Here is a 60948-nt window from a genome sequence, read left to right on the forward strand (position 1 = left end):
AACTAGGAGTTGCGCGCCAAGGCCGCGCGATCCCATCGACCTTACGCGCCAAGTGCACGTCCGAGAGTTGCGCTGACCCTCGCTGGTCAACATGTGTATAGTTAGTATAGTAGTAATGGCCGGAGGGCTATGCAGCTTTCTTAGAATTTTTCTCCGATCGATCCAATATTGCATTGATGGTCAATGTGTCTACGGGTGTACTGTGGGCTACGAAATGTCCTACGGCTAGCTAGTACCCCTTCTTGTACTGTGCTCAACGTTGTGGGAGTATTTAGTAATGACTAGCAAAGATGTCCGTTTCTTTGCATGAAGCATGAGTAGGGCGGTGCTAGTCAAGTTTCTAGCTCTAAATTGTAATCGTTGTTTTGTTGAAGGAACTTTTGCCGTGGGTCTATGTTTGCTATCTATAAAAGTAAGAAGTGAAACTTGTAATCAACGCTGTGTTAGACGAGGAACATCTACTGGGCCTTGAACTTTAATGTGCAGCAAATATGTTCGTAAGTTGCAGTGGAGCATATAATCTGTTATATGGTGATGCCAATAATAATGAGCTATCTATTTTTACATTAGAGAAATTCCAAGGGCTATAACAAATTCTAGTATAATAGCTAGAAATTAATTTCGTGTGGTAATTTGATAGGAGAGTAACTTAAGTTAATTAAATGAGTGACTATATAGTACGTTCGCAAAAAAAAAAATGAGTGACTATAGTATGCATATATATGTTGTGAGTCCAACAAAAGTGAAAGGCTAATCGTCATCCCGACACAGACGTGCTCAGACGGGTTGACCATGATATGAGTGATATGGTGCCTTTTTTTTTTGGCACCTTAGGACTATCGATCGATTTGCACGAGCACGTGAACGGTACGAAGTGCACCCAACCCAATTAGACGCAAATAAAAGCAGCTTGACTACTTAATTATAATAGCAAGTTAAGGATAGAGAACGTAACAATCAATCATTTCTCTGTTTTTTATGGAATGATGAATTGTGCAACAAATCCGTAATGGCTAAAAATACCCGGATGAATTGTGCAAATTATCGTATGTAGAATGGTAATGGCTAAAATACCCCTACTTGAACTGACTACATAATTTTATAGAAAATCTATCTGGTACTCGGGTGTTCCTATCTTTGCTCGCACTTGATTTCCTGGACGTCATATCCGGATGTTGGAGTCCGTGTCTGCACGATGTTGTTCTCGGTTGAAAACCGCTGCTTGCGTGCCTCAAAAACCGCCCAAGCCCACACGGTACCATCCACCTTGACCCTGTCTCGGGTCAGCAGCCACTGAAGCCTAGCATTGGACCCATGCATGCATGGCGCCCGATCCATCTTCTATGCATGCACGGCTCCAGTTCCACCATGGTCCCATGCATGCACTACGCTGGGATTGCAGCCGTTGGTCGAGGAAAGTTATTGAAAGCATGGAAGATTAGGCCTTGTTTAGTTCTTTTCTGAAATTTTTTCGCGATACTGTAGCAATTTCGTTTATTTGTAGTAATTATTGTCCAATTATGGACTAACTAGTTTCAAAAGATTCGTCTCGTAAATTTCGACCAAACTGTGCAATTAGTTTTTATTTTCGTTTTTATTTAATACTCCATGCATGCGTTTAAAAATTCAATTTGACGGAAAATCTTGAAAAATTTTTGGATTTTGGGTGTAAGTAAACAAGGCCTTAGTTGCTTGTTTAGTAAAATATCTTATTTGGATGTAAGTTTTATCTTTAATTGTTCGAGTATATACATGCATAGATTGCATCTTATATATTGGACTAAATTTTACTATTCTTATTTGGGTGTAAGTTTTACGTTCAATTGTTGTAATTAAACCGATTGTTTCTGAAGATGGTCACAATTACTCAAACAATTATCTGATTTTATTTGCTTTTCTTATTTTCTATATGTTTTATTTGGCTCCCCTTAAAAATCTTTCAATTTGGCTTCCATATAAATAATCTGGGTATTTTTTGTTTTGTTTATTTAATATATTTTTTTACTTTATACTCCCTCCATCTTATAATACAGTGTTTTTAAAATATAATGCATTCTAAAGGACAAAAATAATTTTACATTAAATACTTTCTATTTATCCACCAGTCACCGGCAATTACATTGATGATAGCATCTGATTTTAGAGTTGGTGACACATGATTTTTACTCTGCCTCTAAGTTTAGGGTTGACACCTGACTTGTTATGATCTTATGATCTGTGATTCGTAGTAACAGGAGGAGAGGAAGAACTAGGGGAGTGATGGGCCGTGCGCCAGCGGCGGAGCTAGGTGCGACCAGAGGTAGAAGAAAAGGTGGAAGTCGTTGGATCTTCATCGTCCAGTCAAAAAAAAACGTGTGGTAGAACAACAACCGACAGCTAGAGGTAGACAGACTAAAAGCAAATGGCTGAAGTTGTCAACTTTATTTACGTAAATTTTGTATGCCAGAAACTGAACACCCCCCCCCCCCCCCCCCCCGCCTCCCCTGCAAACCCTCCAAAAACAACAAATAATGTACATACAGTTCCGTGACTAACTCATTCTAATAATATCTTACAGCTGAGGAACCAACTTTCTGGTTCTTAGTAGCTTTGCTTAAAAAAACTTTTGCAATGGTTCTACAGCCAGGCAGTGCAAATTCAGAGTTTTTTTTCGAGAGTCTATGTGTGGTTATCAATTATACTCTGCCTGCTGTACCCTAACTATAGGAATATTTAACATGTTGCCATCACGAGAAGGTGAGTGAAAATTAGCCACTTTGTGAGAAGGATTAAGCATGAACCCCTGAATTAATAGCAAAAAGATTCAATGACATAATTAGCAAGTAAAAAGATCAAACCATCGGTAACAATGCCTATAAATATAGCAAGGTCATCAATATGGTAAAGTAGCTTTGATACTAGCTATAATTATGTTTTCTTATAATTGGCCTTTATTTGTTGCTCATTACAAATTAATACTCCGTATTAGATTTAAGATTTGACAGGGAAACATTCACTGAAAAAAACTAATTACATAGATTAAAACTAATTTGCGAGACAAACTATTAGGCCTTATTTAGTTTCTCTCCAAAAGTTTAAATTATATATGTTTGGACACGTGTATGAAGTATTAAATACAAAATAAAAAAATAACTAACTGCACATATTGTGACTAATTCTCAAAACAAATATGTTAGGGCTTCTTCTATAATTAGTTTAGGCTTCTTCTATAATTAGTTTTACGAAGGCTTCTTCTATGATAATTAGTTTGCTAATATCTAAATACCTGGTGTGACAACTGATATGATACCTCATCGAAACCAAACACGCCTTGCTGGCTTGCTTCAGGCGACGCAGCTTGGAGAGAGAGAGAGAGAGAGAGAGAGAGAGAGAGAGAGAGAGAGAGAGAGAGAGAGAGAGAGAGATGTTTCTGTTCTGAGTACGGTAAGGCGTGAAGCCACGACGGGGAGAACTTTCGGCCCGGACTTGGGCTGCCGCCCACCGACGAACGGCCGAGACAGTCAGTTCTTCAGCAACAACCGTATGGTGCATGCTGTCGGCCGGTGGGGTCTAGTCGTACGTCTAGGACTCTAGGCTAGGTGGCTACGCGTGCTTCGTGTCCCGGAGCTGGTGCCGATTAGCCGATATCGGCGGGAAGGCCTGATTCCTTCATTCACGGCGCCGGTGTCCTAGCAAGCTACTTCGTGGTCCACATGTGTTCCACGAAGCAAATAGTGAACCCATGTGGAAAATATATAACCTCTGAGGCCGGATGTGACATTGATGCTCATCAGTTTTCATCGCCTAGCTGCTAGAATTACACAGCGGTTGTTAGCAAGTGATCATGCGAGATTCATATATTTCTGAACGAACACCATGCATGCAAGGTTCACGGGCAAGGTGGGTAACGTATCAATGGCTCAATGAGCTGAAAACTGCAATGGATCATCCAAGAAGTAAGAGATTGCGTGCGCTGCCTACAGGATGCAGCAGACAGCAGAGTGCAGTGCACAACGTCAAGAGAGAAAGGAAAACATTCCAACATGCTGAAGTGCTTGCGAACAAATGCGCCCAGCATGCAGCAACCCTACAGCATCCACATGTCTCGGGGATGAACACCAACCAATTTGAGGCGAGGTCCCCACGAGGCGCAGGCGCCGGATTTGCCCGCCACTCGACCCTACACATGGGGCCCTTCCCAACGACCAAATAACTGCCGATTCGGTGGGCTGTTTACGTACTGAGGCTCTGGCCTGGGTAACCATTGTTCTTCTTCATTTTTAACCAAAAAGGCCTCCCTTGTTGCGTTGCATGTTTATAAAAGCAAAGGGTTACTTCAGTCACGTTCAGGGTAAGTATAATTCTAACCTTGCTTACCAAGAAAAGCTAGCACATGGACTCGAAATTCAGTCCCAAACAGCAAAGCAAACACCAATCGAATGTGATCTAAAGGCATACATGTACGCATGCATGTGGCCGCGGGGGGTGGCTTCAACAACTAAAAAGAGTTCGAAATCTTATAAGAAAAAAAAACAGAGAGTGGAGTCTTGAATTACATGTAGCTAGCGAGAGCAGCTGAGCGCTACCGACCACTAATCAAAAGTGTCACACTCACACCCTGATGTGCAGCGCAGGGCTCGAGACACTTGCCTTTCTGGGCTCGCTACGCGCGGCTCTGCATCTGCAACGAAATGGGCCTGCATGCATTGCGCCCTGAACACCGCAAAAGCTCTCCATGATTTGTAAAGCAGCAGCGCAATATATGCCTGCTGCCTGATCATGCACTTCCTTTAGCCAGGTTCGTGCCTGTTCACCGTATCGACCGACCGCTCACATGGCGCAGGGCCACCAAATTACTATTCAGCCGTCACCAGCACTCCAGCAGCCTATTCCTCCGTATAGAAATTGCAAAGCGTGAGCATGCAGCGATGTGTGTGCGTGTGCCACTGCCGACTGCCGAGAGCAAAAGCTTGCAGAAGCAGAACATTCTCTTCCTTCGCTGGCGCAAGGAATGGTCGGTGCGCTTCAGCCTTTCAGCCTTCAGCCGACGAATTCGAACGGCCGCTAGCTCGTGCATGACAGGTAAGGTGTGTGTGTGTGTGTGTGTGTGTGTGTGTGTGTGTGTGTGTGTGTGTGTGTGTGTGTGTGTGTGTGTGTGTGTGTGTGTGTGTTGCATGCATGCGAACGGTAGCTCGATCGCGTATATTATATGATAGGATGGGGCCGGAAAGCGTTACAGACGAACTGGCCGGTTGCAAGTCTAGCTGACGGAATGATGAAGTAGCTAGCCAGCAGACATGCGCTTGAGAAAGGAAAGGAGTGGATTGGAATGGTTCAGAATTTCTTAAACAATCCTTGATATCCTAACTACCAGTGCCTGATGCATGGCAGCTCCTATATATACACTCTGGGGATATTTCATTTGTTTATTTATACAAATCCCGAGCGTTAGAGGGGACGTGAACGATCACCTCACCTCCATCATCCAAGGGCCGGCCTCCTTCAACCTTGTGTTAAATTAGCGAACTGAGTTGGCTGGGTTCGTTGCGGTGGAATTTGTCTACTCGATTTCAAGTCCTCGATGTTATCCATATTCAGGGGCGAACCCATAGGGTATGCCAGGTGGGCCACGGCATATCCTATGGGGCATCCTTGTACTTAAAATTGTATTGTCATCTGTTATATAGTATAATTTGCAATAAAATAATTGATATATCTTGTTGGCCTGGTGGTAAGCATCTTATAAATTGAGCACTGTTTCAAACCCCTACAGCCTCATTTTTGTTTTTATTTTCTATTTTTGTGCCCCTTTTAAAAATTAAGTATAGATAATCTAATTTTTTCTTTATATCTTTTTATTTTCATCCCATCTTCTTGTGTCTCATGAAACCTTAGTTTCAAGCTATGTACAATGTCGTTTTAAATTTTAATTTTGTCTCCTTTAAAAATAACTATATATAATGTACTTCATCCTTTAGTTTTCTATGTGCCCCTTTTAAAAATTAGCTATAAATAATATAATTCTTTCTTTAAGTCTTCCTATTTTCGTCCCATCTTCTTGTGTCTCGTGAAACCTTAGTTTCAAGCTATGTACAATGTCGTTTTTAAATTTAATTTCTATTTAATTTTGTCTCCTTTAAAACTAACTATATATAATGTACTTCATTCTTTAGTTTTCTATTTTCATCCCCTCTTGATTTGCCCCACAAGACGTCAAGACCTCACATGTTTCTTAGTTTTTGTTTTTTCATTTTTTTATCCCGTATAGATATTATAACTATAAATAATTTGTTTTGTCATTTATTTTATATTTTTTTCATGTGAGATACTCCATGAAATGGGATGGAAATTTATAGCTATGCATAATGTCTTGTTCCCTTTACAAAGTCTGAACTCCAACATTAGTTGTCTAGTCCATTCATTAAGCATGATATTTTTCTTCTAAGTGGATGAAGATGATATAATCAAGACATTCATGTCATCAGAAAGCGGTGGGTAAATAAGTTACATATGTAATATTATAATTCTATTTTATTGGTTATATTTTTGTATTTCTTTTTTACTATTTATATCGGCATAATAAGTCATAGTTTCTAGTTTAATGCATGTGGTATTTACTGAATTGGAATATGGTTTTTAAAATTAGAAATGATATTATTAAATTGTATAAGAAAAATTCTGTATGGCATACCCTAGGGTAAAATCCTAGGTCCACCACTGTCCATATTATCTAGGCTATTTTTACATTTTTAAAGCAAAAATTAAACTTCAACATGTGTGCTATCTGGTTTGCTAAAATAACAAGTTTGCTATCTCTAAACTTTCACTTGTCATAAATAGCACATCATACCCACTAGCTATCCTAGGTTATTGTGGAACTTTATGTTTTGAGTGAGTTTTTTATTTTACATAATAGCTAAATATTGTAGTTTAAAATATTATTTTACCTAGTCTCTTGGAGATGTTCTGAGTGGACAACACAAGAGCGCAACAAACTTTTTCTTTTTTGCCATAGTAGGGAAGTTGAAGGTCTGCAAGAGATTTACCGTATTTTTGTTAATTGTTTTTAAAAAAACAACAAAAATCACACCCAAATTAAATTTGTCAGCATGTGTTCCCAATGGTATTCTTCTTAAGAAAAAACTCCAATCGCCAACTCTTCTTCAAAGTCCATTTTTGCTTGATCTTAGCTTGTAGAATTATCTGTAGCCCCTTCAGATAATTAATGCTATGTTTAACATTTCTCCCGCGAACACCAACGTCCTGGTCACGTTCTCCCCACTAATCCGGCCGGCAGGATCCCCAAATTTCTTTCCACGTACGTCTGCATCCCCACCAAAATGCCTATAAATACCCCTCTGGTGCTCACTCCTACAACGCACCAAACGAACACTCGAGCTCTACTCTAAGCTCAGCCTCACAGCTGCTCCTCTCGAGCTAGAGTGTTACTAGGAGTAGCTTAGAAGAAACCGCTCGCGAAAAAACTAGCTTAGAAGAAACAGCAGCTTACAGCTTAGCAAACAGCTGCAGCAGCAACAATGGCGAAATCTTACACCTTCCTGTTCGGTGCACTGGTCGTCCTCGCGCTTCTAGTGAGCCCCATTGCTTGCTCCCGCAAGCTCGCCAAGCCGAACAAACACAAGCCCACCCACAAGCCGGCTGCCAGGGTCGTCGCGCCCCGCAGCAACTACACCTCCACCCCCTCGGCGTCCGACGCATACGGCTCCGGCGGCTGGCTGTCTGCCGGCGCGACGTACTACGGCGCCCCAAACGGCGACGGCAGTGACGGTTAGTGCGGTCGCTTTTACTACTACTTCACTGTCTAGTACTCTGGCCGTTGTGTGCACCTTGCACTCCACGGCATCATGGTGTGCCTGTGTGCACTGACCGAGCTCCAACTGACATGGTGTTTGGATGAAAACGAACATGCAGGCGGTGCGTGCGGATACCAGACCGCCGTCGGGCAGCGGCCCTTCTCGTCGATGATCGCCGCCGGGAGCCCGTCTCTGTTCAAGGGAGGCAAGGGCTGCGGCGCCTGCTACGAGGTCAGTCAGCCACAACGGCAAAACGCATTGCCACAGATCGAGTTCGTGTGGTCACACACCGCACGGACTCGCTAGCAAAGTGTGCCCTCCATTAATGGTGTAGACTGTGACTGTAGAGTGGTCGGCGCTGGGTCGGTCTAACTGAATGTGTGCATGCATGTGCTGCCGCGCGTAACGCCGCAGGTTAAATGCGACAGCAACGCGGCGTGCTCCGGCCAGCCGGCCACCGTGGTCATCACCGACGAGTGCCCCGGCGGTGTCTGCCTTGCGGAGGCGGCTCACTTCGACATGAGCGGCACTTCCATGGGCGCCATGGCCAAGCCCGGCATGGCCGACAGGCTTCGCGCCGCCGGCATCCTCAAGATCCAGTACAAGAGGTATATATATATCCGCTAGTGGCTAGTTATTACTGAAAAGTTCAGAGCTTTGTCCTGTCAAAACTCGAAAGGTGTGTGTTAATCTCGGTGGTAAATTAAACTCTCTCGTCCGTCCGTCGCAGGGTGCCGTGCAAGTACAGCGGCGTGAACATCGCCTTCAGGGTGGACCAGGGCTCCAACCCATTCTACTTGGAGGTGCTGGTGGAGTTCGAGGACGGCGACGGCGACCTCAGCGCCGTGGACCTGATGGAGGCCGGTTGCGGCACCTGGACGCCGATGGTGCAGAACTGGGGCGCGCTGTGGCGCTACAACTCCAACACCGGCAAGGCGCTCAAGGCGCCCTTCTCGCTCCGCCTCACCTCCGACTCCGGCAAGGTGCTCGTCGCCAACAACGTCATCCCCGCCGGCTGGAACCCCGGCGCAACGTACCGCTCCCTGGTCAACTACTCCTAATTAATGAACTGCGCCGGCGGTTCAATCGATCTTCCACCCCGACTGCGCTTGGCCGGATTATTATGGGTGGCCAAGAAGTGCATTGCAGTTGCAGGGGATTCTCGAGCTTGTTTTCTGAGAATGAAATGTGTGTCCGGGTGTTTGCGAGAGGCGGTGTTCAGAAGAGGAGGAGAAGAAGAAGAAGGTTAAGGGAGCCGTGTTCTTCACTCCCTCCACGGTCTCTGCAGTCACCTAGTGATGTGTGTAGTCGTCGTGTTGATTTCTCTGTTTTTCTTTTCTTTTTGTTGTTTCTTTTTTGGTGTGTTGGCTGAGGAGAGGAGCTTGAGCTGCGACTAATAAGGTTGCTGGCTGGGTGTTGTATCAAGCGCTGTGTGTGTGTGTTTTGTACCACGCAATCCTTTCAGAGAATTGAACTCCTGTTTTCCTGTTTTACCACGAGTGCACACCAATTTGATAACTGAAACCAGCACCAGCTGCGTAAAGAACTGCATACTAGCTCTACTTTTGGAAAAAAATTGAACCGTTGAAGACAAAACGTATAGTATAGGCGGTCATGTACTTCGATCCTTTGGTAATCTGACGCACCAGGTGGCAGGTGCAATTGACTGCACCTTCACTCGGGTACTCTGTTTTTCCCTGAACTTTCTAACTGAAGCACCATGTTTCACAAAATGGCACTGCAATCTGTAATCTATAAACCATGTTCAGCATCCATTTCACTTTGCACTACACTGACAATTTCCATCTCCCTTTCCTAAAAAAAAAATAATAAATAAAATCCCTCTCCCGTCATGCAGCCTCCTGCCGACGATCGTCCAATGGCACATGTGTTTATCAAAGATTAGTGAGCAGACAAAAGCGCAGGCGAGGCGCCTGATATTACAAAGGAGTATTCTACTCAATTATTGTAGGAATAGTTTTTCTGAAGATAGCACGTAGTACTATGCTAGAGGTACATAATATCAGAGCTTCCGTTGTTTGCCTTTAGCCCTTTATGAACTGGATACTACTGATGGATGAAGCTCAATCAGTGTGCCACACTGCCAGCGCCACTGCCACACTGATAAACCGAGGTTATCCACGTGCGGGGACAACACATTATTGCGGTATTCTTTGGAATCATATTTTGAAAACAGAACCCACACCACACGAGTATTGAGTTTTCTAGCTTCCGCTCTGTAGGTATGTTCCATTTCTTAATTCATATTTGGATTGTCTTTGTCTGTCTTTTTTATTCCTCTGAATTTTCCTCTAGAAGTCAGCTGCTGCCGGCACACAGACCCAAAAATTGAAGGTAGCATTTCCCTTCCTCCTTGCTACCGTAAACTGGCAACGTGCGTCTCTTGCGTGTTATTGCCTCTGCAAAATTAAGCCGTGACAGTACGGTGGCACTAAGCGCACGGTGAGTCGGTGAGACGAATACGACCCGTGTTGTTCCTGATGAACCTCGGCACTCTGCGCTCGCATGGCGATCAACGTCCATCCGTCCATGGCCGCTGCCTAGTCACTGTCGCGATCTCCATCCGCCATGTGCTGCGCAAATGCCGTATTGACGAACACGACCAGGAGCCTGATCACTCCAAAATGGCACAGTACTGCAAGAGTCTCTCCCCCTGTTTTCAAAATCGAAAGCCCTGTGCTGCTAGTTCACGCAGATCCACATCGATCAGTCAGTCCTGCGCCGTTACGGATAGAGGTGTTTAACTTTAACCCCCCGCTTCCTTCTAGAACCCAGCAGTTCAAACTTGAAAGCTGCTACAGATCTACTACCGGTGCCACTGCCACTGCCACTGCGCTGGCGGTGGCACGAGAGCGGCCCGGCGGCCGGTCGCAGCCAAACGCCGGCGCGGCGTGACATGTAGTACATGCACCGGCGCCTTCCCTGTATGTGGCCGGGACGAGAACGAAGCCGCCCCCGCCCCCGCCCCCGCCACTTGTCCGCTAGTTTTACTCGCCTCACATGGGGGCACCGCAATGGCGGGGGAACGCGGGGCCACGGCGCCAGCCAGAGGACAAAAGCCCGGAAAAAGGATCCGATCCGATTGATGAAAAGTCGGGTAGCTTCGACTGTTGTTACAGTTATGGGTGGTCCCGTCGCGGCCTCGCGGGCCGGGGGGCGGGGGCCGCCTCGCCTCGCCTCGCCTCGCTCGCCACCACGTACCCACACGGCGCCAACCGTCATGCTGCCGCGGTTCACAACACGTTTGCATTGGGGAATTTGTTTGTTTATTTATTTAACAGCCCTCGCGGCCGCGGTTACGGGCAACAACAAAAAAAAATATTCAATGTTCAGGCGGCCGTCGGTGTGAAAGCTCACGATCGATGTGGTACTGCTCTAATAATGGGCAGGTAGATGGCGCCAAGTGACATGTTAAGCAAGTTTTGACCGCTGGAACAGGAGTGGCGCCGCGCGCGTGCATGTGCATGTGCGGGTCGCTTTCGGCCTCGCATCCGCCGGGAACTGCCGTCACATGCGCGGCGCGACAACGGACGGACGGCTCACACGGCGAGCGGCGCGGCCATGCATGCAGGCTCACGAGTCACGACACCGGCTCGCTTCGGTCACTGACGTTTACACACCAACCGAACGACTTGGCTTTTTACAGGTCTCCCTTGCGCCCGAAACGGAGCGACAAAACATACAGAGGGCGGGCGCGGAGAACGTGCATGCGCTCCGTGTCCGTCCAACGGTTTCTGATGAATACCGCAGTTGCTCGTGCTCGTGTCTGTAGCACATGGCGGAAGATCGCGATCCCAACGGCGACTAGGTAGCGTCCTGTTGGATCGGCGTCAGTCGTCGATCGACATGCAGTGCTTGCGGGTGCAGATGAGCGTCGCGCTTCAGGAGCGCACGTTGTCTCTTTCATACCACCGCTCCGGTCTTCTTTCGGTCAGAATTCAGAAGGTCTAGTAGTGGAACGGTAACTGGAAACAAAAATATATATGAGATCGTAGAAATAAAAGGCAGCATGAATCACGTTCTGAATTTCATAGCGAAGCATGTTTGCACGGCCGGCACTATATAATTAATGGAATCTATATTCAGAACTATATTGTGAAAAAAATAGTTATCCACGTTATTTTTTTTTGGTAAACAAAATAGCGACGATCGCTGTGATTTTTCAGAAAATAAAATCAGCAAAACCATCTTATAATTAGTGGTGCAAGTGGACTAGCCCGCAACCCAGGTTCACGTGCTAGCCCATGTTGGGAAGATGCTCTCCGCACTCCCCAGCAGAACGGTAGATCGAGAACCTTCTCACTCGGTGCCGTGAGTGGTTTGAGCACTAACGGACAGTAGGCTCAACAGTAGGTGAATACAGTGAATGCTCTTCCTCTTTTTATTAATGTCGGCATGCTCCTTTTATAGGGCTCGGAAACCGACCTAAGACAGTTACAGATATGCCCCGTGACGGTGGGGGAATATTCCAGCATATTCTTACATCACAGTCTGCTGATCCTAAGTTACTTGCGTAATTTCACACTACAGGCTCTCCACGCGCTCCTCGTCCAGGGCTTCAGACTGTCGAACGCCTGTATCCTCCGCCCGGCAGTCGATCCTTCGACTCTCCCGCGTCGAAGGTTCCTTGAGCTGGCCGAGACGGAGGTTGCTCGGGTTGGCCACTTCGGAGGCCGCTCGGCTCAGATGCGCCGGAGGTTTATCTCCTCCGCCGCGTCTCCCGAACATCCTTCGCCATAGGAACGGTCGAGGGTTCCCCCCTTCTTCGCCCGCAGCTCTCCGCTGGTGCTCCAGTCCCTGCATATGCTCAACATAGCAAGAGTCATGTCAACGTTAGCCTTTCTCACGGTCCTCCGCATGCATCTGCACGGAGGTTTCCTGGGTGAAGGATAGCCTTAGACGCTACTAGGTCGGAGGTTACTCGGGTGAAGGATAACCTCAGACGCTACCAGGGGGAAGGATGCGGCCATTCCCCAACAGTTCCCCCCTTTTTGGGCTAATGGCATTCCTGCGGTCCATGTGCTCAAAAACATGCCACGCTGCGAGCATGGTTGCTGCCTTCCCCCCTGGTGCGCAGGATGTGTTTGTTAGCGTCTTCGAAAAAATATTTCTTTTACTTAGCCATTTGTTTTGACAGGATCCTTCGATCATTGTTGTTCTGATAGGATGTTATCCTTCGCGCGTTAGAGTGCGAAGGGTATTATAGCCGTTGGAGTTAGCCGTTTGGGCTGGTGAATCGCAACGGTCAGGCCGAGTCCTCCGCTTTTAGCCGTTGGGCGCGGGGAATCGCAACGGCCGCGCGGTCGCAGGCCCCCCCCTATAAAAAGGGATGCTGGGGGGCTCTCAGCTCTCACCCCTGCCGCTCATTTCCTGCACATTTTCCTTCGGCACATTTTGCTTTCTGAGTTGCTCGCACTGCTCGCGTGTGTTATTGTTGTGTTTAGTTCCTAAGTTTTGTCGGAGGATCTACGGTGGCTCATCTTCCTCCGCCGCGTCCTTCGAGGTCAGATTTTTCTGGTCCTTTGCGAAATTTTCTTAGTGTAAGGTCTGGGGGTTGGCTGCGGAGGTTTGAGGAGTGGATGCTTGAGGTGGCAGCAGCTCAAGACCTGGAGGAGACGTTGTCCGACGTCGAAGCTTCTGTTGGTAATCTGATCAGTGCGAAGGAGTTTGAGGAGATGGCTGCAATTACCTTTGAGTTTGGGGAGTCGTCAGTGAGGACGGAGGATATCGCTGACATGGTTGAAGCGCGGTTTTTCAAGGATGGCCGCGCGAAGGCTCCTCCTGCGGGTCAGACGGTGCCTGCGCCTGAAGAGAGTTATGCTGTTGTATTCAGGGACTTTTTTATCTGCGGACTTCGGATGCCTCCGTACCATTTCCTTCGCGAGGTGATGGAGAGCTTCAACGTTGAGCTACAGCATTTCAGCCCCAATGGGATACTGAACCTTAGCAAGTTTTCATGGGCATGTGAATCCTACGGAGCCATGCCCCACATTGACACTTTCTGCTCATATTTCGAACTTCAGCGCTAGCCTAAGAAGGTGAAGGATGCCGAAGGTGTTGAGTGCATTGCGCAGTTTGGAAGCTGCGCGTTCATGCCGCGCCGCACAATGCCTGGGTCAAGGTGCGAGATCTCGTACTGCCAAAAGGGCAAGTGGGAGAAGGATTGGATGAGAGCCTGGTTCTACGTGAAGACCCCCGCTGCGTCGAGGACTTTGGATGATGGTAGCGTTGATAAGGTTTACCCTTACGCATCGTTGATGAAGGAGTTGAAGCCTATCTCGAAGGTTGATCCTTCGAAACCGGTGTCGGAGGAGCAGCTTGAGGCGCGATTGGCCTGCGACAAGGCCTTTGCGCTGGCTTGCCGATACTCCGGAGGTCGTGACCTGGTCGAGGAGATGGTTGCAGCCGACTACTGGCCCATTGGCCGCAGGACTGACGAGTTCACCATTGAAATGGTGCAAGTACCGGTCTTTGGTCCTCCGAAGGGGTTGCCATTTCCTCGATTTGGTGCGGGTTTGCCGGAGGATGAGACGAAGGAGTCTTTTCTTGACCGCGTGGAGGTTTCTGCTCGGAGGATCGTTGGAAAGATCTCAGAGAAGGAATACCTCCAGCGGAAGTCCGCACTTGGGACTATGCCGCGTTTCAATCGCGTTTTTGAAGAGTTGGGGATCGAGTATGAGGATTATGCCGTTCCTCCGGAGGTTCTGCTTGGCCTGGAGAAGAAGAAGGATTCATCCAAAGCCGTTGCCGCGGCGGAGGCTAAGAAAAGAAAGGGTTGTGGTGCTGTTAAGCAACTTGCGAAGAAGCGCATGGCGGAGGTTGTGCTGGAGACTCCTTTGGAGTCTTCCTCTGCCCGCTCTTCTGCTGCTGAGTCTAACTCGGTGGCTTCTGTTCCTGCGGAGGCTGCTCCTGCTGGTGGAGTTCCTGAGGTTGAAGCCCCACGCGCGGTCTCTTCTGTACGCGCGCCTTCCGCGTCCCTTCTTGGGGAGGAGTCTTCCGACGCGGAGGCCCCTGAGGCGAGTCCTGCGCGGGTGGCAAATCCTGCGGGGGATGAGAGTCCTGCGCGGGAGGCTTTGGCTGGAGGAGGATCTCCGCCGAAGGATGGGCAAGAGGAATCCAGTGATGAGGCGGAGTCTGTCTCTGTTCGGAGGATAAAGAGGGTGGAGGCTCCTCCGCGTGCGGCTCGAGATGGTATAAACTCGTTGTACATGGGTAAAGATTTTATTTTTATTGATTCTTGTTTTTCTGCATTTTTTTGCTTGACTTGGTCTCATTTTTTTATTATTTTTCAGAGGATGTTTTTGCCGGGCTGGCTACCGCGGAGGAGTTAGCTAAAGGCGCCAGCGTTGCGCAGGAAGGACTTGCTGTTCCTCCGCGGCGTGAGCCCGCGCCTTCTGCGTTGGCAAGTAGGCCTTCGCCTGCTGATGTTCTTGGTCCCGGTGAGTTTCTTCTTTTTTGTTCAACTAATTGGTTTGTTTTTTGGCATTTTATTATAAGGTTTGTTTTGGTTTTGCGCAGGTGCTTCTGATCCTTCGATCACAGGTTGGACTGATGCCTTGCGCGAGGTTCATTCCTTGGTCGGAGGTTCGTTGTCTGGCCTCCGCCAAAGGTTTTTTGTTTCTTAAGAAGTTTTTTCTTACTTGTTTTTGCTTTACAGATCGTTTTCGTCAGAAGCTCCGCGGCATGGACTTTGACACGCTCCTTCGCGTGCAATATGAGCACCATAGCCTTATATGTTTGTGATGCGTTTTATTTTCCTTCGACGTTTTTTGTTCGGAGGTTTCATATGTGTTGTTTTTGAGCAGGGTCATCACATGGCTGCTGCCTTGGAGGAGCGGTGCTCCCGAGAGGTTATTTGTCGTGATGAAGCCATTGAGGCTCTTAAGAAGGAAAATGAAACTTTAGAGGTTGAGAAGGCTCGCCTGTCGGAGGAAGTTAAGGGATTTGCTTCCATTCGGCAGGCGGTTGAGGTGCTGAGAAAGGAGAAGGAAGAGCTTAAGACTACGTCGGAGGTTCTTAAGAAGGAGAAGGATGAGGCTGAAGCAGCTGCTACTGTCCTTCGCGAGAGTGCTTCCCAGCATGAACGGACGAAGGAACTGGCTGTGCAGCGTGCTGAGAAGGCCGAGGATGTTGCTGACAGGCTGCGCAAGGAGTTGGATGCTGAACGGATGTCTGCTGCTGCGTTGCAGTCCCGTCTGCAAAAGGCAGAGGTGGAGGCTGCGGCTGTTGTTGGGCTTTACACCAACTCGCTGGCACAGTTCGGAGGCAGCACCTCCGCTCCTCCGCCCAGTGGCGACGTTGGGGCTAGCCTCGCGTGGTTGAAGTCCCATATCCGCATGCTCCCTGACTTTGTCGGAGGAGCTGTTGATTTTGGGGCTTTGGCTGCGGTTAGCTCCTTCGCTCGACTTTTGCGCCGCGGAGGTTGCTCTCACGCGGAGGGAGTTGCCAAGGAAGAATTTGTGGCAGCTGAGGATGTTGGCGAAGGCACCCCCAGCCTGCGCAAATCTGTTCAGAACTTTATCAGTTCGTTCTGGATTAGGTTTGGGCGGGCTGAGGCGAAGAAGATGGCGGAGGCTCACCGCGCTGAGGTACGTGTGACTTGGTTTTTGTTTTGTATTCTGTTCTACTACGTTGTTACATTTCTTATGCCTGTTGTTTTGCAGGAGATTGCCAAGAAGAAGGTTAAGGCTGACAAGGCCGGCCCCTCACGCCCTCCTAGCGAAGTGCGTCCTTCGACTCAGGATGAGGCGGAGGCTCGCAGCGAAGGTGCTAAAGCTCCGGAGGATTCTGGCACCAAGGCTTCGGAGCAGCCCGGGACTTCTGCTCCTCCTCCGCCTCAGGTGTGAGGTTATTTTAGGTTGTAGGTTTTCTTAGTTTTTTTTTGCGTCTGCTGCGCATGCGACGCTTTTTTGTAATGTCGGAGGATATAATTAACTTGTAAAGACTTTGATGGAAATGTAATATATATGGTTGTTATTTGTATGATCTTTTGTTTTACACTTTGATCCTGCGCAGGTCTCTGGCGGAGGACCTGCGCAGGATCTTAGCGAAACTCCGCTTTCAATTTTCTATAAGGGAATTTATGCTTCTGGAGAGTTGTGGGAATACTGGCGAATTGCCTTTCCTAACATGAGAGTTGCGGATATGTTTGAGTTTGTTGGCTATGACTTAGATGACGAACGATCTGAATTAGTTCGGTCGCTTGCGCGCCGAGGTTCATGGCCTCCGGCTTAGGTGGTGTTTTTTGTTTTGCTTTTCGTTTATCGTAGGCTTTGCGTGTATTTTTTGACATGGTTTGATGTTTTTATGCAGTTGCCCTATCCTATCCTTCGCATCTTTGGTGAGAAGGATAGGGTACGCTGGGTGGCGGAGGCTTCTGAGGATGTGGCTGAGCCTTTTCTTCATGGTTTTCCGGAGGTTCGAAAGCTTCGTTATACTTTTTGATTTTAACCTTCGATTGCGTTGGTTTTGATGTTGTTCTTTTCTGCGCAGGTTGTGAGTTCTGCTCCATTGGAGGATCTTCCTTCGAATTTTGTCGAAGGAAGTTACGTTACCCCGGTGACGTTCAAGCGTGGAGATTTGTATGCGAGGGGTTATCTAATTGACTGGTGGCGCCATAAGTTTCCTACGCGTAGTATTGATGAATTAGTTGATTTTCTTGTTCAAGATTACTGCGATGAGCTTAGGTTTTTTCTCGATTCATATGTGAAGATTGTAAGAGAGTCTTAGAACCTTCGACTTTTGACGGTCGAAGGATTATTTTCGTTTTTGGTTGTACGATGCTGTCATGTGCATTTTTTATTGTTAATAAAGACCAGACATTTTAATCATTGATTTGGCTACGTTCTTCGCGCTCAGCTTTGTATCTATTACAACCTTCGCACTAAAACGTTTATACATTGCAACATTACTGTGGTGTTGATCCTAAGGATCTTTGTGTTGATGTAGCATGCTTGTTCTTGATGCTCGATGTTGCGAAGGTGTTGGTGGCCGTCTCGCGTGCGAAGGATTGCTGGTACTTAATCTTAGGTCCTTTGCCTTTTTTGGTGCGAAGGAGCCTCTGCTGAATTGTGCTATTTTTTTCCTTTGCTCGACTCCCGTGGAGTGTTATCGAGGAGAACCTTCGGGTATGTGAGTCGGAGGTTCTGAAGGGATGTTACGAGACTTCGTGCGATACCCTTCAGAGACCTCTGAGTCTCACTTGTAATTGTTTTGTTGTGGCTGTACACGACTCTGTGGTCGATGTTCATCACAACGCCGTGGTTCTAACATTACGAAGCTTCGTGCAGTACCAACTTTTGTTGCTGCTGTGAGGCTAACTCCTGCTTCCATGGTGACCTAGGGTTTTTCTTTTTTGATTGCTAGGTTTGCACTTGCTGGTTGGGTCTGTGTATACTGATCCTGACTGAGGGAGGAGGGGCGTGGTGTGCCTGGTTTTATAGGGTTTCGTGCATTTATCGCGCGTACCTTGTTAGGTTAGAAGTTATTTTTGAGTTATGGATGGTTGTTGTGATTGTTGTGGTAGTTGGTTCTATTTTACATGACTGGGGATTTTCGTGGAGTTTGTTTTTTTTCATTTTGTGTGCCAGAGGTCTGCTTGGAGGAGCAGGATACCTTCGATCTTTCCTTGGTGAAGGTTGTTTATTTTTATTTTTTTTTGAAGGTGGAACCTTCGCTGCCTTTTGACAGAAGTAATATAGTCCCTAATGCCTGATTGTCTTCAGGTCTTTGTCAGGTTTGAAGGTTTTGTCCCTTCTGGCCATGTTGTGATGCCTGAGGAGGACAGGTCTTTTTCACTTTTTGGCCGAGTTGTCCTTGCTGCCCGGCTCTTGGCTAGGTCTTCTGCTAAGGATTTGGTGTTTTTTCACCTTTGAGGACGTTCCGAGCTTTCTTAGCTTTTGGATGAAAGCTGCGCAGGGTCCTTGTGATCACGTGATGTTTTGTCAAATGCTACAGCCTCGTTGCTGGCTGTTTTTCGACTTTTGGGCTTTGGTTTTGGGGTGGATTCCTCTTTATATCGCAGAGGTTTTTACATAAGTTCTGCCTCGTTAAAAACCTCACCTCCTAGTAGGAGTACCCCTGTGAGGAAAAGAGTGCAGACCTTGGAGTGCGAAAAAGTAGAGAGAAAAAGAAAACAAGCGTATTTAGGGACGTGGATGCCGCCACTTATTTTGCGGGGGTCATCCTTACATTCAAATGTAAAATCTTCGTAGATTGTCGACGTTCCACGTGTGGGTGGAGGTTCTACCTTCGAGGTCTTTCAGGTAGAAGGATCCCGACCTTCCTGCTTGTATTGCTGTATAAGGTCCTTCCCACTTAGGTTGCAATTTACCAGCGTTTGGGTGATCTCCTTTTTTCCTGAGTACCAGGTCCCCATCTTGTATGTCTTTCCGTACTACCTTGCGGTCTCTCCATTTCTTGGTTTCTTGTTGATATCTGGTAATGTTCTCCACTGCCTCAAGTCTTATTGATTCTAAGGTTTCCTTGCAGTAGTCTTCATCTTCAGCCAGCTGCTGCTTCATGGAGCGCAGGCTTTGGTGTTTGATTTCTTCGGGCAACATTGCCTCTTCCCCATACAAGAGCTTGAATGGAGTGAACCCAGTTGTTCTTGAAACTATTGTGTTATGTGACCATACAACTCTGGGTAGTTCTTCAACCCATTTCCCCTTGCGTAGGTTGAGTAGGGTCTTGGAGATTGCGGAGAATATTGTTCTATTTGCTCTCTCCACGGCCCCGTTTGACTCTGGGTGATAAACAGACGCGAAAGCAATTTTGGTTCCTATGTGATGGCAGAATTCCTTGAAACTGTCTGAATCAAACTGCTTCCCGTTGTCAACTGTGAGCAAGCTTGGAACTCCGAATCTGCAGACTATGTTCTGCCAGAAAAATTTTCTGATTGTTTCTGAGGTTATGGTTGCCAGTGGCTTAGCTTCGATCCATCTTGTGAAGTATTCGATGGCCACGACGGCGAATTTGTTTCCCCCCTGGGCAGTTGGCATTGGTCCTACCAGGTCCATTCCCCATCTCTGCAACGGCCATGATGCTGGTATGAGCTGAGTTAGTGCTGAAGGTCCTGACTGAATTGGTGAGAAGGTTTGGCAAGCTTTGCACGTCTTCACTATTTCTTCAGCATCTTTGATGTGGGTTGGCCAGTAGAAGCCTTGTCTTAATGCTTTAGCAGATAATGCGCGAGGTCCAATGTGAGAACCGCATATTCCAGAGTGTATCTCTTTTAGGAGTTCTCTGCCTTCGCTTTGTGATATGCATCTCAGCAAAGGTTGGACTACGCCTTTCTTGTACAGGATCCCGTCAATGGTGGTGTAACTCCTTGCTCTTGCCTCCATCCTCTTGGCTAATGCTTCGTCATCTGCAGCTGTCTTGCCTTTGAGGCAATCAGCTATTGCCTCCCTCCAATCTTCGCTTTCTGTCAGCAGGACTGAGCGAAAAGCTTTTGGCAACGATGCGGTTGCGGGTGTTGCAACAATCTGGTAGAAGGTTCCTTCTGGCAAGGGGGTGTTGTTGGCTGCTGCTTTCGCTAGCTCGTCTGCCTCATAGTTCTCGGCTCTTGGAATGTACTGCAGAGTGAATCCCTTGAACCTTCTCTCTAGGCCCCTTACGACGGTCAGATATCTTGCCAGCTCCGGGTTGTGTGCTAGGTATTCCTTCTCCACTTGTCCTGCCACCACCTGGGAGTCTGTTTTGATGAGCAGGGTTTTTGCTCCAGAAGCCTTAGCTTTGTTCAGCCCGAGGATGAGACCTTCATACTCAGCTATGTTGTTTGTTGCTTTGAATTCGAGTCTCGCAGCATATTTTAGCTTGAGTCCGGATGGCGCGATCAGAACGGCTGCTGCTCCTGCTCCTGACTGACCCCAGGCGCCATCTGTGTACAGTGTCCATGGCTGGTCGACTACCTTCTCCTCTTTTTTGTTCGAAGGTGTCCAATCTGCCATGAAGTCAGCCAGGGCTTGAGATTTGATGGAGGTTCTGGGGACATAGGTGATGTCAAACTGTGATAGTTCGGCCGCCCATTTTCTTATACGTCCGGAAGCCTCCTTGTTCCTAAGGATATCGCCCAATGGCTGTGAAGTGGGTACTTTGATCTCATGGCTTTGGAAGTAATGCTTGAGCTTCCTTGATGCGCACAAGACTGCGTACGCGATTTTCTCTACCTCCGTGTAATTCAACTTTGCTCCTGACAGAGCTTCGGACACATAGTAGATGGGTCTTTGCAGTGTTCCCTTGCTGTCGCTTGTCTCGTGTACCAAAACAGCACTGACGGCGTGCTCGGAGGCAGCCACATACAGCAGTAGTGGAGTGTCCAGCTCGGGCACAGTTACCACCAGGTTGGTTGCGATATAGCTCTTGAGTTGCCTGAAGGCCTCTGATTGTTCTGGACCCCATTCTGTTTTGCCTCCTCCTCTCAGCACTTTGAAGAATGAAAGGCTTCGTTCTGCGGATCTCGAAATGAATCTGTTGAGGGCTGCTATTCGGCCAGTCAACCTTTGCACTTCTTTCTTGCTTGAAGGTTCTGCCATTGACATGATTGCCTTTGTCTTGTTTGGGTTTGCTCTGATTCCTTCAGAGCTGATGATATATCCCAGCATTTTCCCTTTGCTGACCCCGAATACGCATTTATCCGGGTTGAGTTTCAGCCCGGCGGATCTGAGGTTGACAAAGGTTTCCTGCAGGTCCTTGATATGATCTTCTTTGCGCTTGCTCATGACGACAACGTCGTCAACATAGGCTATGATGTTTCTCTGCAACTGACTTCCCAGAACCTTTCCCATCATTCTGGAGAAGGTTGCTCCAGCATTCTTAAGACCTTCCGGCATTCTGGTGTAGCAATATGTGCCGAACGGGGTTGTAAAGCTTGCCTTCCCCTCGTCTTCCTTTTTGAGCCAGATTTGATGGTACCCGGAGAAACAATCCAGTAGTGAAAATCTCTGGCAACCAGCGGCTTTGTCAACGGAGGTATCTATCCTTGGCAAGGGGAAGGAATCTTTGACACAAGCCTTGTTGAGATCTGTGAAGTCTATGCACATTCTCATTTTACCATTCTTCTTGGGGACCAGGACCACATTCGCTAGCCACTCCGGGTACATGACCTCCCTGATGACCTTTGCGTCCAGAAGTCTTTGTACCTCTGCCTTCGCGGCTAAGGTTCTTTCTTCAGACATTTTTCTGTCTCTGTTTCTTTGGCCTCATTCTCGGATCGATGTCCAGCGAATGCTCTATGATATCTCTGCTGACTCCCTGTAGGTCAGCGGCGCTCCAAGCGAAGATATCTTGATTCTTTTGCAACACGTCCAGCAAATCGAGTTCCTCCTCTCTACTGAGGGTGGCGGAGATGGCGACCTTCCTATCTGGAACGGCCTCCTGCAGAGGGACACATTTCGTTTCCTCCTGATCGGCCAGGTCTGTTTTACCCTTGACATGTCTGGTGGCTGGGAAGCTTCCTGTTGCGTAGAGTCCACGGAGTTTATGTTCCGGAAGGACTTGTAAATCGCTTTCTCTATATTCCTTGCCTCCTTTTGACTTCCGTGAACCGTTATCACTCCGTGCAGAGCCGGGATTTTCATGCACAGGTATCCCATGTGAGCGGCCGCATTGAACTTGTTCAAGAATCCTCGCCCGAATATGGCATTGTATGGGTAGTGCAGGTCTACCACATCGAAGGTGACGTACTCTGTTCTTGCGTTCTCCGATGTGCCGAAGGATACGGGCAAGGCGACCTTCCCCAGAGCATGTATCTGCTTTCCTCCGAACCCGATCAAAGGTGACTCCGAAGGTTGGAGTTGGCTTCTACTGAGCTTCATTTGGTCGAAGGTTCCAGCAAATATTATGTCTGCGGAACTACCTGAATCCACTAAGATCCTGCTTACTCCCCAACCCGCAACATTCGTTGTTATGACCAACGCATCTGTGTGAGGGTAGCTTTCCAACCTTATATCTTCCTCGGTGAAGGTTATTGGAGTTCTGGACCAATCGGTGCATCTTACTGGCCCTTGAACTGCAACGTTGTTGACGAGCCGAAGGTGATCCTTCTTCTGCTTCTTTGTCTCGAACTCCATTGAGGACCCTCCAGCTATTGGTAAGATCATTCCAATCGTTGGCAGGGGTGTATGAGGGCCGATCTGATTATCGGGGTGGGGTTCGGTTTTTGGTGGGGGTGGAGCTTGGAGTAACTGCAGCTGGTTTGGGGGAGGAGGTAGTGATTGCTAGCGGGGCTGCGGGGTTTCGATGTATGTAATATGTGGAGGTCGTGGAGGAACATAGTTTGGTGAAAGGTTTTGGTCCGCGGGCTGCTGTGCTGGGCGCCAAGCTGGCAAGAAGCTGGGATAGTAAGCAGAGGCTAGCGCGTTTGACTGAATTGGAACTGGGTGCTGCTGGCTTGATCCTCCGACATATGAATGGTAGAAGGTTTGAGGGAATGTGTGATTCACCTCCCGAGGTTGAGCAACTGGTGTCGGAGGTTGCGGAGCTGACCTGCTCTTAATCCTCTCCTGAGTTTCCTTTGCATCCGGGCAATCCCTGGTGGAGTGACCCTTCTCCTCCCCATGGAAGAAACAATATTGCTTCCGTGGCCGCTGATTTTGATTTTTTGGCCATCCTGCGTTTCGGCCCCCTCTTCCGGCTTGATTGGGTCTGCGTTCCGAGTTTTGCGTTTCCGCCGGTGGACGGTTATGTTCCGGCCTGTCACTCTTTGGTTGCTCAATATTCATCATCTGTCCACTAGCATCTCGCTGTGGCCGGCGTTCATCTTGGCTAAGGCTCTTCTTCTGCGAATTTATGTCGTTGCCCTGCCTCTTCTGGGAGTTTTGGTCTTCCAATCTCTTGCGGTAGTCGTTGTCCGACCTGCAATACTTTTCGAACTCATGGTACAGCTCGTGCATGGATGCTGGTTTTTCTCTGGCCAAGTGAGCTGCGAAAGGTCCTATGCGAAGACCTTTGATAGCTGCCTCAATGGCAACCTCTTCCGGCACGCCGGGTGCCCTGGCCTTGGTCTGCACGAATCTTTGGAAGTATTCCCGCAGTGCCTCTCCCTGACTTTGGCGACACTGGAACAGGTCCGTGGAGGTTAGTGATTCAACCGCGAACCCCTAGAAATTTGCCAAAATCTTGTCTCGAAGGTTCTCCCATGAATAGATCGACCCGGGTCTGAGCATCGAGTACCATGCCAAGGCATCTCCTTCGGCCGCGATCACAAAGGATTTCGCCATTACTGTTTCGTTCCCTCCAGCTGAGGCTACAGCTGCCTCGAAACTCATCAGGAATTGGCGGGGGTCAGCTTTTCCGTTGAACTTGGGGAGCGTGATTGGTTTGTAGGTTGCCGGCCAAGGTGAGGTTTGCAATCCTTCGGATAAGGGGGAACGAAGGTCCAGTGTGCCCCTCAGCGCGCCACCGTAACTTGTTAGCTGCGTACTTACCGACGGACCGGCGCCGGGTTGGGCAGTGGGTCGGACTGTCGGCTGTGGGGGTTGCATGCTAAGGATCTCCGCCTGCAGGATTGAAAGCTGCTGCCTGATCTCTGCTGCCTGCGCTGCAGCTACTGCTGCCTCTTAGCTGGCGGCGTAAGCGGCAGCGATTCGGTCTCGCTCCTGCGGAAGGTTCTGCAGCTGCGTCTGCAGTAGCTGGAGCTCTTGCGTGGCCGTGGGTTGCGCCGGGCCTGCAGCGGGAGAAGGTTCCTGGCTGGGATCCGGCTGCTCGTTCTCTGGCTGCTCGTTCTCCGGCTGCTCGCCCTCAGAGCCTTCCCCCTCTACGGTCGCATACGTGCTCCGCACGGCCCTTCTCGGTCTTTCCCTCCTGGGGGGCTCTGCCCGAGGTCTTGTGGTGCTAGTTCTCTTTCCAGCCATCGTAGGTGATCCTTCGTGGCCCCACGGTGGGCGCCAATGTTGGGAAGATGCTCTCCGCACTCCCCAGCAGAACGGTAGATCGAGAACCTTCTCACTCGGTGCCGTGAGTGGTTTGAGCACTAACGGACAGTAGGCTCAACAGTAGGTGAATACAGTGAATGCTCTCCCTCTTTTTATTAATGTCGGCATGCTCCTTTTATAGGGCTCGGAAACCGACCTAAGACAGTTACAGATATGCCCCGTGACGGTGGGGGAATATTCCAGCATATTCTTACATCACAGTCTGCTGATCCTAAGTTACTTGCGTAATTTCACACTACAGGCTCTCCACGCGCTCCTCGTCCAGGGCTTCAGACTGTCGAACGCCTGTATCCTCTGCCCGGCAGTCGATCCTTCGACTCTCCCGCGTCGAAGGTTCCTTGAGCTGGCCGAGACGGAGGTTGCTCGGGTTGGCCACTTCGGAGGCCGCTCGGCTCAGATGCACCGGAGGTTTATCTCCTCCGCCGCGTCTCCCGAACATCCTTCGCCATAGGAACAGTCGAGGGTTCCCCCCTTCTTCGCCCGCAGCTCTCCGCCGGTGCTCCAGTCCCTGCATATGCTCAACATAGCAAGAGTCATGTCAACGTTAGCCTTTCTCAGGGTCCTCCGCATGCATCTGCACGGAGATTTCCTGGGTGGAGGATAGCCTTAGACGCTACTAGGTCGGAGGTTACTCGGGTGAAGGATAACCTCAGACGCTACCAGGGGGAAGGATGCGGCCATTCCCCAACAGCCCACCTGCATCCTCAATTAAATAAAGTCCGAAACATCACTTATCTGTGCACAAAGGAGTGCCATGACAGATCGATAAGCTTGAGAGGTATTCCCTGCATCAAGATGAGTACTCGGTGGAATGACGCTCTGTTTCGTTAATAAGACTTGGATGAGTTGCCAGGCTATTTCAGCTAATCGTTTTTTGAAAAAATATTTCAGATAATCGTGATTGGGAACCTCTTTATCTGCTCGGGCACATGTAAAATGGCAATGTTTAGTTGGTGGTTGGTCAGTACAAACGTTGCCCCGAGCCCAGCAATCGATTTCTTAAGCTTGGGCTTGGTAGAGGTGTATAGGACAGTCTACTTTCTAAGGTTGCTCCCAGCACAGTCAATTTCACCAGGGCTTGATCAACACAGCCCCTAATTGCCTCTACGGAATCTGTCTTTTGGGGACATCGAATAATACAGTAAGGGCATATATGTAAATTTAGGTGTGCACTAATCTAGACTTGGGCCTTGTTTAGTTCCCAAAAATTTTGCAAAATATGAATAGTACCACTTTCGTTTGTATTTGATAAATATTATCTAATCATATACTAACTAGACTTAAAAGATTCGTCTCTTCAATTCCGACCAAACTGTACAATTAGTTTTTATTTTCGTCTATATTTAATACTTCATGCATGCGTCTAAAGTTTTGATGTGACGGGTAATCTGAAAAATTTTGCAAAATTTTTTGGGAACTAAACAAGGCATTGAGAATTGCTTTTTTTTTCGAGAAGGATGGTACATAAAAAGCTCTTGAAGACTTGAACGCAGATTTGTATGGTAGTGCACTAGGCTGGAGCTCAATCACAAACAATTCCTTGCAGAGTTCAATATATGGGTCTTGTTTAGTTCTAAATTTTTTTTAGAAAATCGATACTGTAGTGGTGCAGGTGGACTAGCCCGCAAGCCTGGTTCACGTGCTAGCCCACCTACATCCTCAATTAAATAAAGTCTGAAACATCACTTATTTGTGCACAAAGGAGTGCCATGAGAGATCGATGAGCTTGAGAGGTATTCCCTGCATCAAGATGAGTGCTCGGTAGAATGACGCTCTGTTTCGTTGAGACTTGGATGAGTTGTCAGGCTATTTCAGCTAATCGTTTTTTGAAAGAATATTTCAGCTAATCGTGATTGGGAACCTCTTTATCTGCTCGGGCACATGTAAAATGGCAATGTTTAGTTGGTGGTTGGTCAGTACAAACGTAAAACCATGTTTACAAAAGTTGCCCCGAGCCCAGCAATCGATTTCTAGCTTGGGCTTGGTAGAGGTGTCTAGGACAGTCTACTTTCTAAGGTTGCTCCAAGCACAGTCAACTTTCACCATGACTTGATCAACACAGCCTCTAATTGCCTCTACGGAATCTGTCTTTTGGGGACATCGAAGAATGCAGTAAGGGCATATGTGTAAATTTAGGTGTACACTAATCTAGACTTGAGAATTGCTTATTTTTTTTCGAGAAAGAATGGAGTACATAAGAAGCTCTTGAAGACTTGAACGCAGATTTGTATGGTAGTGCACTAGGCTGGAGCTCAATCACAAACAATTCCTTGCAGAGTTCAATCTATCAGGTCTTCTTCTGAAATTCAAGACCCTGCTCTGTTCTCGTTTCCTTTGAGATTTTCACGTGCCAAAAAGACAGCACTCGGATGCTCTGCATTACAGGTGAGAGTCAACAGGTACTCTGCAGTTGGAGACTTGGAGCCAATCCGAATCGTCCGATTGAAATCTCGAGGCTTGCTCAGATCAAGAGCTACACATTACAACAGTACAAGTGCCGTTCAAACTATCAGTTTGCACATTCAGGAAATCAAGGTTTAACCAGTACGTTTAATTTGACTTTGCTGTTTTCAGAAGTCAGTATAGTGTGCACTCTTAACTCATGACGACAATGAGATAGCAGTACTTCAATTATCTCAAAGGATTGCGTGGTACAAAAAAACACTCACACAACTTATACATCTGCATGCAACATTGATAATTGGTCGCGGCTCTTGCAACAAAGGGACCGGGACGACAAAAACAAAACAAAATTACAGAGAAGTCGACACACTCAAACATCACTAGGGGGACTGCAGAGGCCGTGGAGGGAGGGAAGAACTCGATCCTTCAACCTCCTCCTCATCTTCTGACACCGCCTCTCGCAAAAGCCCGGATGCAATGCAAGCACACACCTTAACGCTGCAGCTGTAATTTAGGAGTAGTTCACCAGGGAGCGGTACGTGGCGCCGGGGTTCCAGCCGGCGGGGATGACGTTGTTGGCGACGAGCACCTTGCCGGAGTCGGAGGTGAGGCGGAGCGAGAAGGGCGCCTTGAGCGCCTTGCCGGTGTTGGAGTTGTAGCGCCACAGCGCGCCCCAGTTCTGCACCATCGGCGTCCAGGTGCCGCAACCGGCCTCCATCAGGTCCACGGCGCTGAGGTCGCCGTCGCCGTCCTCGAACTCCACCAGCACCTCGAAGTAGAATGGGTTGGAGCCCTGGTCCACCCTGAAGGCGATGTTCACGCCGCTGTACTTGCACGGCACCCTGCGGCAAATTAAACGAAGGAAATTATGACCAAGATTCATGCAGCATTACTCTGACTCTGCACTTCTCGGTGCCTACCTCTTGTACTGGACCTTTAGGATACCGGCGGCGCGAAGCTTGTCGGCCATGCCGGGCTTCGCCATGGCGCCCATGGAGGTGCCGCTCATGTCGAAGTGAGCCGCCTCGGCAAGGCAGACACCGCCGGGGCACTCGTCGGTGATGACCACGGTGGCCGGCTGGCCGGAGCATGCCGCGTTGCCGTCGCATTTAACCTGCGTTGCGCGCGCGCGACATGAACGCATTCAGTTAGCACCGGCTTGCGCGCGCCGACCACTCTGCACCATTAGTACACTGCTACAGCACAGGAGCCAGGCCGTACGGCCATGACCATGGTCACCCGGCAAATGTTTGTTATGCTGACCTCGTAGCAAGCGCCACAGCCCTTGCCTCCCTTGAACAGCGACGGGCTACCGGCGGCGATCATCGACGAGAAGGGGCGTTGCCCGACGGCGGTCTGGTAGCCGCACGCGCCGCCTGCCCATGCAAATTAAATTTGGCGATAGCATGTCAACGCAACGTGCAATGCACAGTAGTACAGTTCTAGCTAGTAGTACATGCTAACCGACAGACAATAAAATTAGCAACGGCTCGGCTAACTAACCGTCACTGCCGTCGCCGTCGGGTGCGCCGTAGTACGTCGCGCCGGCGGACAACCAGCCGCCGGAGCCGTAGGCGTCGGACATCGAGGGTGTGGCAGTGTGGTTGCTGCTGCTGCGGGCCCTGACTGCCGGCTTGTGTCTCGGCCTGTGCTTGTTCGGCTTGGCGAGCTTGCGGGAGCAAGCAATGGGGCTCACTAGAAGCAAGAGCACGACTAGTGCGACGAACAGGAAGGTGCAGGACTTCGCCATTGCTGGTAGCTCGGAAGACGTCTGTGAGATAGAGATGAGCTTAGCTCGAGGGTTTTTGGTGAGTTGCAGGGAGTGGCCACGAGTGGGGTATTTATAGGGACTTGGGAACGAAGACGTACGTGGGAGGGGGGAAAAAAGAATCCGGCCGGACGAATTATTGGGGGAGAACGTGACCAGTTGTTGTTGGAGGAGAAATAGAGGAGAGACTAAAAATAATTATTAAACTGCAGACTTCAGTACCTACCAAATAATGCCGGGAGATACAATAATGTAATTCGCACCATGCAATGCACGAAGTACAATTGGAGAATGCCATTACAAAATGTACGAATGGAAAACACACATGTTTTGAGGAACATAAATATGATCATGTGAACTCTGCAGGCTTTTTTTATATATAACAAAACTCTGCAGGCTTTTTTTTATATATAACAAAACTCTGCAGGTTGGATACTTGTAGAGGTGTGGCACTTGGGCTCGCGTGCTTCTTCGTGCCGCTCTGAATAATGAATAATGGCTTCTAGGCACGTGAAGTATATGGGGTCGTGCTGATATATATAGTATGGTAAATCTTTTGCTTCAATCCAACAATGTCTCATGAGATGTAATCTTTTTCTTCTCTGTCATTTGCACCTTGTAATTTGGCTACAAACCTAACTGTTTAGGGTCCCAGGCCCTCCACCTATCGGGATCACTCCTGGTATATGTGGTAATCTAAATCATGCGGTGCTGGCACGTCTTTGTATTATGCTGACTCAAACACGATTATCAAAATGTCATTTTTTTAGTTTTTATTATCCTCTAGTGATGTAAAAAAAAATATTTTATATGAATCATTTTCATGAAAGTTTCATTGATTCTATAATCCAATTAAGAATTTGATAAGAGGTAGTATAGTAAATACTTGAAAATTACGTTATGACATCATAGATGTCATTACGTGCATTTTGTACCATGCCGATCCAAACATGCCTAAAATGACTTCTCATACTTGTAAGCAAACCTTCTTCACTTCTTGCTAGTACTATTGAATTAGCTAGTATCCATGTTCGACTAGGTAGGTATTATGTACTCTTTTCACTTCAAATTATAAATCTTTTTACCTTTTTTAGATACATAGTTTTTACAGGTTCACCTAGATATACATTGTCTAGATACATAATAAAAACTATAAATCTAAAAAGTCAAAATGTTTTACATTTTAGAGTGAGAAAGTACGCCCATAGTAACTTTGATGCCTAAGAATGGCCTAATGGGCAACTCTACAACACACAGAGGAATCGAAGCTAGTGAAGCCAAAAAAAATAATGGCTTCACCTGCGTAGTTCATTTTAAGGTGAGAGATAGAAAAAATATCTCACATTACTACAGTGCACGAAGGAGTTAAAGTCGGAGCCTTCCAGAGCTCTACCAAACGGGATCTCAATAGCTAATTTGAACGGTGAACAATGTGGTATCAAAATATCAATTTCATATGGACTGTAAAATATGTTGGTCCAATCTTTTGTTGGTGTCCATACGTAGTAGGTGTGGATCAGTATGTGACTATGTTCACAGGTGTCAAGCCCATATGAGTGTCATTATTTACGAATACATGAAGTTTAGGCCTTGTTTACTTGCAAAATATTTTGGAAAATGTAAATAGTACCAATTTCGTTTGTATTTGACAAATATTGTCCAATCATGGACTAACTAGGCTCAAAAGATTCATCTCGTCAATTCCGACCAAACTGTGTAATTAGTTTTTATTTTTGTCTATATTTAATACTTCATGCATACGTCTAAAGATTTGATGTGACGGAGAATTTGAAAAATTTTGTAAAATTGTTTGGGAACTAAACAAGGCCTTATGTAGAGGGGTTGAGGGGAATATGACTGAAATGTGATTTTAGTTTACTGTTGACTCTACATTTCTTGATCTACACAAACCTAGCCTAACTCAGTTGGTTAGGTTTCTTATGGGGTGAAAATCTACTCATCAGGATTTAAGTTTTTGATTTCCTCTAGGTTTTAACAGTAATTGTGTGTTCAGTGGTAGGTGATGTTCTTGTCGACAGCGAGATGGCTATATACATAGTGACTTCGTTAATCTCGACATGTGTCGACATAGTCTTCGGACGTGGTTATAGAGGTAGGGTTTATGTGCGTGTTGTAAGCTTTTGCGTCTGTACCTGTGTAATTTAGAAAAAAAAAATTGATCTCCAAAGAATGATAGACGACTCATAATCTTTATGTTGAAAATTCATGAGATAATAATCTAATTATAAAGATTGTTGTACAATAGAATGGCAGGTGAAGTGTTAAATCACAATAAAGCAACGAAGTAGCAGTTGGTCGGAGCGTGATTTGAGGAGGAATTTGACGAAAGGTTATCGCATGATTATTTCTAATTAAGAGCCTGTTAGGTTCTCTTTGTTAAATTTTAGTTAGCTAAAATTATTTTAGCTACTCTTAGATGACTAATAGAACTAAACTTTTTTAGCTCCTTTTAGTCAATGTGTTTAAAACTTTAGTTACTAAAATGATTAAAGTTTAGCTAATTAAAATTTAGTAGGGAGAACCAAACATGGCCTAACACCAAGCTGAAGCTGACCTCCCTCCCTGGTCCCTGGACTGGAGCCGGAGGTGTCGCATGTTCTCCAGCGGAGATGAAATCTCACGAGGCATGCACTCATCACCCGTTAGTTAGGATCACGCAGATCAAACAAGAACTTTCAGGCCATCGATCAAAGGTTGGCCTGTTCATCATTCTGTCGTCCTTCAACCTGAATGAATACTTTCATTACCACCGAAGCTTTCCTGTCATGTTCATGCATGCAGAGTCCGATCGTCGGCCGAAATGTGCCGACCATTTCTTCCGCCAGCAGTGACCAGCACAGAGAGAGTGTTTGTATAGCTTGCAACTCTGCACTCTGCCGACGGTTTATAACTAACCGGAGCTGACAATTTTGAAGTAGCTTGCACCATGTGATCGGTCGATGCCACGACCGAACAAGCTTTATCGTGGCAAAATGAAATGCAAATAGTACAATCATACAAAGAAAGTACCAGGCTTGCTTTGCAGTTACAGACCTTTTGCGATGTTCAGGAGGGAATGCATGCCTGAGACTGAGACTCTGAGAGCCGTGCATCTCAGAGCCCCGGCTGCAGCCTGCACTGCACATCAAAGCTTCTAGTGTGCTCAGCAACCACCATATCATGTACGGAGTATAACTTTAAGGAATCGCGCGCGAAAGTATAATCGGATACGCCTAATGATCGACATCTTTCAAATTCTTAGTGGTTGAAGTGACCCCACTGGCACATGCGTACACGGGCCCTGCATCCGCCTGTGGATCAGATTCGGTGGGTGAAGTGTGTGATTACAATGTACTCCCACCGTCCCAAAATAAGTGTCGTTTGCGCTTCCCGAAAAATAACTTCAACTAAATATATAATAAAAAATATTAATATTTATAGTACATAATTAGTATCATTGGAAAGATCTTTAAGTCTAGTTTTTTAACAAATTTATTTAGAGATATAAATATTGCACATATTTTTTACAAATTGAGTCAAAGTTATGGCACGAAAACCCAAAACGACACTCTTTTTGGGACGGAGGGAGTACAGCTCTGTACATTAAATTTCGAGTTGAGACAACTCTGACCGAACAGGTAGCACAAATTTTGGACAATTTTGACGGTGGACCACGACATCGTCTATGGTTATTACCCCTCGATTGGAAATTTTGGACATTATTATATACAAAAGAAAACAGTGACTGTTTGGACAGCGCGGTGCAAAATTTTGTACTGAAAGAATTTAGAGCCAAGGTAATGGGGTCGTTCTCTTTTTCATACAATCATGTAGCTTTTCTCTTATAAGCAAAGGTAGAATTATGCTTGTTTCGGATCATAATTTATGTTTTGTTTATAGTAAAACAGTAAGCATGAGGCCTTAATTTGGTTTAGTTAAAAGAAAGGAACAACTACAGTACCCGAGGCCCAAACCATAGCTTATGTGAGGGCTTCTTTGATCTATCTGGTGAAAAAGTTAGCTAGCTAATAGTTAATAGCTATTCATTGTGATCGCTTTGATCCACCTGCTAATAGATAGGCAGCGAGTTGAAGGTGCATATAAAATATTTGCACCTATTAGCAACTTTAAACTTGCTAATGAAACTGATAGTTAGCAGCCCTCCAGCTAATAATTAGCAACTATATTACACTAGTACTAATTTTAGATGGTAGTTCATAATGCTAATGGATGCAAATAGGCCTTGACACAAGTAGCAAAACATGAGGCAACGTGACCTGAAAAGAGTACTCCATATTTACTAAAATATAAGTGCATTTTTTTAGGGACTCCACTTATGAAGTTGTGCCAAACGGGATCTATGTCAAGCTTTAAGAGTTAAGGCCGGTTGGGATCCATTAACTCTAAGAATTAGCTAACTACTCCTTTCATCTATGAAAGAATCAATTTCTAAAGTTGTCCTAAGTCAAATTTTTGAAATTTGACAAAATTTCTAGAAAAAAATACTAAGATTTATATTACCAAATTACTATCATTAGATTTATCATAGAATATATTTTTATAAAATGCACATTTATGTCATAGATATGGTTACTATTTTCTATAAAATTAGTCAAACTTAAAAATGTTTGAATGACATAGATTCTAGGAATTGATTCTTTCGTGGATAGAGGGAGTAATAGCTAATAGTTGCTATTTTTAGCTAGCTAATTTTTGGATCTTGAGTTGAAGGTGCATATGAACTATTAGCACCTACTCCTTCCGTTCCAAATTATAAGTCGCTTTGTCTTTTGTTATTCATCTATTTTGTTATGTATCTAGACATATTATTATGTCTAAATGCATAGCAAAATGAGTGTACCAAAAAAGTCCAAGTGACTTATAATTTGGAACGGAAGGAGTATTAACAACTCCAAAGTAGCTAATTGAATTAATAGTTAGCAACCCTCTAGCTAATAGTTAGCAGGTTAATCTGTACTATACTCCTATAGCTGGAGATAGCGCCTCCTCTCACAGATCACTGTTCGTACAAATCCATTAAGGAACAGTGAACCTGTTAACAGAACAGTACAAATCCGTTAAGGAACAGTACAGCCCGTTAAGAAACACGTTGATAGAACAGTACAAATCCATTAAGGAACAGTACAACCCATTAAGGAATAGTACTACAGTTACACCTGTTACTAAATATTTATGGATTCCGAACATAACGGGTTAAAAAAAACCGTTTACTGCTCCGTGCGAAAGCACGGGGGCACCTGCTAGTTAGTAGATATGTTTGGATCTATAAGCACTAATTTTGGCTGTTGACTTTTAGATCTTGTTTATATCCATTAGCACTGAAAGTGAGTAGCTAAAAAGTATTAGTGGGCCCAAACAGACATACTAATTATTAGTTGGAGGGCTGTTAACTATTAGTTAGGTTTAGAGTTGCTAATATATATGCTAATAGTTTATATTCACCTTCGACCTACTATCCAGTCATTTATTAGCAGGTGGGATTAGCAACTACTAGCTATTAACTGGATAAATTTTTGTGCTAATAAATCCAAACTTTAATGGATTCAAACATACCGGTACAGTAGTCATGCATCGGCTGTATGATTCTCTGGATCGCTCTGAGGAACACGCGTGTGATAGCAAAAAGGCAGTGCGAACATGAACCCATCCTCCGGCGCCCGGCCGGCCTGAATCGTGGAACCGGGGCACCCGCCGATCCCGACGCCGGGACACGAAGCACGACGCGTAGTTTCCCACCGAAATCTGCTGCAACCTGCAAAGATACTTCAGCCCTTCGTCCTTCGTGAACTCGTGTCCGCGCACCGCGCGCCGCAACGGGCGAAAGTTATTCATCAATTCCCGTCCTTGCTGCGGCTGCGGTTCCACGCCTCTTGCCTCTTGCCTCTTGCCGTCGTCTGCTTGCCCCGGGATCGGAAGTCGGAACTGGCTGGGCCTTGTTCGCCGTGGACAAACACCTCACGCAGTCACGTCCGTCCGACTTGCTGTTGGTGGGCGTGGGGGTGCCTGGGCCTTCCGCCAATAATTAATTATGAAAACGAAACGATTAGATGAACGAACTGCAGTTTCGTGAGCCGAGTGCTATCTATGCGCACAGGCCTATGAAACCACAATTCCATTGTTACGGTCGTTCACTAGTTTTGGATCTAGCGAACGATACATGCCGGCCTCCCACCCTTCTTCCCCCTCCTCCCACTTTTTTTTTCTGCTTGACGTCATCGTGAAAAAAGCAAAATATTTATTTCAAATTACTATAACTTTTAAATGATGCATCTATTTTTAATTCCGTCTACACCGGTGTGTTCAACGCGACGAGGCGAACAAAACTAGACCCCACTTCTGTATGTTTCGAAGATTTTTATTTTTCTAGTAGCAATTTATGTATATTAACTTATAATATATAAATTATATTGCTAACTTATTCTGCTAAGTTATGTTGCTAACCTATTCTGCTAAGTTGTATTGTATAACTTCTGTTTGTGTATAATAACTGCGTAACTTTCTATATACACTAGTGTTGTGTAACTTATGTACATAAGTTGTATTGTGTAAATTATGTCTCCCTCTATTTCAAATTATAAAATATTTTGATATTTCTACATATATTGAATTTGTTATGTGTATACATATATAGTTGTGTCTAGATAAAATATAATTTGAAATAGTGGGAGTAAACTTATGTACATAAGTTATATAGTATAACTTTTTTGAGAACGACTAAGTTAGTAATGTTGAGTTATTCCTCAAACTTATGTTGTCTAGAAGCACCGCTAAGTTAGTACTGTTAAGTTTATCATGAAAGTTATGCTTTTTAATTTCGTTTTATAAGTTATGAGCACATGCTCCTTAAAAAAATAAAAAAATATTAAAGAACATGTGATCTAGCAAAAGAAAGTGAAAAGAGAATCGAATGTCTTAAAAGAGAAATAGAAATGATTCTTGTTCTGTCTAAAAATAAAAAGTAACATACGTACTTTCCAAAAAAGAAAAGAAAATGGCTGTCGGAAATTGACCGCTAGTTTCGTTTCGGCTGAACGTTCCTAGAATAGTGGCGTCGCTATGAAACACGGTTCCATATGCCAAGTGCCGAGTGGTTTTGTTTAATCGAAAGTTCTGTCCTCAAGTTATTGTGTGTTCCAAGTCGATCGGTCGACATGTTCCCATGCATGCATTATATTTCGTCAATCAATCAAAAAAAAATGACATGTTTCCGAATCCCTATATATCCCTGGGTGCCTTGGCGTTGATGAGAGTATATTTTATAGAGACTGGAATTCAGATTGGAAGTGTGAAAGGCGTTGATGTTCTGGGACATATATTACATAGATTCTAAAACATGTTTTATTTAAACAATAATAATTTATACAAACAGGGAGAGTTTCGATTTTATATTATTCCTCCGGTACTCGACAGTCGACAACTAGCCACATGCAGGCAGTTCCATAGTTCAGGTTTTGTTTAGTTCACCCAAAAAAACCAAAAACTTTTCAAGATTTTTCGTCACCTCGAATCTTGCGGCATATTCATGAAACATTAAATATATATATAATACAAAAACTAATTGCACAGTTTGTCTGTAAATGACGAGATGAATCTTTTAAGTCTAATTACTTTATGATTGAACAATGTTTGTTAAATAAAAACGAAATGCTACAGTATCAAAATAAAAAAAAATCTAAACAAGACCTCAACCGAGAGGGGGGAATATTCCATATTCCTCACATTCTCAATTTGCCTACAAACCGTGTACTGTAGCATCCTATTACCAGCTACTGTAGCCTGTAGCCACGTTGAACGCATTCCATTTCAGAAGCAGTTCTACCTCAGATCAGACTCTGTGGGTCTAGGAACCTTCCTATACCTTGTGCACCATAGTAGACATCATCCTCTTGTTTGGGGCTTTACTTTTTTTTCTTGCAACGAATACATATTGTGCCAATTTCCATTAGTACGTGCATGAAGAAGAGGTTGTTTGGGTTGTAAGTTTCCAACCCTAATGATTTTTCTTAGATTTGCACCGAACACTAATGATTTAGTATAAGGCGAACCCAATAATTTAGATTGCACTAGTAGGCAAGCCAGGGACCCAGGGTCTCCACATCTTATAATAACAGAAAAAACACATCAAAACATCATCCATCAGCATTACTTTTTTTTTTCTGTTTTCTACACCATCGGCCTCATAGTTTTGTCCAATTTCAAATCTCTTTTTACCCTTCACTACTTGATCAATGGAATCTCTATTTACAACGAAAACAAAAAAGCTCATACCTTTAACTTCACCTACCGTATCTCTCTTATTGTTTCTTTATTTGGGGGGGGGGGGGGGGGCGGACGGATGGGGTACAATATTTTTTTTTGGACCACTGTCTTTTTTCATTCAATGAAATATAATTACAAATGCTATCAAGGGGCCCCAAAAACCAAACATGTTCACCTATTGGTAAATTTACAGAGCTTCTAGCTAGCTAGATGTGCATCAATATTTGAACTCTGTCCTTTGAAGATGAAATTAATTATTGAAAAGTTCTTCATTCTCTAGACTTTATTTTCAGGCGATGGTGCCACACACTACTGTCTTTCTAGACTTTAATATTCTCCATTCTAGATGGGTATAGTATTATTTACGGGAATTTTTTTTATTTAAGTAGCTCCCTGGCCCAAACCCCACCGGCCCACCACCACCTAACCAAAATAAACGGAGGCCGTGAGCTAGTGCAGCCTGGCCCGGTTGCATCTCTGCTGGCAGAGGAATGCGTGTTGAGTGGAGCGTAGCATCTGCGCGGGCCGAGTGCACCCCTAGCCCGTGCGGAGTTAGAACGAACCATCCGGCCCATCTCCAAGCAGAGGTGGGCTGGCCGTCCCGCCGTGTGCGTGGAGTAGCACTAGAGAACTCGTCGCGCACGTCTTCCATCACATGATTCACGAGTTCGTGACGCACGTCGGCCAAACCTGCCAAGGCGAAGGCGTATGTATCAAACACCGACCGACGGAAACACACGTCGTCGGGAAGCGAGGAACACCGCCCGCGACGCAATACGATACCATGTTGTTGGATCCGCTTAGCATTCTGTGGGCGCGCGCGAGAGCATCAGCTCCGGTGGATGACGCTACCAAACTTGGTAAGCCGCACTCTTCTTCCCTCGAAAGGCGGCACGGCGCACGCACGAAGAAGCGGCGTGTGGGCGCGTGGCTTGCGCACGCCTGACAGCGAAATCAACCCAGCGATCAACACACAGAACACATCGCTTCCAAGTTCCAATCCAGCTTAAGTCACAAAAAAAAAAAGTTCCAATAATCCAGCTTTTATTTATATATATATTCAACACAAACACGCCATTCCGGGGATACACGGTGACTGTCACGCACGCAACAGTACACAGTAGCGTCGTCGTCGGCCGGTGTAGGCACGCACAGCTAGCTCGAATCATAAACCAAGCCAAGCGCCACGCCGTCCCGGCGGGCGCGCGCGCGCGTGCACCCGGACGTACGATGCATCCGGGTCACGGTTAATTAGTTGTTGAAGTTGACGACCGAGCGGTACGTGGCGCCGGGCGACCACCCCGCGGGGATGACGTTGGTGGCCACGACCGTCCTGCCGGAGCCGGAGGTGAGGCGGACGGAGAAGGGCGCCTGCAGGGCGGCGCCGGAGTTGTACCTCCACACGGCGCCCCACGACCGCTGCATCGGCGCCCACGCCGCGCCGCCGCGCTGCATGAGCTCCACGGACCTCAGCTCGCCGTCGCCGGACTCGTACTCGATCAGCACCGCCAAGTAGTTCGCGTTCGACCCGCCGTCCACCTTGAACGCGATGTCCATCCCGTTCCAGTTGCACGGCACCCTGCACGTACGCACGCCAGCGGACGGTCATGCATGGACATGGACATGGGCGGCACGAAACGACAAGTTGCGAGGAACAGACACTCTTCTCGTCTATCACTATATAGTACATTGACCAAGGAGAAAACAGACACGAGAAATGTTTGTACGTACGTGCACCCTGCATGCGTCACGGTCACGCGGCGTTGCTCTACGTGCGTTGGAGGCTGCATGCAGCCTAATGTACTCCAACGGCATACTACGCGGTACACCACACCGAAAGCGAGTATATGAACGTACGACACGGCACAAGTACGTACTACACTCCTACGCGGCACGTGCACGCGGCGCGCTGCGAGAGCTTACGTACCGAGTGTACTGGATCTTGAGGAGTCCGGCGCTGCGGAGCTGGTCGGCCTGGCCGGGCTTCGCCAGGGCTCCGAACGCCGTGCCGCTCAGGTCGAAGTGCACGGGCTCGGCCAGGCACGCGCCGCCGGGGCACTCGTCGGTCAGGACCACCGTCACCGGGCTGCCGGAGCACGACGCGTGACCGGTGCATTTCACCTGCAGAATTTATAGTTGCTCCAAACGCGGCGCCGGTGTCATTTATTAAGTAGGAGGAAGTGGCATAGTATTACGAGCTAGCCACTCTCTTAAAGAAACGGTCGCACGAATAACCGAACTACGTTACCTGATAGCAGGAGCCGCAGCCCTCGCCGTTCTGGAAGATGGACGGGCTGCCGGCGGCGATCATGGACGAGAACGGCGGCTGGTCGACGGCGTTCTGGTACCCGCACGCACCACCTACACGAAAAAACGACGTACACGTATAACCACCGGATCCCCGGAAGGCGGCATTTGTTACGGATTCCTTTTGTTTTGCATGCAGGTGGAATGGAAAATTTGTTAAAGTTCACGCGCGTCGCGCGTGCATGTGTATCTGTACTTACCGTCGCTCCCAGCGCCGGTGGGTGCGCCGTACCACGTCGCGCCGGCGTCGCCGGACCAGGCGGAGAGCCTGCGGTGGAGCTCGACGGGCGCGCCAGGGCGGAGGAGGCAGGCGAGAGCCGCCAAGGCCACAAAGCGACACAGGACCATCTTGGTAGCCATGGCAACAAAGGAAGAGGACAAGCCAAGCCAAGCCGAGCAGTGCTGTGCTTTGTGGAGTGGTGTTTGTGTGCTACCAAGTGTGCCCGTGCCGTCTTTTTATAGCCGGCAGATCACTAGGTAGGTGGCAGGTGCACGGCACCGAGTTCGTAATTGTCTGCTTTTGCAGTGTGCTGACCGTGGATCTACACGGCCCAAATTCCTTGAAAATTAAAAATCTTTCCATCCAAAAAAAAACAAATACTGCTCCGTTCCAAATTAAATCAATTTTGAATATTGTTTTAAGTCGTCTTTTAAAGTTTAACCAAAAGTACACCAGTACTTATAACACGAAATTAGTATTACTAGATATCATAAAATATAATTTTAGGAAGTAAGTCAAATTTAAAGTAGTTTGACTTATTAGATGGATTCAAGGAATTAATTTATTTTAGGATGGAGGTAATTAATACTGTTACTTTATATGTATAAGGCCTTATTTACTTCCACCCAAAAATCCAAAAAAAACGAATCTTTTGAGCCTAGTTAGTCTATAGTTAGACAATAATTACCACAAATAAACGATAGTGCTACAGTGTCGCGAAATTTTTTCCTTCGGGAACTAAACAAGGCCTAAGTCAAACTTTCTATCTTTGACCATTAATAGCAATAAAATAAAATATAAATTAGATATAAAATACCAGTAATAGCAGTATCTATAAAATTTAATGTCTTAGGATACGGCTTGTTGGATGGGAGGATTTTATATAAATTGAAGGAATCCAATTCCTACGTTCTACTTACATCACATAGTGTTTGGAATCAAATTTTCCTTTCCTATAGAAAGGCTTGATTTTTTTAAAGAAAAATGTAGGAAATAAACAGCCGTTTCAAGCTCTTGGAAAAGCTTCCTACATATGAATAGAGGGATGAGCATGTGCTTATGCACTAGTACAATAGAGGAATAAACATGTTCTTAAATTCCTGTATTCCACACACCCATTTCTAAAATTTATGTGTTTGCCAATCCACTATTTTTTTTACCTATACTCATTTTCTACTCCTGAGAACTGTTTTTTCTTGCATTCCTATGTTCCAAACATGCCTTAAACATATGAACCTACATTTATAACTCTGTCCACAAACACTAAGACCCTTTAGGACAATGATTTTTTTTCATGTGTTTATTTGTTTTTGCTGTGAAAAATAAAATCTTATCGGATTGTTATAGTGGGTTAACTGACTTCCAAAGGGCTCTAAATGGCTTCCCAGTTTTGAGTCAAATCAAAAGAAGAAGAAAGGGAAAAAACATTCAGTAATGCATCAAAAGATCCCCGTAATGCAATTAAATTCTGCCTACTCTATGAAGCATTGTTGTTGTTGTTGTTGTTGTTGTTGTTGTTTTGTACTCCCTCCATCCCAAATCGTAAGTCATTCCAAAAATCTTGGAGAGTCAAAATATTTTCACGTTTGACCAAAATTATAGAAAAAAATACTAAGATTTGTAACGTAAAGTGAATATACTATGAAAATATAATTAAGAAAGAATCTAATGATACTTAGTTAGTACCATAATAATAATAATAATTTTATAAGATAAATTTGGTCAAACTTATAAAAGTTCGTCTCTCCAGGATTCTTGAAATGACCTACAATTTGAGATGGAGGAAGTATTATACTACTGTACAGCATTGTGCCTAATCAGCTGTCTGCGTACTTTCATAGCGGCTACGAGTACTCCTGAATCGAAGACAGCAGTCTCCTCGAGCCAGAACGATCCTGATCCTGCCACATCCCAGCCGGCGTACCTCCGATCGATCGAGGCGGCGACGCAACTGGCAAGTAAAACCTTCACGACAGTCAGTAGCACTACTCGTAGTATTTCGGTCAAGAGGGAGGGAAGGGACCCCTACGAGGCTACGACTACGGACGAGCCAAGTCACTGAGATTGAAGAAGGTTTTCAACCCTTGGGCACCGTGAATCCAATCCCTCCTCGTGACGCAGCGGCACACAAGCCGTGAATTCTGGGCCGCTCTGCCGGCCCGGCGTTTCGCCTCCCCCGAAACACGCGTGATTACGGCCCGGTCAGCTGCCGGTCCCGCGACGTGCGCAGAGGGCTTTCAGATGACACGGCGCACAGTAGTCTGTGCCGCCTTTGCAGGCGATGCGGCAACTTGCGCCGTAAAGCACCGAAGCGAAGCACGGCGGCGGAGCAAGTGGTGTGGCTGGGCCATGTATTGGCTCTAATATATTTTTTCTCATGATATTAGCTTTTCTCTAATAATTTATAATATGAACAGTCACATATGGCATCCTAATTATGTGCATGAGACAAACTCTTTATCAAGAGATAATCTTCCTCTCACTATTATACAAAAAGATTTAGAGAGGCCGCTAGGAATACAACCGTCTTTACAAATCGTTCTTCAGAACCATAAACCGAGTCCTAAAAAATATGAAAAAAAGTAAATCCGAGGAGGCCCCACTATGCAACATCACAGTTACGCATCACAAGTTATTATGGTTTTTTTTGCAGGTACCTCTTCTAACCACTCCTAGAGTCATTTATGATTAAAGGTTAGAAAATTCCCATCATATTTACTTTATTTGATTTTGAAATGAATATTTAGGAGATATACAAATTCAAATGGAAAAGGTCTAAACCGGAAAGTTATAGACATGGTCGACTACATGGTTTTGGTCGTTTCTCCATTGGAGGTTGTTTAGATTTTCAAATCTGAGAAATTCGAAAATATTTTTCCTTAGATAAATGACTTGAAATAAAAAAAATATATCAACTACAGTTCTATGTCTCTTCAAAAAAATCTAACTTTGTTTTTTTTTCATTTTTACATCTGAGGTCGTTTTAAATTTTAAGTTTTAAAGTGTGAGTACTTAAACTAAAATATGGAATCATAAATTATTTCAACAGAAAAGTATCAACTGCAATATTTTATATATCTTTTCGAGATTTGTAACTTTAACTTTGATTATTTCTTCATCCAAAGTTATTTTAAAAATTAATCTTCCAAATGTAAGAACTTTAAATAGAATCTAAAGGATTAAAATAATTTCAAATCTGGAATATATCTAGATGCAAAGCCAAAAAAGGTCGGTTCGGGTTATTGAAAGGTCCTAATATGACTAGAGGAAGATAAATAGCCTATTTAAAAATTCTACAAATTCAATAGAGCAAGAGAAAAATAACAAATTGAAGCTTTTTTTATAGCTCTAATGGGGTGTTTGCTTTCCTTCCTTTTGAGGGACGCACAGGTTGAGTATTAGAATTGTATTTTTTTTCTTGATAATCATAAATATTAATTTAGTAATTTTTATCATGAACAAATCACAAATGATAATCTTAAATAATCTTGAGATGTGTGTATCAGAATAACTTTTAATCGAGAGATAATTTTTCTCTTACCACTACATTAAGGCATTGTTTAAATGCGAAAACCTTTTAGATTTCGCTACTGTAGCACTTTCGTGTTTGTGACAAATATTATAGACTAACTAGGGTCAAAAGATTCGTCTCGCGATTTATAGGCAAACTGTGTAATTAGTTTTTGTTTTCGTCTATATTTAATGCTTCATGCGTGTGCCGCAAGATTCGATGTTATGAAGAATCTTGAAAACTTTTTGGTTTTTGGGTGAACTAAATAAGGCCTAAGGCGACGTGGCTTTGTGAGGGAGCAGTTTTGGTATAAAAAATAAAGAATAATAAAATATATGGTACAGACAGTACGTAATTGTTTATGTGAGAAATCAGAAATTTGTGTGTACACAGCTTTCGTAGGTCACTGTTAGTGTTAGCATCGGCAGAGATAATAAGCCAGAATATTTGCTGAAGGTGTCTAGTGCTTGCACAAAATAGACGACCCAGGATCAGACGTGTACTCTGCAGTTGATGTAATTCTGCAATTAAAGCTCTCTGAAAGACAGAAACCGGACATATTGGCTGGGCACTAGAAATCTGCGATTTTCAGCCAGAAGTGCATACCGTTTAGCCTTGAATGCGCAAACAACTGAACATGATGCGTCGACAAATACTTCAGCTATAAGGAAACATATTTGTTCTGGCTGAATTACCTTGCACTGTCACTCGATGCCCAAGCAAATATCTGGATTCACAAAGCCTAGAGAAGTGGAAATGTATATTTATTTACTGTAGGCCTGCATAAACTGTATGATAAATCTAGGTTGCCAAATCAAATCATTCATCAATTGTCGACAAGTGATTCGCTCGCTACCAAGCGACCGACTGGCCATCAAAATCGATGTGGAAGGGAGGTTAATCTCCAAAAATTTTGGAACAACCTGCTCTCTGAACTGAATCAGAGTAGCACTGTGTCAGGACACTCTTTCATGTGGCAACAATCTTCAGCAGGAGCCACTTTGACAACAGGGTTGGTCCATATTCAGATACAACGATATATAACCAGAATTAGCGTGCATGTACAAACATCGCCGACGAATAATACATGCAGTTACATAATATATGCAGTTGGACTTAATCAGCAAGCTCCTACATCCCTAAATAGCCCACACTCAGAATACTCTCTTGTGAAATTAAGTCCAACAGATCCCATGACTAGTTTGTACCTCCAATCATCTCTAAATTGTCGAAGTCCATCATACCAAGTCCAGGCATCTTAGTTAGCCTCCTTTTATGCTTCCCCATTTAACCTGCACCCAACAAAAAGACCCATGTCATGTCCCTGTCTGCCTAGATCAAAGTAGATAAATTTATCTATGACAAACGAAGACAATACAGTAATATGCTTGAATAAGGGAGGATTACCTGTAGTGATTTCGGCGTAGTCCGATGGCCTGTACTGTGTGTAGGTGAAACTTATACCTATCATTCTCTCAGCTCCAAAGTAATCTGCTGCTTGCAGCGCGCCATTCCACATGTTAACAGCAAGCACAAACGCTTTGTCGTCCCGATGGTCGACCTTGGCCACGACATAGACCACATCATCGTCGTCCAAGCTCAGCGTGGGATGGCCTGTGTGCAGCTGCTGCAATGGTGGCAGAGAAGCAGCTTGTCCCAGCAGCTTAGGCAGTGAGCCTGAGATATGGGAAGCATCGATCTTGCAGTCCCTCTCCCAGCGCCCCTCCAAAGGGAGGGTAGAGCAGCTGGGGTTGGTGACCTTCCAGCTCCATGTGGTGAGCGTCCAGTTGTCGGAGATGTACGTGCCATTGCTATGAGACCCCGGCCTGACCTGAGTTTGGTGCTCCACGCACCGGATGTGGCCACCTTGGACAACGGCAATGTCACGGAACACATTCGCGGAGGCCTCTGACAGCAGCTCATGCTTGCCAGGCTCGGGGAGAGGGGTGTAGTAGAGCTGCGGGCGGTCAGCAAGCACGTCGCAGAGCAGGATGCCTCGACAAAGGTCGACCCAGCCCATGACGCCGCCGCCTAGCGTGACCACCTTGTGCGTCATGTGGTAGAAGAAGGTCAGGCCCGGCGATGGCGCCATGGGTCCGAGCTGCAGCACCTCGGTGGTCCACTTCCCGTCTCTTGAGTCGAAGCGGTGGAGATCGTATCGTGTGAAGTCACCCCTCCCACCTTGGGAAGCTCGGAGGCCGGCGACGACGTAGTGATGCTGGGGAATGTAGTGGGAGCGCAGGGCGAGGCTGCCGCCATCGTCGTCGTTGTTGCTGCCGCTGTCGCCACCATCGTAGCGCAGGAGGCCAACATTGCATCTGACGAAGCAAGAGGAGAGGTCAGGTCGTGGGAGGCGCGTGAGCGACGGCCGGCCATGCATCCTGGAGAGCGGTGCCCGGTAGACGAAGTAGTCCTGCAATGTTGGCTCATCGCAGTGGTAGGAGTTGCAGATGGCCGCTCTGAAGAGGAGGAAGCCGTCGCACGCGGCGAGGATGACGGGCTCCGTCCCGAAATCAGCCGGCTTGAGGGTGGGGCAGTGGATGCAGAGGTGGGAAACGCGTGGCGGACAGGCGACGCGAAGGGTGGCCTGCATCTCGTGGCCGGCGCTTGTGAAATCCTTGGCGGTCGTCTCGTTGGTGAAGTCGGCGATGTAGGCTTTGAGATCGAGTAGAACACAGCCGCCGCCGCCGCCGCTTCTCGCACCACCGTCGTCAGCATGGAGCGGTGGTAAGAGGGAAGCCGGGAAGATTGTCACCCCTATAGGATTCTCCTCGATGAAATCGAGAACGCAGCCGATGCCTCTGGATTGTTTACCCGAGGTCGTCATCTCCAAATCCATGGCTTGGTGGCCTTGCTCTCCTTCCGTCTCCGCCGCCTCCCAATTCAGGCCTTCCATCACCCTCACAACGAAACAGTAGAAGATATAGGTAGGGATTTCGATTGAATTCGAGTCGGATATGAACCGTGGGAAAGAAGGAAGTGGGGAAAGTAGACGGGCACGAGGCAGGAACACTGTCGGCGGCGGCTCCGTTTGACAAGGCATGACACGAAATAACGTTGGTTGATTTATTGTGAAAAAAAAATACTACTCATCAATATTATAACAAGACAAAGTGTTAGTATTTAATGGAAAAAATCACGATAATGTAGCACTTTCGTTTATTTGTGATAATTATTATTCAACTATAAACTAACTAAGCTTAAAATATTCGTCTTATAAATTTCGACCAAACTTTGTAATTAGTTTTTATTTTTGTCTATATTTAATACTTCATACATGCGACTAAAGATTCAGGCTTTGTTTAGTTCACCCTAAAAACCAAAAACTTTTCAATTTTCCGTCACATCGAATCTTACGACACATGTATAGAGCACTAAATATAGATGAAAATAAAAAACTAATTACACAGTTTACTTGTAAATCGCAAGATGAATCTTTTAAACCTGGTTACTCCATCAAAGTTTAAAGTGTGAGTACTTAAACTAAAATATGGGATCATAAATTATTTCAACAGTATCAACTGCAATATTTTATATATCTTTCCGAGATTGGTAACTTTAACTTTGATCATATCTTCATCCAAAATTATTTTAAAAATTAATCTTCCAAATGTAAGAACTTTAAATAGAATTTAAAGGGTTTAAATAATTTCAAATGTGGAATATATCTAGAGGCAAAGCCAAAGGGGGCCCGGTTGGGGCCATTACCCCCCCCCCCCATCGGAGCACAATAACATTTCTTTACCTAAATAATATATAATTTAATAGTCTATATTTATATTAAGAAAAACATGATAAAATATTATTCTTATCCGTATATTTGTCAGGTCTCTTAATTAGACAACCAAATCACATAGAGCAAGATTAGAACAAAATATTTGTAACTTATCTGGACTTTGTTACCTACCATATTATAATTTTATGTTTTTTTCAAATACCATATTTATATTTCGTTATATTTTACATTTTACCAAACGCTTACTTAGGCCTTGTTTAGTTCACCTCGAAATTAAAAAAAATCAAGATTCTCCGTCACATCAAATCTTGTGGCATATGTACGAAACACTAAATATAGACGAAAACAAAAACTAATTACACAGTTTGTCTGTAATTTATGAGACAAAACTTTTGAGCCTAGTTAGTGAATAGTTGGACAATAGTTGGACAATACAAACGAAAGTGCTACAGTGTCAAAATCCAAAATCTTTTCACAACTAAACAAGCCCTTGATACAGCGCTAACGACAATTACTCCTGGTCCTGGCTTCGATGATTGATTCAAAAACTTAACAAGTAAGTGGTCATCAATATGTTATCGTCATCAAGCTTATTGAGAAGTAGTGTTATTAGAGCGTCCGCAATCTTAATTTGCAAAAGCTAGCAAGATGGGGCATAGAAATAATACAAAATAAACACAACAATGGAGAGTTATATGAGATGTGAGAGAGGTGTTTCTTCGAGATCGTCCTAGACTGACTATTTAGGAGTCGCTAGCTATTTGATCAGTCTCCTTAGTAGCTAATAAAAATCTTGCTAGACTAGCTATTTGGGAACCATTGGGATGCCCTTAGATGTCTACCGTGTTTTCATTGTAAATCGTGGTATAGACGCAAACGTCGTATACATGCACGCGTACTCATCTCCATAAATAATTAGACATCCCATCGTAACATGAACATCTCTAAATACTAAACTGGTAGATTTCAAGGTTAGACACCACATACGTCTCACCGTGACAGACATGATTGCCTACTACGAGAATAATAACACTCTTAATACTAGAAAAAATTGAGGGAAACAGGAGCAACCGTATCAATGACTAATTCAGATGGTCAAGTTCCACCATAAGAGCATCTCCAAGAGACTAGGTAAAATTATATTCTAAATTACAAGATTTAGCCATTGTGTAAAATAAAAAACTCACCCAAAGCATAGAGTTCTACAACAGCCTTTGTATAGGATAGCTAGTAAGGACGACATGCTATATATGATAAGCGAAAGTTTAGGAATAACAAATTTGCTATTTTAGCAAACCAGATACACACCTGTTGGAGTTTAATTTTTGCTTTAAAAATGTAAAAATAGTCTAGATAATATGAATAACATATCTGTTAGAGTTGCTCTAAGAACATACATAGGTGAGCTATACCAAATCTCTTTGATCGGCCTCGTCTATGTATAATTTTGGGTCCACCCCTTAATATTATCCACTATACTCTTATTTATCTACAGGCTGTTTTTAGAAAGATCTACTGGATGCAGACATGCAGTTATGGTCCGTACTTCAAAGGGAGGCTAATCAATCAAAATTTGAAGTATACACACCGAGTGATGAAAATTGTATCAATAGAGATTTTCGCTATGAATGAATGGTTGTTGTCTAATAGGCTTACAGCTTAATTGGCTTATACAGTCTCCGACACTTTTGATGCTTTGTGCGATTTTTTCTTTATCAGTTGATGGCTGACGCTATGCAGTAACGAATGGTTACGTGTAAAACTCTTGCAGAGGCCAGAATAATTCCTGTATTCTAAAAAACATCGCCTCTAGGTTGCAACATTTTTTTATCTTCGCTTGGGCATGTTTTCTGCAAGTTGGAACTTTTTTTTTCTGTTTCGTTGACTGGAATATTAGGGAAAAAACTTTGTGGGCTTACAGAATGGCAACATGTATGCGTGCATTGCGTTGCTTGACTTTGGGCCGAAATCGTCTGACGACCGCAAGTGGGCTGGCATGTGTGGGGGTGTTGGGCGCCGAGGAGTGGGGATTTTTTTTTGTTTTGAGCTCAATTTGGCCCTCATGGCCTTTCATTAACAAACGTAGGCTCGACGGGATTGGCAGCGAGTCGCACCACGTTGCAGTCAGCACTGCCGTGTGAACTGGGGGCCTTGTTCAGTCCCAAAATTTCTCAACGCTTTTCAAAATTCTTCGTCATATTGAATCTTTGGACGCATGCATAAAACATTAAATATATATAAAAATAAAATCTAATTACATAGTTTATCTATAATTAATGAGATAAATCTTTCAAACTTAATTAGTCGATAAAATTTGTCAAATATAAACGAAAATGCTATAATAACCAAAATCATTTTTTCCCCGAACTGATGGTAAGCCTCGCGATAAGAGAGGAGGGGAAAGGCCCAGCCCACTCTTACGTGGGCTTGTGAACTGGGTTAGAGATGTGGAAAAGGTTTTTTTTTGTCCATCCTTGACTAAGCTCTGATCAGTAAGCAGTTAAGTTTCCCCTCAGAAAAAAAAAGTCAGTTTAACAGATAATTTGTTCGACATCCACTAAAAAAAAGTTAATTTGATCGACAAAATAGAGCAGTTGAATTAATCTTGAAGAAAGTACAAGAACTAATGCGTACAGTTCAAGAAAAGATGAAGTAAGGGCACTCACAATGCAGACTTTATCATAGAGTTTAAAGTTATTTATTACCTCGAACAATGTGGACTTGGAGTCTAAATAAGACTTGGAGTCTTATTTTTTCTACCTCTTTCTTCAATAAATATGCTGTCACATCAGCAAAATACCATAAATAATATGAATTGCATATTATTTATGGTATTTTGCTGATGTGGCAGCATATTTATTGAAGAAAGAGGTAGAAAAAAATAAGACTCCAAGTCCACATTGTTCGAGGTAATAAATAACTTTAATAATATGTAACTAAGTGTCTTGGACTCTGTGATAGAGTCTTGCATTGTGAGTGCCCTAACAGATCTTCTTCTTCTTCTTCTTCTTCTTCTTCTTCTTCTTCTTCTTCTTCTTCTTCTTCTTCTTCTTCTTCTTTATTTAAGGAGGGTTCAACCTAACGTTGAAGTACCTAGACCCAAGAGGGCGGAGGCCAAATTTGATAGTACTGCAACAAGTACCTACCGCTTCCAACAACAATAGATACCTAATCGAATTCTCCATGCATTTGAATTATACAGTTTATGTTTTATTCTAAATCAAAGTTTTCCAATTCTATTCAGTTAAAAGGATGTTTAACTATTTTATTAAATTATCTATGTATATTTCTTTAATCTGTAATATTTTACCGTATATATGTTATTAACGTGTTTTTTGGAAAAAAAACTTAGTTAAGAGTTAGAAAAATTATGAATACAGCAAAATTATAGGAAGAAACGAGGAAGCAATCCATTTCTTGCAGGCCGCAGCCAGAGAAACTCAGGCCTTGTTTAGTTCCCAAAATTTTTCAAAATTTTACGTCACATTAAATCTTGCAGCACATGCACTAAATATTAAATATAAATAAAAAAATAACTAATTTCACAATTTATTTATAATTTATGAGACAAATTTTTTAAGCATAGTTAGTCTATAATTAGACAATATTTATCAAATAAAAATAAAAATAGTACGATAGCAAAATCTAAAAAATTTCACGAACTAAACAAGACCTCACCTCAAGAAAATGACAGGCTAAGCAAGTCGCAACGGAACGGAACAAACACAACAGAGAAGACCGCCGCCTCGCCTTGGCGCATTGCATTGCACACCGAGACAAGGAAAGGATTCAATTCAAATCGTTGGCTTCCCCCACCGGGCCACACCACCACACGCTCCCCACCCCAGTTTCCCCACACCAACGCCACACTCTTGAACACCCCGAACTCGCTACATCCCGGCCTTCTCTCTTCTCGCCGCTCCCCCCGCGCCTGAGGTCGTCAATTTCCAAATCCCAAAACCTCCAGCCTCCAAACCTCAGATCCCCCCGCCCCCCGCACGCCGCGCCTCCGAAATTCCGAAACCCAAATCAGAGCGCCGCCCTCCCGCCCCCCGCTGCACACCCCAGGCGGGGGGGGCCATGCGCCCGCGCGGCGCCGCGCCGCGCCCGCGCCACACCGCTGGAGCCGAGCGGGCGGCGCGCTAGATGCCTGAGCCCGGCCTCGGCGACCTCGGTCAGCGCCAGCTGCTCAAGGGCTGGCCTGACCTGTGGCTGGTGGGGGACAACAAGCCCGGTGGCCTCCGCGCGCGCTCCATGGCGGCCGCGCCGCCTTCGCCGCCGCTCGAGCCCGACCAAACCCTAGCGCTCCCGGACGCGCTGCTCCTCCGCGTCCTCGCCTGCCTCCCGGAGCCCCACCTCACGGGCGCCGCCTCGCTGGTCTGCAGGCGGTGGACGCGCCTCGCGGGCCGCCTGCGCCGCCGCCTCGCCGTGCGGGACTGGGCCTTCGTCGCGCACCGCCTGCCCTACCGCTTCCCCGACCTCGCCGACCTCGACCTGTTCCCGGCCTCCATCGCCGCGCCCACCGCCGCGGCGCCACACGCCTCCCCGCTCCTCACCTGCGGCGCCGTCTCGCTAACCCTAGACGCCAGCGCGGACCCGCCGCTCGGCGCCTGCCGCTTCGTCGACGACGACGCGCTCGACCGGGGGCTCGCCGCCGTCGCCGCGAGCTTCCCCAACCTCCGCCGTCTCTCGGCCACCGCCGCCTCCTCCGAGTCCGGCGGGCTCATGGCCATCGCCGGCGGGTGCCCGACGCTGCAGGAGCTCGAGCTCCACCGCTGCACCGACCTCGCCCTCCGCCCGGTCTCCGCCTTCGCGCACCTCCAGATCCTCCGCATTGTCGCGGCGGCACCCGCGCTCTACGGCCCCGCCGAGGGCGGCGGCGTCACGGACATCGGCCTCACCATCCTCGCCCACGGATGCAAGCGGCTCGTCAAGCTGGAGCTTCAGGGTTGCGAGGGGAGCTACGACGGTATCGCGGCCGTGGGGCGCTGCTGTGCGATGCTTGAGGAGCTTACCATCGTGGACCACAGGATGGACGGCGGGTGGCTTGCCGCCCTAGCCTTCTGTGGGAACCTCAAGACCCTGCGGCTGCAGAGTTGCCGCAGGATCGATGACGACCCTGGCCCGGCGGAACACCTTGGTGCTTGCCTCACGCTCGAGAGCCTGCAGCTGCACCGGTGCCAGCTGCGTGACCGTAGCGCCCTCCACGCCCTCTTTTTGGTCTGCGAGGGAGCCCGTGAGATACAGGTCCAGAATTGCTGGGGCCTTGAAGATGATATGTTTGCCTTGGCTGGCCTATGCAGGTACACTAGAACCAGTAACCACTAGTTACTTAAAGAGTTTCTTGACATAGTTCCAATGATTGCATAATGGGGACAGTTTTAGCTTTTGACTGTTTATGCTTCCTGATTTATGCTCATTCTGTGATTGTGACATGCTAGCAACAAATAACATCACATGTACGGAGTACTACTCTACAAGAGGATTGAGTGCTCTAGCATTTGTAGATGTCAGATGTCAGGCTCAGGTCATGAGTCTGATTGCTTAGCTACGAATGGACCCCTCAATATTTGCACCGTTAGTTCAGGGATCGAAAAATAAAGAACTGCCTTGTGACTTCGGAGTGCATTTGCTGTTTTTTATGAGCTTTCTATTCTAGCATCCTTACTAAGATAGACTTTTCTAGCAGATTTTAGATGATTACTGATGGTACCTTCGTGTGATCTTGATACAATCACTGTAGCTACACATTTGGTGTTCAAGTACAAATTTGTGCGCTCTCTGTCAGTCAGAAGAAAAGATACATTTCAATGGCACAGACATGCACCAGCATCACAAAAATGCATCTAGTTGATTTTTAATTTCCTGGAAGATGTGGTTTTCTATTATTTGTTCAACAACCCTTTTACAGCAAAAGCTCCATTTTTAGACAATTTGACATACATATAAATATTGTTCATTAGAGCAGTGGTATCCATAGCCTCATGTTTCATTTAGATTACAATAGAAGTGTGTGGATTATCAATGCAACAATGAGAGGTTTTTTAGATACTAATGACAATGTAAAACATGACATAGATAGGTGACACCTGAATAAGCCGATTTTGAAGGAGAAAGAGATTTGATTAAGATGTGACTATACAAGTCATTTCCAGCCCCCCTCCAAAAATCATAAACCAATTGGTATAATATGACTATTGGCAGCAATGAAGAATTTAGTTATTCATCTTGCGCATGAGCAGTACTGACAAGGTATTGCTGAACAATGTTCTTACTTTAAGCTTTCCTTGTTCAGTTTTCAGAAAGGGTAAGAATGGGTCATGTTCCAGTATCTACTAATTTAGCTATATGTAAACTACTAATCGTTGACATGTTTTTCTCCCGTATGAAGGGATTAGTTTATCCTGTTATGTACAATTATGAAATGCAATTGTCTAGACAGTTCCTGATCTCTGTTCTTCCTTCCGGGCTCTGAGTGGTAGCAAGGATTAAGGTACATCTGTAAACTAATGAGTAAGAAAGCCACATTTACCTGTGTACTTCCTATGTACTTCTCCTATTTCATGCTTTTGCTCTGGACATTCCTTGTATTTTATTCTGTCTGCTTTCCTTTGAGATCTATCTCAGTGTATTGCAGTGCTCCTTGTATGATATATAAATATCATTGTTTGCCAAAAAGTGGTGCATTAATATCTCAGTTTTATGTATTTCTGCAACTCATTGCGTGCATTTTTGTGTTATTGCTCACAGAAACATCTTAATTAGAATAACACCCTTTCTTTTCATGTGGTTTGCCCATGTATTTTTCAGTATTAACTTGTTCATAATGCCCATAAATCATATGTGGGAGGAATACCTGCTCACTTGTTCTTTTTTTAGTAAACCTTCCAGAGGAATGTTTGTCGATGATTAGTAATCCCGCACTCATGATAAGAAATAAGAATATGTGCCATCTTAGATTAAGTTACCTGTTCCATTCTCTAGTCTAGCCTGTTTCCTTCTCTTCTTTTCCTGTTTGACTGTTTCATTTTAGAGCCTCACAAAACAACACGTTCTTGCATAAGAAAATCTGTACCATTTTTTATGTCATGACACTGGTTGATTCACACTTATCAAAATGCCCCTTCTGAGTGGAGTATCAAATACAAATCGGGAAATGAATGGGTAGTAACCATATGTGTACTTTTACAGGAAGCAGTAGGGAAAGTTACCTAATATTCTTAAATTTTCATATGGGTATTTGATTTTTTTTTCCCTCTTTGGAAATGCTTGGGTTAATATGGCCTGCCAGAATTTGGTACTGATGGAATTGGAGACATGGAGTGCGCCAATGTTTTTGCTGGTGGAGGGTAGATGATTGTTACATGTATAAACCTGCTATTTACTGGACCTGATGCTGGATTGTGCCTAACTATCATTGATGTTCTCATGTTTTGCAGGAGAGTAAAATTCCTGTTGTTAGAAGGGTGCTCACTATTAACAACTCGAGGTCTAGAATCAGTGATAACCTCATGGAGCGACCTCCAGAGTCTGGAAGTTGTTACCTGCAACAAAATCAAGGATGAGGAAATAACTCCTGCCCTTTCAGAGCTGTTCTCCAATCTCAAAGAGCTGAAGTGGCGGCCCGACAACAAGTCACTTCTTGCTGCGAGCCTCGTTGGCACTGGGATGGGAAAGAAGGGCAGGGTATTTTTCAAAAGGGTATGAAGTCTGATCATCTTGGTGCTCCATTCCCTGCGATGCGCTTCACCTGTTATCTGCCCTGTAAGGATTGACCTCTCTTGCAGCAGATCTTACCCGCCCATCAACGGATCAAAGGGAAGGTGCGCAACTATTCAGCAGGTGTTGCTGCTTAGTTCGATTGCTAGTCGGAAACTAGGCTACTGCACAAAGTTCTTATTGCTCAGCAGCCAATTTTCTTGACTTGACCAAAGGCAACCACGCTTCTTGATACTCAAAACTCAGAAGGACACGTCATAACTAGTCAGGACCTGGTAGTTTTATGATGCACAATTTCGGGTACCAGGCGCCCCGATCTTGTGTTTGTACCTGTGTTGTAACTGACAAGCTGAGATTTGCTCAGAGGAGCCTGACCGTAGTATTTCTGTATGAGGAAAAGCATTGCTTCATAAATTATGGAAGAGTTGATTAAATGAATAGAACCAGCAGAACCACATGTTTTACAGCACATGATTTAACTGTCGAATGAAATTTGCCGGCACACTTGCTGCTGTTGGTGTGCCAGACGTCTGACCTGTGCTGCTTATTTCTATTACTCTTATCTCTCTGCTTTGGTTCTTACTGAAGATTTCTGTGCCTGCTAACCTCTGAAGGTAGGGTGCGTCGCCCATGTGGGGTCCACCTGTCAGCGAAGAGCTGCGTATGCCACGGCCCAATACCTAGGAGGTTGGAAGCCAAACAGCCTGCGAGGCGCCCACACAAACCGCCACAATCTGTTGCGTCCTCAGGCGGCCAGGCCTCGAGTCGAGGGATCAAAGGCACAAACACAACGGCACGACGCAGGCGCGCGCTCTGAAACTAACCAAGAAGAGGGGAGAGGCAAGGAGCAGAGCAAGAAGCGAAGAAGATGGCCGCCGCTGCCGCTGCTGCTGCCGCTGCCGCCGTCCTGGACGGCGTCTCCTCCTGCGGGAGCACCAACATGCGCCGCGCCGACCACCACCTCCCTCAGCTCCCGATCCCGCTGCCCTGCATGGGCGAGCCCACCGCCGCCTCCCGCGTCTCGCCGGGCTCCTCCCCGGCCCGCTCCGAGGCCTCGCGGGGCGCCCCTGGCTACAACGCCGACGCCGAGGCGGACCCGGAGCCCGAGGCCGAGGCCTCCGTGGGGCGGAGCACGCAGATGCTGCTCGCGATGGCCGCCATGGGCGGGCGCGGCGGGCCCTACGGCCGCCGCCCGGCCTCGTCCTACGGCAGCTGCGCCGCGTGGAGCGCCGGGTCGCTCACCAGGCACCGCCCCGCGTCGCCGTCCCCGATCTGCAGCCCCGTGAACAGCAACGACGGCGGCGGCGGCGGGGAGGAGGAGGACCGCGAACCGCACGGCGGTGATGACGCCTCCTCGTTCGTCACGCCACGGATGGTCAGTTTTCGTGTTCTTAACTTCTTGGTGCCACTTTTGTTCGTTTTGTTCCCGGACTGATTCTTGCTCGATATGGAGCAGAGGTGGCTCCATGGTCCTCGGTTCCCCACAAGGCTTGCATTTGATCTTGATTCCATGCTTATTAGTTTGCAGTCTTCAATGCTGTCGGAATGCGCTGACACATTCTGCTAGTATATGCTGGCGTAGAGGTGGTTAGGTTCATCCATGACTTGTAGCCTTGTAGGAACAAATGGTTCTTTCTTATGATTATCTCGGCTTTTTGATAAATTTTTAATGTGTTAATGTTGCTGGACTAGTGGAATTTCTCCCCAGACCTGCTCCTTCACGATTTGGGCTTGTAGTCAGATCAAATTTCTGTTTGCCAATTCTGGTGAGATCCAAAATTCATACCAATATGTACTTGCTCATCTTGATTTTTGCATTAATTTGTTAACTTCTACGTCATCTAACTTCTATGTCTGATTACATCTAATTGCCATGCATGAAGGTCCCATTTTTGTTTGCATTTTATTATTTTTTTCAATCCATTTGGTCTTTCACAACCCATATTGAGGCAGAAACTGACAATCCAAATCTACTACTGAAGGAAGAAGAGCAAGGGAGGGCCATGAATCCTTCTGCTACACCACGAAACATCAGACAGACACCCAGGCACCCTTCTCTGCTGGATAGGAGAGGTGCCTCTTTTTGCTTGTCTCCTCTGTGGATATATTAGGCACAAATTTTTCTTGCAGTTCATGTTCAATAATATGCAGCTGAATTAGGGGCCAATCAAATGCCTCCAAGATTCATTCACAAGACCACACCAGCTAGATTTATGCGCCGAGTTCGCTCCTCACATAATTTCCGTCAGCGCGTGGGTGCACTAGATGCTATCAATGAAAGGAGACTGCCCAAAGTCAGTGAAGGGGATGACGAGGGCGGTGATCAAAAAGACTGGCAGGCTGATACTGTGTCATCTCGTATATCCTCAGGTATCAGCCTGAACCTCATGGGTTTCATCAGATATTCAGCCTAATCTGAACTTTGAGACAATCGTGTATGTTGCAGCTCGTGATTGGAATTTTGAGTCTGATGGAGCCTATGAGGGTAGCAATCACAGCGATTGTGCATTTGGCGATTCATATGGTGAGAACCGTCCAGTTGAAGTGCAAAGGATGGAGAGGCGGATCCCGAGCTCTGTGTTAAAACCCCAAGGCAATTTAGTCCATGCCAAATTGGTTGCCTGGAAGGATGAGCAGATTGCAAAGCTCATAGAAAAGTAATCCTTCTTATCCCATTTTTCATAACATCAAAACTTGATATTCGTTACCAATTAATTTTGGACTTGTTCAGAGAAAGAACCATAGTAAGAAGATTTGTATTGCTATGATAGTCAGATTTTATTTTCAAATGGCTGTTAGGTGATTACTGATTACATGTAGTACAATATCACTTCAGCCTGAAATTGTATTTGAAGTAACAAGCTTAATTCATTGCTGGTGTGGGTTAACCATGAACTCCTGTGAGTAATCACTATGCGTTAATTTTCAAATCTTCGAATTTCATAACCCACAGGTCTTTTTCTAGCCAGAGTACTAATGATACTTAAACCATATAGGCTGAAAAGCAAAGAAGCCGATATTGATGATTGGCAGAGGAAGAAGATCGCAAAGGCCAAGCAGAAGATGAGAAGTGCTGAGGTATGCTCGGTAACATCAGTTCTACTGAAATGGATAGATTTGCTTTCCTAATTTCACGCCCCCCTTTGTACCTCGACTGGAATCAGTTGAAGTTGGAGAAGAAGAGAGCGGAAGCGGCAGAAAAGATGCAAAGGTCGATAAAGCATGCACAAAAAAAAGCTGATAAGAAGAAAGTCAAGGAGCAGGCAGCCACTAAAGTTCAGATAGATGGTGTTGAGAGAGCATTGGATAAGATGTCAAGGACAGGAAGACTCCCCTGGTCACTAGCTTTTTTGTGATCCAGCTCTTCGTATGTGCTTGTACCAGGGAAGGTGGTTTGCCAAACCGTGAAAGCCACTGGCGATGCGGCATGGCAGAGCAATATGAGTGAAATCAGCTGCTAAAGGATTGAAATCGACATATCGCAAATTAAGAAAAAGAGAGGATATATTGGCAATTAGCAATTCTTTGGTGATGGAAGTTTTGGGTTGTGTAATACTAGGATTTGTTTTGAGGCAATAGTTATTAGCATTTAAGCACTGCTTTTGAACATGACATGGACAACTGGGGGTGAATTTTTGGTACTTTCCTGTATGTTGACCGATAACTCTTCTAGTGTTCTGAGACATAAACATCCTTGATTCTTACAGCTTTGCTGTGTTAGTGTACAGTACTTCAGCTTTATGAGTATGATGTGATGAACAATGCTTATTCATATTTGCTTAAGTGACTAACTTCTCTTTTCTCTCTTTTTTTTTTTGTGCAACGTGTATCCGAACTATTCCAAAAATTTATACCATTATAGACACCACCTTGAAAACATGTGAATATTCAATTCATTAAGGGTGACACTTCAGTTTGGAATCAACCTTCGCGTCTAATTGTGAAAGAGATGCACGATTGTTTAAACCTAATAATCTGACTTCCAAATTCTGAAAAAAGTTTGATCTTTGGCTCCAAACTCAAGAAAATGGGATAAAAGTAAAACTACAACTTGCTTTGGTCAACAAACATTTTAAAATGGGATGGACATAAAATTACAATTCTCTTTGTGCAATAAACATTTCAAGTTCTTGTGCAGATTCCTATTATCTCTCGAAGCGAGCCTGATATTATCTGCTGGAAGCCGGCCCCAGTGGCATATGCTCTTCCAAAGCTGCTTATAGAATGCTAAGGCCAATCTCAATGGCCCGTTTCAATGCACTGTTTCCAAAACAAATCTGTTGACAGAGCATCAATGAAACGAACAATGAAACAACCTCCACAATGCATGAGTTTCACCATGATGTTTCCTAGGCTGGGCAAAGCATTTAATTACTGCAAAATGATTGGATCACATACAAGATGGTGAAACGATTTAGTCCTCAGTGGGGATTTCATCCTATTTCACCGCGTGGGAAACAACGCCAGCGGAGTTTCACCATGGTGAAACTAATTCCTTCTCTCTCCTCTTCGTTTCATGCAAAAAGTACAGTTTTGCTGACATGGCGCTCTAATAAATGTGCATGACATCCTGGTGAAACCTCCACTGAGACTGGCCTAATAGTTAGGACTTAGGAGACATTAGGTCAATCCCCTTCTAACATGCATGGTGTTAAATTCTTAGACAGGTGTTGGGTGGATAAAACAATTCAACCTCGGGTCAAAATTTTTGCTTGGAGACTGCTGAGATCGCTCTAGGAACTGATAGCAGGGTTCTCTGGCTCACTTGCTCATAGATTCCAGTTGGTCCAAGAGTTATTTGTGATGCCTCTGTAGGCATTACGGTGCCGCTACTCCAAACCAAACACGCTTTGCGACTTTCATCCATACAACACATGCACGAAGTGTTTCTCAGGCATCGGGTGATCATTCCTCAGATTTTAGAACCCTTCGAGGCTGAAACTCTTGTCCTTCTTGGCGGTTTCTTCTTGGTGCCAAAGTGGCTACGACTCTCAACTTGTAGGATGCAAATATCTGTACCAATAATCAGGTGCTAGCCATGGTTGTTTGTGCTGGTTCGCCTCGTGCTCACCCAGGTTATTGAGACATTGATACTACGACCTCTGCTTTCTGAATTATAGTCGATCAGTCAAGTCAGAAACCTCTCAGCCATCAAGATCAGAAGAATGTTAAACCAAATAGCTAACACATTTGCAAAAAAAAACAAGGCATGCTAGAATCCCAAGCCCCCTGTTTAGAACTGATTATAATTGGATTCGTGGCTGTCCCACCGTGAGAATCAGAAAAATCTCATCAAACCTCTCACGGTATCGATATTTCCTTGAGGCTTTTACATGTATGTCATTATAAAAGTTGGTAATTACCTATAAGCCATTAAACAAAGTTGAGCTCTCACAGGTGCCACTGTTCTGAACTCTTTTATCCTCTACGCCACTTCCATCAGATTTGACTCTAACGGTGTTAAACTACATGTGTGAAAAGTCAAAAATACCCTAATATATAAATATTCAATTAATTTTTTGAGCATTTTAACTATATCAAATGAAAAAACTCAAAACTAGAAAGTCGTAGATCTCATCAAGATCTACAATATTTATATAAAAATATTTTTATTTGATTTTTTATAACAAATATTTTTTTCTAAGACATATTAATCATATCAAATCATATATTTTTTGTATGAAATTCAATGAAAATATTTTTTATATAAAACTTATAGATATTGTCGAGATCTATAACTTTGTAGTTCTGAGTTTTTTCATTTGAGGTCATTAAGATGCTAAAAAAATTAATTACATATTTAGCCTTAAGGGTATTTTTGACTTTTCACACAAGCAGTTTGACATCGTTAGAGCCAAATCCGACGGAAATGGCATGAATGGTAAAAAGTTTAGAGAAGTAGCACCTGTTAGAGCTCAACTTTTTTAATGGCTTATAGTTAATTACTAACTTTTATAACGCCATAAATGTAAAAGCCTCTATTTCCTTTCTCTGCGCAAGACTCACACACCAGCGATTGAAGGGAGAGTCCAATTTTGCCTACAGCGAGTATGCTTCTGCAGTCTGCACCATGCGGTCGCGTAAACATATCAAATAGAGCCCTTGTCTTCTATCTCTCCCTGCATTAGCTGTTTAGGTGGTGGATTTGAGAGAAAGGATACTGAATATAGTACTTTCATTCTAAAATAAGTATCATTCTCACTTCTTATGAAGTCAAATATTTTTATCTATCTCTCCCTTGCTTATATATTTTTAT

General features: G+C 45.4%; 7 protein-coding genes across 11 annotated transcripts in view; 3 read left to right on the forward strand and 4 right to left on the reverse strand.

The window, feature by feature from the left end:
• LOC8076228 overlaps window positions 1-943 on the reverse strand; it is a 3370-nt gene extending 2427 nt beyond the window's left edge. Inside the window, exon 1 of the mRNA XM_002454486.2 lies at window positions 1-943. This exon is cut by the window's left edge and continues 2427 nt beyond it. The gene's annotated coding sequence lies outside the window, so the exon portion shown is untranslated.
• Window positions 7355-9286, forward strand: LOC8073951 (expansin-B11). The gene is made up of 4 exons (XM_002452759.2): window positions 7355-7767; window positions 7912-8024; window positions 8208-8401; window positions 8524-9286. Exons 1-4 carry the CDS (start codon window positions 7518-7520, stop codon window positions 8852-8854), a joined length of 888 nt encoding a protein of 295 aa, XP_002452804.1. The 5' UTR covers window positions 7355-7517; the 3' UTR covers window positions 8855-9286.
• LOC8076229 (expansin-B11) lies at window positions 27276-28964 on the reverse strand. Its single transcript, XM_002454487.2, has 4 exons — window positions 28655-28964; window positions 28415-28527; window positions 28072-28265; window positions 27276-27993 (listed from the first exon to the last, which is right to left on the reverse strand). The coding sequence occupies exons 1-4, from the start codon at window positions 28899-28901 to the stop codon at window positions 27663-27665; spliced, it is 885 nt and encodes a 294-aa protein (XP_002454532.1). The 5' UTR covers window positions 28902-28964; the 3' UTR covers window positions 27276-27662.
• Window positions 38222-39929, reverse strand: LOC8073952 (expansin-B15). The gene is made up of 4 exons (XM_002454488.2): window positions 39707-39929; window positions 39448-39560; window positions 39127-39320; window positions 38222-38778 (listed from the first exon to the last, which is right to left on the reverse strand). Exons 1-4 carry the CDS (start codon window positions 39864-39866, stop codon window positions 38451-38453), a joined length of 795 nt encoding a protein of 264 aa, XP_002454533.1. The 5' UTR covers window positions 39867-39929; the 3' UTR covers window positions 38222-38450.
• Window positions 44060-46252, reverse strand: LOC8073953. The gene is made up of 2 exons (XM_002454489.2): window positions 44645-46252; window positions 44060-44529 (listed from the first exon to the last, which is right to left on the reverse strand). Exons 1-2 carry the CDS (start codon window positions 46131-46133, stop codon window positions 44525-44527), a joined length of 1494 nt encoding a protein of 497 aa, XP_002454534.1. The 5' UTR covers window positions 46134-46252; the 3' UTR covers window positions 44060-44524.
• On the forward strand, window positions 50637-55194 carry LOC8073954 (F-box protein At5g51370). 4 transcript variants are annotated; one of them, XM_021459353.1, is made up of 3 exons: window positions 50637-52276; window positions 54265-54322; window positions 54413-54552. In XM_021459353.1, the coding sequence occupies exons 1-2, from the start codon at window positions 51120-51122 to the stop codon at window positions 54275-54277; spliced, it is 1170 nt and encodes a 389-aa protein (XP_021315028.1). In that variant the 5' UTR covers window positions 50637-51119; the 3' UTR covers window positions 54278-54322; window positions 54413-54552. The 4 variants fall into 4 exon arrangements, 3 of the variants coding, with proteins under 3 accessions (XP_021315028.1, XP_021315027.1, XP_002452805.1); XR_002452331.1 differs by having other exon boundaries at window positions 50638-52276; window positions 54265-54339; window positions 54413-54539; XM_021459352.1 differs by lacking the exon at window positions 54265-54322 and adding an exon at window positions 54761-55194 and having other exon boundaries at window positions 50672-52276; window positions 54413-54674.
• On the forward strand, window positions 55417-58475 carry LOC8076230. Of its 2 annotated transcripts, none has more exons than XM_021459354.1 (6): window positions 55417-56067; window positions 56675-56765; window positions 56844-57062; window positions 57139-57349; window positions 57689-57770; window positions 57857-58475. In XM_021459354.1, exons 1-6 carry the CDS (start codon window positions 55561-55563, stop codon window positions 58046-58048), a joined length of 1302 nt encoding a protein of 433 aa, XP_021315029.1. In that variant the 5' UTR covers window positions 55417-55560; the 3' UTR covers window positions 58049-58475. The 2 variants fall into 2 exon arrangements, with proteins under 2 accessions (XP_021315029.1, XP_021315030.1); XM_021459355.1 differs by having other exon boundaries at window positions 56853-57062.

Source organism: Sorghum bicolor, chromosome 4 (genome assembly GCF_000003195.3).
Source record: "Sorghum bicolor cultivar BTx623 chromosome 4, Sorghum_bicolor_NCBIv3, whole genome shotgun sequence".
NCBI lineage: Eukaryota > Viridiplantae > Streptophyta > Magnoliopsida > Poales > Poaceae > Sorghum > Sorghum bicolor.

What these genes read in the sequence shown, in the direction of transcription:
- LOC8073954 (XM_021459352.1), top strand. Translation starts at nt 51,120, where the DNA reads ATGCCTGAGCCCGGCCTCGGCGACCTCGGTCAGCGCCAGCTGCTCAAG. An exon ending in GCCTTGGCTGGCCTATGCAG is followed by an intron (nt 52,277 to 54,412) that starts GTACACTAGAAC and finishes CATGTTTTGCAG; the next exon opens with GAGAGTAAAATTCCTGTTGT. An exon ending in GCAGGGTATTTTTCAAAAGG is followed by an intron (nt 54,675 to 54,760) that starts GTATGAAGTCTG and finishes CCTCTCTTGCAG; the next exon opens with CAGATCTTACCCGCCCATCA.
- LOC8076230 (XM_021459354.1), top strand. Translation starts at nt 55,561, where the DNA reads ATGGCCGCCGCTGCCGCTGCTGCTGCCGCTGCCGCCGTCCTGGACGGC. An exon ending in TTCTCTGCTGGATAGGAGAG is followed by an intron (nt 56,766 to 56,843) that starts GTGCCTCTTTTT and finishes AATAATATGCAG; the next exon opens with CTGAATTAGGGGCCAATCAA. An exon ending in AGAAGATGAGAAGTGCTGAG is followed by an intron (nt 57,771 to 57,856) that starts GTATGCTCGGTA and finishes GACTGGAATCAG; the next exon opens with TTGAAGTTGGAGAAGAAGAG.
- LOC8076229 (XM_002454487.2), bottom strand. Translation starts at nt 28,901, where the DNA reads ATGGCGAAGTCCTGCACCTTCCTGTTCGTCGCACTAGTCGTGCTCTTG. An exon ending in CGACGGCGACGGCAGTGACG is followed by an intron (nt 28,528 to 28,654) that starts GTTAGTTAGCCG and finishes TTGCATGGGCAG; the next exon opens with GCGGCGCGTGCGGCTACCAG. An exon ending in CTAAAGGTCCAGTACAAGAG is followed by an intron (nt 27,994 to 28,071) that starts GTAGGCACCGAG and finishes AATTTGCCGCAG; the next exon opens with GGTGCCGTGCAAGTACAGCG.
- LOC8073952 (XM_002454488.2), bottom strand. Translation starts at nt 39,866, where the DNA reads ATGGCTACCAAGATGGTCCTGTGTCGCTTTGTGGCCTTGGCGGCTCTC. An exon ending in CACCGGCGCTGGGAGCGACG is followed by an intron (nt 39,561 to 39,706) that starts GTAAGTACAGAT and finishes TTTTTCGTGTAG; the next exon opens with GTGGTGCGTGCGGGTACCAG. An exon ending in CTCAAGATCCAGTACACTCG is followed by an intron (nt 38,779 to 39,126) that starts GTACGTAAGCTC and finishes GCGTACGTGCAG; the next exon opens with GGTGCCGTGCAACTGGAACG.
- LOC8073953 (XM_002454489.2), bottom strand. Translation starts at nt 46,133, where the DNA reads ATGGAAGGCCTGAATTGGGAGGCGGCGGAGACGGAAGGAGAGCAAGGC.
- LOC8073951 (XM_002452759.2), top strand. Translation starts at nt 7,518, where the DNA reads ATGGCGAAATCTTACACCTTCCTGTTCGGTGCACTGGTCGTCCTCGCG. An exon ending in AAACGGCGACGGCAGTGACG is followed by an intron (nt 7,768 to 7,911) that starts GTTAGTGCGGTC and finishes ACGAACATGCAG; the next exon opens with GCGGTGCGTGCGGATACCAG. An exon ending in CTCAAGATCCAGTACAAGAG is followed by an intron (nt 8,402 to 8,523) that starts GTATATATATAT and finishes CGTCCGTCGCAG; the next exon opens with GGTGCCGTGCAAGTACAGCG.